A 66,222-nucleotide genomic window follows, 5' to 3' on the forward strand; every position below is an offset into this window, starting at 1 on the left:
TTTCCTCTTTCCCTGTCCCTGGGCCTAGGGAGGCCATAGGAGAACCCCACCACAAGTTAGCCCTAAACCAGTGCCCCATGATTTATTCCCTCGTTCCTCCCCACTACTCCAAGTGCTACCAGCCTAGTGCCAGCAATGTTCTTAGAGGGTTATCTCCAAGGGAACAGTTAGCTTTTCCATCTCCAGCACTGGGGAAAGGAAAGTGGATGAGCGTAGATGGCAACGTTCTTCATGGGGGAGGCCAGCTTTCCCACTGCCCTTCCCCTGCAACCTTGTATTATTCATCCATTTGACAAACATGTATGAAACATCTCCTATAATGTCTGACATTGTTCTTTCTACTTGAAGCAAAACCGACTATCACAGTAATGGTAATAGCCAATAACAATCCCCCCTCCCCCCGCACCACCTACAGCCAACAACAACAAAAATCCCATGTTCCTAAAAAAGCTCCTTGGCAATTACAGCTCAGAGTGGTTGGGATAAGACAGGAGTGAGAACAGGGTGTTGTGGGGGCACACAGTGGGGCCGACTACTCAGTAGGGTGAGGGGCAAGGAAGGTTCCATTTGAACTGAGAATGGGAAGGGAAGAGAGATTGGGAGAAGAGAAGGACTTAGTCTCTGGGGGGCGGTGATTGGAGACAGAAGAGTTGGGGGAGGGCTGAGGGGAGAAGACGGCCCACTGTTCTTCAACTCCATGGAGGACCAGAGTGGGAAGGATGTGATGAGCATGGAGCCCAGTGAGGAGCCAGGAGGGGAAAGCCCCAGGAAATTGAAGGATCTCCTTCCCTTGGGTCAGCATGATTTCAGATGTTCTCAATTTCCTCCCATGACATGTTCCTTTCCAGTCCTCAAAGACTGCAGCAAAAGTGTAGTAATAAACTCCAGACCCAGACCAACTGGGTTCAAAATCTGGCTGGGTGCAGTGGCTCACATGTAATCTCAGCATTTTGGGAGGCTGAGGTGTGTGGATCATTTGAGGGCAGGAGTTCAAGACCAGCCTGGCCAACGTGGTGAAATCCTGTCTCTAATAAAAATACAAAAATTAGCCAGGGCTGGTGGCACATGCCTGCAATCTCAGCTACTTGGGAACCTGAGGCAGGAAAATCACTTGAACCTGGGAGATGGAGGTTGCAGTGAGTGAGCTGAGATTGCACCACTGCACTCCAACCTGGACAACAGAGTGAGACTCAGTCTAAAAACAAAAACAAAAAACCCACACAAAATCTGACACTATCATCTCCATTTTAATGTTTGGAAACTGAGGCCCCAAGAGGTGGGTTAACTTGCTCAAGGTAAAATAGAAAGTGCAAAATATCTTCTGACCTAATCCAAAATTTTATATATTTTTTAGTGAAACCTTCTTTTCTTTATCAAGGTGTAAACCACATAGGGTGGGAGTGTCTGAGCCCTCTGCAAGGACGTAAGAACTCAGGAGTGTGCAGGGACCTTCTTTTTATTCATACAGAGGCTGAATTTAAGGAAAAACCCACTCAGCCCAGCCAGGTGCTTGGCCCTGAGCCATGACAGGTGTGTGGCAGTCCCTTTTATGGCCACATGAGGTCAGCATTGAGTCACCCACTGGCCCCTGTACCAGAGCTTGCACTCTTGACAGGTATCCTTTCTATCACTCCAGGAATGGGGAAAGAGACCATGGCAGTGTTCTCTGAAAGGGTGATCTGGGGACTTTGACTTAGGCCGCAGGTTAGGGACCTGACCTTGCCTCCTCAGCTCCAGTCTTCCCTGAGGCTGGGCCCTTCTAGTCTTTCTCTCTGTTGCTTTCTGATTCCTTTTGTGCCCCCACTCCCCACCTCCACCCATCCCAGCTAGGCTTATCTTCAGGAAACAGGCCTGGTTTCCATGGTGACCAGCTGGTCAGCTGGCTCCTTCCACCGCCCCCTCCCTTCACCCCCTTTTTTCCTGTAGCTTCCAGGGAAGGGTACTATGTATGAATGGAGAAGGCATGGGTAGCCTTTTGTCTCTTGGGAGCTCTAGGGTTGGCCAAAAATAGCTAAACTGTCCCTCATCCAAAGCCCTCTGAAGTGGAGACAGGAAGGTGGGTGTCAAGAGGAAGACTGTAGTGCCTAAATGGGGAGCATGAGGAATCCGTTGTGGATTTGGAAAGGCCAAGGTTAGGGATCTGCTCTCTGTGGGCAGTGAGGACTGAATTGGGTGGAAGGGGCTGAAACTGGAACAAGAGGGGCTGGAGTTAGCTGTGAGGCCAAATTCCCAAAAAGCATGGGTGGGAGATGCAGGAATGAGCCACCAAGTGAGATCCTGCCTCTGCCAAGGGAGTGAACAAGACCCTTCCTCTCCCTTCTTCTGGGCAGGGAGAATGGACCCACCAACCTGGAGAGGGCCATGCAGGTAGCTCTAAGCAATGGGTGGACAGAGAGCCACCTTCACTTCTCCTGGAAAGGGAAGAGTAGTAAAATGAAGGCAGGGCCAGGAGTGGGACTAGAGGGGTGGAAGCAGTGGCTCTCCTATCCCCAGTAAGGGCAAGGAACATCCTGGGCAGATCAGTGGCCTTGTACACTATCCTCCAAAAGCAGACATCAAGGCTTTGCCTCAAACTAACTTCCTACCCACAAATATTCCCCACTGACTTTTGAATGGGAAAGATCTGAATTCTAGGACTAGCTCTGTGAGTGCTAGCAGGTGACCTTGAGTAAGCCATTCACTCTCCCTCTGCCTTGGTTCCTTGTGGGTAAATGGGGAGAACAGTTACTGTAAGTCAAAGACCACAATGACACATAGTAGGATTCCACAGTGACTGTGCACGCACAAGATTGATCATGCATTGCTTTTATTACATTCTTCCTAATGGTTGGTTTTCATGTTCTTTTCTCCCCATTAGACTTTGTGCTCCTTGAGGGTAGGAAACTGTGTTTCATTTCTGTACTGGGCGCACAATAGGTACCCAACACCTATTTATTGAATGGAGACATGCAGGAATGAATGAATGAATGAATGTTAGGGTCCGTCCTGCTGTGCCAGGGGATGCAGGATAAAGCAGTGCAGGGTAGATGGCCGGAAGGGATCAGCTGCCTGCAGTGGCTCAGCCTGGCCTGTGGTCTGTGACTTTGCTTCCTACACCCATAGGTCAGAGCCTTAGAGATTGTCCAGTCAACTTCCTCATTGCACAGATGAAGAAATTGAGGCTAAGAGAGGAAGGAACTTGCCCAAGGTCACATAACTCCTTGATGGCAGAGACAGGATTGAGACTTAGAACACAGGTTTTCTGAGTTCTTCAGCCTAGGGCATTGCACACACTTCACTGCCTCTCGGAAGCTGTTCTTTTAGGGAAGGAAGATGGTTCAGTGAAGGCTGGTTCCAGTGTCCTATCCTCTGCCCTCTGTTAGTCCTTTCTCACATCTAGCTTCAATCTCTTTCCTTTCACCCTAGTCCATCCCTCTCCAAGCTAGCTTCTGCCTTAACCCTTTACCAGGAAACTGGGAGTAAGGATGTTCTCTCTGGTTCCAAGAATCAATTTGTTCTCCCCATTCCTGAGCCCCAGGAACTTGCAGGAACCAGGGATGTGTGTGTGTGTGTGTGTGGGGGGGTGCTGTTGGTTGAACCTCGGGTACCCCGTCCACGGAGGAGATAGATGGAGAGGGGTTGCGGCATAGATTCTCTCAGGATGGGAGCGCGGGAGGGAGGTGCGGTCAGCAGGGTTCGGAGCGGGGAAGGGGTGTGGGGAGCCCCTGTTGCTTTACCCCTTCGGGGAGGTGGTTATTAGGTAGGCTTGGGAAGGCGGAGTTTGGGGGGCTGGGGGCGGGGCTCGGCTGCGCTGAGAGGAAGGGGGGGCGCGCTGGCTCCAGCTCCGCTCAGACAAAAGGCGGCGGCGGGAGCGGGCGGGAGGCGGAGCGGCGCCGCGAGGGCCTCAAGGTGACACCCGCCCCCGGCCCCGGCCCCCCCGGCCCGGCCCCCCCAGCCTGCCTCCCACCCCCAGCCCTCAGCCCCTTACTCCCGGTGCCCTTCCCGGACCCCCTCCCCCCGGCGGGGGGTGGGGAGCAGCGAGGGCCCCGCCCCCTCCTGTCCTCTCCCCAGGGCCGGCGCAGGATGCTCCCGGCCCCTGGCAGCCCCTCGGGAGGTCCTGAGCTCGACGCGCCCCCTCTACGCCATGTCCCCCCCTGGCTCGGCCGCGGGAGAGAGCGCCGCCGGCGGCGGCGGCGGCGGTGGCGGCCTCGGGGTCCCGGAGGAGCTCACGGCGGCGGCGGCGGCGGCAGTGGCGGCGGCGGACGAGGGCCCCGCCCGAGAGGAGGTGAGAGTCGGGGGCACTCCTTCCCCGGGCGCGGCCGCAGCCTGGCCCCCATCCCCCCACGGCACGCGGCCCCCGCCGGTTCCGCCGCAGCGCGGCCGGCGCCCCGCACCCCGAGCCGGCCGCCGCAGCTGCAGTCCGTGCCGCCGCCCCCACCCGGCGGCGGGAGCTGTCCGCGGTGCCGGGGTAGGGGCTGCGCCGGGGGCGGGGCTCGGGGGGGGTCCCGGGCAGGGGGAGGGGCCAAGGGGAGGAGCCTCGTGGACCCTGGGCGGATGAGAGAGGGGGCTAGGCTCTACCGGGGTGGGGACGGTGGCAGGGTTCCTGTCTTATAGAGGGGGGATGCTACCTAGAAGGCCAGGAAGGACGGCTTGCAGGGGCTACACAACCAGGAGGGTACCATGGGGAAGTGATGGTGTTACCTGATCTGGGACCCTAAGAAGGTCAGATGTGTGCAGGGGGATCCCCCCGTGGTCATTGGGAGTGTGTGTGTGTTGGGGGGTGTGCACCTCTCTCATGAGGCTCCTGCTGCTTCCTCATATCCCTAGTTGGGGGTCCCTAGTCTTAAGTTCTCTGAACCTGAAGACAAAGGAGGAAAGTACCAGGAGCACCCCCACTCCAGCCTCCCATGCACACTTGTGCACACGCATGCACCCTGCACTAGGGCTGAAGCACATGAGCAGGGATGGGCCTGCAGGTAAAGCCCCTTTTAGAGGTACCCACACTGGGACTAGCACACAGCGAGGCAGGCACACAAAGGGGTCCATATGTTCCTACTTCCTAAGGACAAGGTTCCCCGAAAGGCACATGTGCCCTAACCTCCTTGTCCACTGTACTGTGTGCTATTTCCTAGCTCACCTAACTATCCGTATTTGTAGATCCAGGGCCTAATGCCTATTTCTGTACCCTTCTTTTCCACTCTTTTCCTTTCTTTCCTGTCTGGCCTCCAAATCAGGCCTGAGGAATTAAGGAAGTAAGTCAGGATCCCAGCAGAAGGTTGTGTGTGAGTGTCGGGGGGATGGGTTCCTAAAGCTAGACAGCAGAGAGGAGGGGTGGGAAAACAGAGGCCACTACAAGAAATCAAACTCAATACTCAATTATAGGATGTGGCTGCTGGGGACCAAGGCCATGGTAGGCATCTAGAATGCAAAGAGAATGAGGCATGGGGACCTCAGAAGTACTCAGTCTAGTGGGGAGCCAGAGATGTAAACAACTCTGGGGCCAACCCTGGGACAGAATGTGCCAAGTGCTTTAACAGACAGGCTCCAGGAGAGTACCAAATACCGTTTTCTCTTGACAAATGGCTGGGCTTCAAACATCGTCCTCGATACCCCGGTCCCACTTCCCCTATGCCCATCCTCTCCTCAGCCACATGCCTATGCCTTTCTGGATACCTCCTCCTTGACTGCCTGCTGCTCAGGGACCCCAGCCCCCTCCCTCCTATCCTCAGACAGAGGGAAGGATGTCAGGGCACAGGAGGGAGGCTCACAGGGGAACCAGGGTCTAGACTATGGGGAATGAGACAGGGTGTGGGGTTCTCTGGAGGCCCTTCTAGGCTAATTGTGAGGGTTAGGGAGGTGGATGGGTCAGAGGGGAGTAGCTCCTCTAGAACTTAGGACTGAAAAAGTATAGAAGTGAGGGCACCACTTGTTAAGTGGGGAGGTGATGTCAGTGGGTCCCTCCCCCTTTTCTGGAGCACCTGGAAGGGGTCTGGGCTGGGGATCTGCCTTTGCTGATGCCTGTCTGTCTGTCCTCCCCTGTCTTCCCCGTCCACACCTTCTCCTGTTTCATTGCCATCTTTGTGTCTTTCTTTGGACTCTCTCTGGGTGCCAACCTATCCATCTGTGTTTGTGGCCTGGGCCTCCATCTCTGGCTCTGATCCTTCTCTGCCTCTTGGGGTGTCTCTCTCTGCACTGTCCTGTACTGGCATTCTGATTCCCTTTCCTGTCCTCATGGCTTGCTCTGCGTCACTTCTATTTCTACCTCTGGCCCCTGGCTCCCACTTGGGACTCACCTTCTCTCCATATCCCTGTCTGTTTCTCTCTGCCTGTTACCTCTGGTGCTGGCTTCTGCCCCTCCATCCCTGCATCCATCTCTGTGCTGGGTCCTGCCTGCTCTACTTCCCACTCATCTTGGCCCCTCTCCCTGCTCACCTGAGCAGCAGCGTCCCATCCAGCCCTCTTTCACCAAGTCCCTCTGCCGTGAGTCCCACTGGAAGTGCCTCCTGCTCTCGCTGCTCATGTACGGCTGCCTGGGGGCAGTGGCCTGGTGCCACGTCACCACAGTGACGCGACTCACCTTCAGCAGCGCCTACCAGGGCAACAGCCTCATGTACCATGACAGCCCCTGCTCCAATGGCTATGTCTACATCCCCCTGGCCTTCCTGCTCATGTTGTACGCCGTCTACCTGGTGGAGTGTTGGCACTGCCAAGCTCGCCATGAGCTGCAGCACCGTGTTGATGTGAGCAGTGTGCGGGAGCGTGTGGACCGCATGCAGCAAGCCACGCCCTGCATCTGGTGGAAGGCCATCAGCTACCACTATGTCCGCCGCACCCGCCAGGTCACCAGATACCGCAATGGAGACGCCTATACCACCACCCAGGTGAGCTGGCAGGGAGTGCAGGATATTCAAGATGGGAGGTGGCACTTGGCCCAGCCGCACTCCCTCCCCACCTCCCTGGGGGGAAGGTGGGAGGAGCACGAGCAGCAGTGAGCTCCCACGGGCATTGCAACAACAGGTCAACAGCAACAACCATAGTCACAACAGCAAACACTGACCAGGAGCCAAGCTCTGCTCTAAGTACTTTACAAACCTCAAATCATTTATTTAACCCTCATAACAAACCTATGAGATAGGTAAGTATTCCCATTTTGCAGATGAGGAAACTGAGGCTTGGAGAGTTTAAGTAACATGTTTAAGGTCAAATAGGCAGTATGTGGTACAGATGAGATTTGAACTCAAGCAATCTGGCTCCAGGATCTATACTGTTTAGTGCTTAATGGGTCTATTTAGTGATTAATGGCAGAGCGTGGTCGCTCAGGCCTGTAACCTCAGCACTTTGGTGAGGCAGGAGGATCTCTTGAGCCCAGGAGTTTGAGACCAGCCTGGGCAACATAGTAAGACCCCATCTCTATAAATAAAAAAAAAGAAGTAGCTGTCCTGGTGGTGTACACCTGTAGTCCCAGCTACTCAGGAGACTGAGGTGAGAGAATAGCTTAAGCCTGGGCAGTTGAGGCTGCAGTGAGCTGTGATCGCCACCGTGCAAGACCTCATCTCAAAAAAAAAAAAAAAAAAAAAGTTGATGTTTAATGGTTGGAGATGGCTTAACATGTCCAGTCTTATAGCATGCTCTTACCTGTTCAGTGAGGTGATGCTACTGAGTTCTCTTTCACAGGTATGGACACCTAAACTCAGTGACTTGCCCAAAATCTGCTGCTCCTAAGTGGTAGTGCTAGACTCAGACCTAGCTTCCTGGATCCCAAGTCCAAGGCTCTCAGAGGAGGTGGGAAGTCTCATTGAGGGTGAGCAGGTCAATCAGCACTTTGCCGACTCATCAGGATGAGACATATTGGGGTCCTGGAGGAGATGTTCCCAGATGCAGGCCATCTGTCTCAGTATAAGGATCAATAGACAAGCCTGGGGCTGGTGAGAACCAGGAAGGAGGCTAAATGACAGCTCCAGCCTGAACAGGGAGACTAGAGACAGAGGGGTTCTTTAGGGAGTGCTTCTGAGGAACCCATTTGGAAACACAACTGCAAAATGAAAGAAAGATGAAGAAGCTGTTTGTGGTGATGTGGGAGCACTTGGAAAACAGAGGCAGTGGCAAAGGCATCAGGCAACCCAGAGGGGCAGTTCATGGCCAGAACCTGACTCCTAGAAGAAGCAAGGCTTAGCTAAAATTTAAATGCGCACGGGTAGGGCTGCTTCTAGTCCGGGCCTCATATCTGATTAAGCAGAGGGCATCAGTTGCTGTGTAAGTCAGACGGAAAGATCCTCTCCAACCCAACGGGCACCTAAACCAAGACAGGTTTAGGGTCCGACCAGGCAACCAGAGCAGCGATGGGGCGGACAAGGGTGAGTGGGCAGAAATGGGCACCGCGGACGGGCTCCCCACCACCTCATCGCCTGCCCCCACCTCCCCGCGCCACAGGTTTACCACGAACGCGTCAATACGCACGTGGCGGAGGCCGAGTTCGACTACGCGCGCTGCGGCGTCCGCGACGTGTCCAAGACGCTAGTGGGGCTGGAGGGCGCGCCGGCCACGCGGCTGCGCTTCACCAAGTGCTTCAGTTTCGCCAGCGTGGAGGCGGAGAACGCGTACCTGTGCCAGCGCGCGCGCTTCTTCGCCGAGAACGAGGGCCTGGACGACTACATGGAGGCACGCGAGGGCATGCACCTCAAGAACGTGGACTTCCGTGAGTTCATGGTGGCCTTCCCGGACCCGGCCCGGCCTCCCTGGTACGCCTGCTCATCGGCTTTCTGGGCTGCGGCGCTGCTCACGCTGTCGTGGCCGCTGCGCGTGCTGTCCGAATACCGCACGGCCTACGCGCACTACCACGTGGAGAAGCTCTTCGGCCTGGAGGGCCCGGGCTCGGCCAGCAGCGCGGGCGGTGGCCTCAGCCCCAGCGACGAGCTGCTGCCCCCGCTCACCCACCGCCTGCCGCGTGTCAACACGGTGGACAGCACGGAGCTCGAGTGGCACATCCGCTCCAACCAGCAGCTGGTGCCCAGCTACTCCGAGGCGGTGCTCATGGACCTGGCGGGGCTGGGGGCGCGCTGTGGCGGGGCGGGAGGCGGCTACGCGCCCTCTTGCCGCTACGGCGGGGTGGGCGGCCCGGGCGCAGCGGGCGTGGCTCCCTACCGGCGCAGCTGCGAGCACTGCCAGCGCGCCGTCAGCAGCTCGTCCATCTTCTCGCGCAGCGCCCTGAGCATCTGCGCCAGCCCGCGGGCCGGCCCGGGGCCTGGAGGGGGCGCGGGCTGCGGGGGCAGCCGCTTCTCGCTCGGCCGCCTCTACGGCTCCCGGCGCAGCTGCCTGTGGCGCAGCCGCAGCGGGAGCGTCAACGAGGCCAGCTGCCCCACGGAGCAGACGCGGCTGTCCAGCCAGGCCAGCATGGGGGACGACGAGGACGATGACGAGGAGGAGGCCGGGCCGCCGCCGCCCTACCACGACGCCCTCTACTTCCCGGTCCTCATCGTCCACCGGCAGGAGGGGTGTCTGGGCCACAGCCACCGGCCGCTGCACCGCCACGGCTCCTGCGTAGAGACCTCACTGTGACCTCTGGCCACGGAGCGGCCGGCGCCATCCTCCCGCCTGCCCCTCGCCGGACTGTGCTCCCTGAGCGGCGCAGGGCGAGTTCACCACGGCGATTGAGGCCGCGCGGCGATTGAGGCCGCGCGGCGGAGAGGGAAGGGGAGATGAGGGCCGCAAGACAGACCCGGTTGGGGCCGAGACCCCCTGCCTCCCTGTACATAAAGAGATCGATTGTCGGGAGCGGGTCGGCTGCTCCCCGAGATCCCCCCTGGCAGAGTCTCTCTTCCAGCCCCATCCCTGAGTTCCTAAGGGGACACCTCCCTCCGGTCCAGCCCTTCAGCAGATCTTCTGTTAGCTGGCAGCCGTGCTGTGGGCCCCTCGTTGGGCCTCGTCTGAAGGGAGAGGCCCTGGCATGCCGCTGGGAGATTTAGAGGCTGTGGAGAAGGAAACTTGGGGGTTTCCTTCCTCCGAGGCCTCACTCCCCTGAGGCCTCTCTCTATGGAGTGGGCGGTGGTTTGGTGTCCAGCAGGCTGGATTCCAGCTAGCTAATGCATTCAGTGGGTCTGAGGCTGGAGCCAGGTGTCAGCCCCAAACCTCCATCCAACACCGTGGAAATGTTTCTGCCCTCTTCTTGGCGCTGACCCCAAACATTGGGGTTTCCTTTCTCTTGCTTCCTCCTCTGCTGTTTGTCTAACTGGGCCCCCACTCCGGGTGCAGAGAGACTGTGCTCACCGCACAGACGTCACTCACCTCCAGCCTCCTGGCCCTGCAGTGCTTTTGCCAGGGTGCAGCCGGGCTGGGAGTGAAAAGTGGAGGGCTGTGTACCTCAGTCCTTTCTGGAAACTCCGCAGCCTCCCGCGGCAGCCTCCTCACCTGGGTTCTGGGTGTGTGCTCCCTTTAGAGAGTGTGAGACGCCACCTGGGCAGCACTGTTTAAAGCTGGCCAGGGTGCGTGACTAAGGGAAGAGAGCATGACACAGACCCGGGTGACAAAGGGGACCTCTGGAAGCAGGTGGGAGTGAGAGAGGAGAGGGAAGTGGAGGGTAGAGGAAAAGGACCTCCGAAGGTGGGGGGTTGTCTTTGGAGGCGGCCCTCGCCTCCCTAAACCTGTGGGGAGGAGCGGAGTGTGCTTGTTCCTCAAACATCTGGAGGGGGCGGGGGTTGAGGACATTGTCACAAGCTCCAGCTGGAGAAATAACTCAATTCCAGTGGCAGGGTCAGAGGCAAGAATTCTCTACATCTTGTCCGACCCTTCCATCCTCCCCTATCCTATGAGCTGAAGCCCTGCTGTGTGTCCCAGGGTCTTCAAAGGGCCATCCTGCAACCACCCCAGGGCGCTGGCCCCACATCCTGTTCCCACAAAGCTCTGACACCGCCTTCTCTCCCTGTGCCCCCCCTGCCACCTCCACCCTGATGTGCTTCAGTGTGCATGTCTGTGAACAGCCCTCCTGTCCTCCCGACTCCCTTGGCTAAAGTTTCCCCAGCAGATTTAGTGCCCAGGGATTGAGCTCACGTTTCAGGGTAGAGAGGATAACCCTTGGGCCACCCGCATCTCTCACCCCTGATGCTTCTTTCTTCACCTGAGCCATCAGAACTCCTCCTTCCCTCCTTCAGCCCATCTCATCTTCCTCCAGCCCAGCCAGGCCTGCACAACCAACCGTGTGGCCTCCACCTATGCAACATCGCCTCTGTCTCCCCTTCCCTTCTTCCTAGGGGAGAATGCAAGGGGCTCAAATTGTGGGGATACCATGGCCCGTGGCTTCTAAAGGGTTTAGCTTTACTTTCAGGTAGAGATGGCTGAGTGAAGAGGGAGAAGAGAGGCTAGACAGAGGGAGGCTTGGGTGGGGCAAACAGCTGCCCACCAGATTTTCCTGGACAGCACTGCCCACCTGCCTACCAGCACAGAACCTGCCTGGACCCCGAGTCTGTGCTCCTTGGGGTTCTGGTGTTTGGAGCATCCCTCTTTCCTGTGAATGGACATCTGTGAGGTACAGGTGGTGAGCTGCAGCCTCAGGCTCCACTTCTTAAGCCAGCTGGCACCTGGATGTCATGCTCTGTGTGGGGACAGCCTGGCCACCTCAGGGCTCCAAGGAGGGAGGAACTTGGCTCCTCCTCCCTCAGGCCTGTTCATGAGATGGAGCCAGGTCTCAGAAGAGGGGAAGGGGGACCTCTATTATTATTTTTGCCTGTATTGACCATTTCTGCCTAGGTCGTCTCACACAGACAACCTCACCTCCCACACACACACAGACTTAGAGAGAAACCAATTCTTTGGTCTATTTTCTTGGTGGCTTTATTGATTGCCAGGGAAATTGAAAACCAGAAAATTAATTAATCTCTAAAATTAAACTTTACACTGAATGTTCTTGTTTCTCTAATTAGAACCTCTGCTAGCAGCTGTGGCTACACACACACACACACACACACACCCTCACACCTACATGTTTGCACTCCAGAACTGTCAGAGGGTGTCAGGCACAGACAGACTCTAGGTTGCCCGGACAGGCACACACATGCAGTCACTTCCAAGCCCCATTTGGTGCTCTGCTCAGCGCCTGCTTAGGAGTCCCTGGAGAGCAGGCACTCCTGTACTGGGGTTGTAGCCCGTGACCTGCCCTTTAGGGACATGGGTCTGGAGGCTCTGGGCCAATCAGTCAGCCCAAGGAGGATGGAGAATGGCGCTCAGCCTGAATCAGTTAGTCAGCTAGGTGTCTTGTGGCCCTGGGGGCTGATGTGATTCCTGTAGGTGTGGCCCCAGGGTGGGCAGCTACAGAGTGATGGGGACTCATGGAGGGCACCTGGAAGGCTCCATGTGTCCTGGGGACAAGGGCTTGTGGGGTGGGCTGGGCCTGGCTGGGGGGAAGACAGGTCTCTGTCAATTGGGTGCATCACACTGTGGCCTTTTTGTCGTGGATTTAAGCGCAAAGATTGTACAAATCAAACTGGTGGATAATAAAGTTGTGGATGACTCACTGACTTCCTGTCCCAGTGTGGCACTTCTTTTGCTACCTCCTCCCTCCTGGGGAAGCACTCTGGGGTAGATGGCAGGGATCGTGTCATCCTTCCCTAGCAGTCGTCATCTACAGCTGCCTCCCCAGAAGAGGCCACTGGATCTCAGCCCCTGGGGTCAGCTTGTTGTCCCCTTCCCAGGTTGGGGGTTGAGGAACTAGGGAATGGCATGGCCTGTAGAACTGGATCACTTAAAGCAGAGTCAAGCAACAGGGATATGCATCTGCAGGGGTAAGGGTGGCAGAGAGAGCCAGGCATAGCTTTGCTGTAGCCAGAGTGTGTGTGTGTGTGTGTGTGTTTGAAGACTATGGATCTGTTTGGTAGAGAAGAAAATGGTGAAGAGGGGAGTCAGGGAGGCAGGCAGCCCCCGTGGGAGAATCTGGCAGGCATAGTCCCTCAAACACCTCTCTGACTTCCCTATACTGGAAGAAGATCATGTGTGGGGGTCCAGTAATATCCTCTCCCGGACACAGGGGCTGGGTCCCTACTGCATACCCTTTTGACTCCCATCCCAGGCTCCCTTCCCTGCCTCACGTCTGCATACAACCATCGATCACTACAAGGATATTCAGGTCCCCCTCTCCACTCCCTCTGAAGGAGTGCCTCTCTAGCAGGCACGGTAGGGGTATGAAATGAGGGATGGGGCTGGGGCCATGACCCAAGTCAGGTCATTTTATCCCAGAGTTCTCAGGGCCACTGGCAGTGATGGTTGACATGAAGTGGCTGGGATTCAAGGCCCGCTGGCGGGCTGCTTCTCGATTGGCATAGAGGGCCTGGCCAATGAGGTACTCGCTCTCCTGGGCCACATCTGACAGGCGCAAGTCAAACTCCAGAAGGGTCTTGTTGTCTGACATGCCTTCCAGGAGCTGCTTCCCACCGTCCTGGGAAAAGAGTGCCAAAGAAGGGGCGTTTAAGTCACTACCCAGGATCTCACGCTACGCATTCTCATGTAGATGTGACTAAAACAAAGTTTTCACAAAACAATACTCAACCTATTCGTGACACATGTTGACATATTCTATTCTTTTTCATTTGACAAATGGTAGCCAAGACCCACTAAATTGATTTCTCAACCCTACTAGTTTGAAAAACATGAATCTTCAGCAATGATGATAATTCCATTCCTTTGGTTCAGCCATGGGCATGTGGGGCAAATCTAATGAGATGTGAGGGGGAAACTGAAAGGGGGTGGCTTCCGTGAAGGTTCTCCTCACTCCAGAAAGAGAACAAAAGAGAGCAGGTATTCACCCTTTTTCTGCCTCTGGGCATGTTTCCTATGTGATATGTCAGAGGCAGCCATCTTGAGAATGAGAGAAGCACTAGAGAAGGCCTTGGGCACAAGGCTGGGGTGGGCAGAGCAGAGGATGACACTGAACCCAGGGGTTTACCAACCCTAGAACCCCTTAATTCTGATTGTGGGAGACACTGAATGTTCCTCTTGTCTAATCCATTTCTAGTTAAGCTTTTTATTACTTGTAGTCAACAGCACCCCCTCTAGAAACTGTGTGTGTGCGCGCGCGTGTGCGCGTGTGTGTGGATGTATGTGCCTCTGTAGGTGAGCAAGGCTGTCCTCATGGGGAGGTTTAGTAGAGCATTCGGTGACCTAATGGAGGGGCCCCACTCAATGGTCATCACAGCTCCAGCCCCTGCTGGGTTGGGTGGGCCAGCCCCATTGTGAAAGAATTTCATGTTGGAAGGCAGAGTGCTACCTTTCCAAGATTGTGACTCAGCAGTGTGTTGCAAAGTCAATTCAATGGGTCATAGAAGCATTTTAAAAAATAAAATAGAGTAGAATGTAAAGGAAAATATTAGTATATATCACAACGAGTAAATTTCAATATTTATGTCTGTGTCCCTGTAAATTGCATTTCTTTCTTTCTTTCTTTTTTCTTTTCTTTTGAGACAGTCTTGCACTGTCGCCCAGGCTGGAGTGCAGTGGTGTGATCTTGGCTCACTGCAACCTCCGCCTCCTGGGTTCAAGTGATTCTCTTGCCTCAGCCTCTTGAATAGCTGGGGTTACAGGCTCATGCCACCACACCCAGCTGATTTTTGTATTTTTAATAGAGAAGGGGATTCGCCATGTTGGCCAGGCTGGTCTCAAACTCCTGGCCTCAGGTGATCTACCCACCTTGGCCTCCCAAAGGGCTGGGATTACAGGCATGAGCCACTGCGCCCAGATCAATTGCATTTCTTACTTTCAGACTTGGTTAAGAAAATTTGAGAGACATAGTCTATTAGGAAGGACTCAGGCTATCAATCAATCTTGGGTTTGAATCACAGCCTTGCCACTTTCTACTGACTTGATGCCCTTGGGCAATTCACTATCCTCTCTGAGGCTCAATTTTCCATCTAGAAAGTAGGGTTAAATGTACTTAGTTGTATACTTAAACTTAATTAGGGTTAAATATGCTTCGGGTTATATACAGTTACTTAGGTAACCATAAAGATTAAGGGGGAAAATAATAAACATTGAGATACATGGTATGTGTGCATACTTGATGCAGTCTGTAGTATGTAAAGTCTGTGATCTTCACAATTATCCCACACATACCCCTGGCAGCTGGATTCCACACCTACCCTCACAGGCCCAGAATAGGTGACTCACCAGCCCGATGTGGTTGCAGGACAGGTTGATGCTGGTGAGTGTGGTGTTGATGGCGAGCACCTGGGACAGGAGGGTGGCAGTGGGCTCAGACAGCTCATTGCCACCGAGGTGCAGCGTGGTGAGGCACTTGTTGGTCTGCAAGGCATGGGCAAGAGCCTGGCCACCCTCATCCTTGATGCAGTTGAGGCGTAGGTTGAGGGAAACGAGGTTGGTGTTGTGTGCCAGAGCATGAGCCAGGGACTGGGCACCTGGCCCATGCACCTGGTTGTTGGCCAGGTTGAGCACACGCAGGCGGCTGTGGTTCAGCAGCTTGGCAGCACCTCGTGCACCACGGTCCCCGATGAGGTTGTGTGACAGGTCCAGCTCCTCGAGGACTGGGTGGTCCAGAAGGCTTCGAATTATGATGCGTGCCTTCTCATCGTTCACTTTGCTTTGGGTCAGCTTGAAGATCTGTGGGCAGGCAGAGGGTCTACAGCACCTGCCAGTCAAGGGTAATCAGCCCTCCCACCCAGATCTTTGGCAAGCTCTGCTCACCTAGTGTTAGTCACCTGGCTGAGTGTTGAAGGGGGCCAGCCCTATCTGCATGGCAGAGTAGTGTAGAATTGGTGGCAGGTCGCAGGGAGGAAAGATCACTGTTTATTGAGCAGCTACTACATGCTGGGTATACTGCTTGGAGCTTTCATAACCATTATCTCTAACCTTCAGCATCTCAATGAAGAGAAAATGCTCTCCATTTTACAGATAGAAAATTGAGGCTTACATTATTTCCCCAGATAATACAGTGATTGAAGCGGTGGAGATGGGTTTGGAATCCAGGTCTGCCTGAGGCCTCAGCCCCTCACTGCATCCTCCCTTGCCAGCCAAGACCCACCAGGGCAAGGAGAGGACCTCTTTGAAGGAGGTTGCCAAAGTAAGAACCAGGGAAAAAGTAGGGAGGGGGAAAAGCAGGGAAAGCGTGGGATAAAGGAATGCGGGAAAGGGGATGGGGCTGGTCATTTGAATATTGTCCATAGGAGTCTCTCTCCCTCACCTTCCCACTGACTTGAAACGGCTTCTCTCTCTCTCATGAGACCTCTGAGTCTGGCCCCTTCTCCCTACTCTTCAGTTCACTCCTTTTTTATACCCCTCTTAGTCAGCCCAGTCTTTTGTGTCTCTTCTCTTTTATGGCATCTATCTGGCAAAGCCCAAACCCTGGATCAGCCCCACTCTCTATTTTCTGCATGCCTGTGTGCAAGCAACTGGCAAAATAGAAAACATCAGCTGATGGGACTGGTGGCTATCACTGAAACCACTGATAGGCCTGTAATGCTGCACGCCAATATAACTATATTTCTCTGGCCGAAATACTCCCTTATAATCTACAACAACTATTTTAGCTTTTTGCAGCCTCTTCAGAATTCAGGCGCCTCCCTGCTGAGCCCCCTCTTTCAGCAGGTGAACTCTCCTCTTGCCTTCTCAGCCATTGAATGGGAACCTGTAATTTTCCTGATACCAAAGCACTGACCTACTGGTCTATGAACCTGTGCCTCTCTTCTGCATTCATCCCCTTTCTTGCAACTGGATGGAGCCTTACATTGGTTTTAAACATATGTGAGTTATTCTGAAGGAACCCAAAGTTCTCATCTGTTAATGGCTGTACCTTTCCCCCTTCACAGCCAAGTTCTTGAAAAAGCTGATCACAACCACCCATTCCTCACTTCCCACTCTCCCCAGAAACGACTGCTATCTGGCCTCTGCTCCCGCCATTCCACTAAAATAGCTCCTCCTCAGTGACCTCCATGTTCACCAAATCCAGTCCTCAGCGCCATTCCACCCCATTGCTCACTCCCTCTACTTGAAACGTACCCCTCCCTTGTTCTGTGACACAATGCCATGTCCCCCATTTCCTCCTCCCTCTGGCTTCCTGGCAAGCTCTTTTTTTCTCACTAAGACCACATGTCAGGCCTCTTCTTGTCTCACTCTTGGCTCTCCCCTATGAGACTCCATCCAAATTCAGGGCTGCAACTGCCACCTTCATGAAGCCAGCACACATTTCCACATTCAATTCAGACCTCTTGTCTGAGCTTCAGACCCTCTACCCAACTAATGAAGTGACCCGTTCTTTGAGATGACTCAAACTGAAACACACACTCTTCCCCCTCAAAACTGATCCTCTTCCCACATTCCCGGTTTCTGCAAATGGCCCCTCCAGTCAGCCAGTCTCATGAGCCAGATGTCTTGCACCTCACCTCCTTCTCCTTCCTTTTCCTTCAGATCCTGCCCATGCCAGCATGGTCAGGTGCATAGCAGACATATGTCTGCCTAAATATGTCTTGACTCTCTCCACTCCTCTGAGTCTCCACAGACACTGCCATCGCTGAAATGACCCTCACTCTCACCTGGATTTGGCAATCTGGCAATGATCTCCTAGGTGATCTGCATGTCCACTGATGCCCTGCCCAGGCTATTCTCCCTCATAGATGGAGTGACCTTTTCATATGTGAAATCCAGTAATGGTGCCTACTTTTTTTTGCCTAAAACCCTGGGGTGGTGTCCCAGAGCTGGTAAGGATAAAGACAGCCTCTTGAACAAGGCCTCCTTTGCCCAGCAAGGCTGATCACTGACTGCCTCTCTGTTTTCGTCCCACCCTCCTCACTCACACTCTGCTCCAGCCACACGTCTTCTCTTTCAGTCCCTAGAGCTGGCCATGTTCACTCTGCCCATAGAGCCTTAGGCACTGCTCCCTCTGCCTGGAGTGATCCTCCCTCTTAGACTATAACTCTTATTCCTCCTTCTAATCTCTATGTAAGACATTTGTTCAGGGACCTCTTCCCTTGCAAGGTCAAACGCTCCTTTATAGTCTCTCATAAGACTATCACTTCTGGCCAGGTGCGGTGGCTCACACCTGTAATCTCAGCACTTTTGGGAGGCTGAGGCAGGCGAATCACAAGGTCAGGAGTTTGAGACCAGCCTGGCCAACACAGTGTAACCCTGTCTCTACTAAAAATACAAAAGTTATCTGGGTGTGGTGGCGGGCGCCTGTAATCCTAGCAACTTGGGAGGCTGAGGCATGAGAATAGTTTGAATGAGGCGGAGCTTGCAGTAAGCTAAGATAGTGCCATTGCACTCCAGTCTGGGCAACAGTGCGAGACTATGTCTCAAAAGAAAAAAAACAAAAAAGTATCTCTTCTTTATAGCATTTATACCAATTCAGGGGTACCAGAAAAAAAATACATGATTCCCAGTTAAATATAAATTTTAGATAAATAACAATGCCCCATGGAATATTCAGAACATACTTATACTAAAAATTATTTTTTGTTTATCTGAAATTAAAAAACTTTTTGGAGACAGGGTCTCATTTTGTAACCCAGGCTTGAGTGCCATGGTGTGATTGAAGCTCACTGCAGGCTTGAACTCCTAGGCTCAAGGGGTTCTCCCACCTCAGCCTCCTCAGTTGCTGGGAGACTACAGAGTGAGCCACTATGCCTGGACCTGAAATTCACATTTAACTGGATGTCCTGTATTTCTCTTTGCTAAATATGGCAACCCTATTCTAGTTTCAATTTTATGTTTATATGACTGTTGATTAGTGCCTTTATCCCATCAGACTGTTAGCTACAGAGGGAACAAACGATCTTGCTCATCGTTTTATTTTCAGCACCTAGGACAGGGCCTGGAGAGCAGATGTTTGCTAAATGAAACAAACTGGTGAACTGGGAGGGCAGCGCCTTGTTCATTTTTGCACACCCAGAACCGTGTAGCTTGGCGCAGGGACCATTAAAAACCACTTGGCCAATGAAAGAGAAGGAAATGGGAAAATGGTAATAACGGAGGAGGAAGATGAGGGGAGAAGGAGTCTGAGAGATGGGGAGAGGAAATCTGAGAGATGCTGAAAGGGATGGGGTGAAGGCTGGGGGCAGACAGTACCTTGAGGGTGTGGCATGCCTTGATGGTGGCTGCTAAGGAGTGACAGTCGTGGTAGGTGAAGAGGAAGAGATTCCACTCGAAGTTCATGCCGCAGTCCTTGACACCGTACACCAGGTCCAGCTCCTCCAGGTGGCTCAGGCCAGCTACCAGATCGCCCAGTTGGTAGTGGTCCAGGGCGGGCTCTTCCATTTCTCCCTCGCTGCCGGAGTCCGACTGGTCCCCGGTCTGGGGCTGGGCCAGGAGCCGCACCGGCGGAAGGAACTGATCGACGTGGACCCTGCGCACATAATTCCTGCAGAGTGGCAGCAGGTCGAGGATCACTGCGGGGTCCGTGGTGCCTGGGATAAAGTGCTTTAGCAGGTTCTCCAGGTGCCGCTCAAAGAACATGCGTTTCCAGCTGCCGCCATGCTCGGCCACGTGGCACACGGGCCAGCGCTGCATGCAGCAGCGGAGCCAGTAGTTCTCATCGTCTATCAGGTTGGCGGTCACAGCTAGTGGTAGGTCAGGGGACAGGTGGTTCAGGACTTTCTGCTGGTGCTCCGGGAGCAGCTGCTTCAGGATAGGGTTTCCTATGGGAACAGAGGAAGGAAAGCAGGAGGTCACAGTGTTGGGGGACACCTCACCATGATGCTTCAGGCTAGGCCTGGCTCAGGGCACTGGGCAAAGGGAAGACCCTTTCCTCTGCTCTCAGGGAGGCTCTATTGGACGGGGAGACCTAGCCTTTAGCTTTGGGATGTTCCCTACATGAAGGTGGACATCTCATCATCTGTTCTCAGGTAGCTCCGGGACTGAGGCAGACTCTCAGGTTCAACTCTCAATTATCACCTGGTCTGATGGGGGATACAATCTCTGAGGTCAGAGGCTTCCAATCTGATTTGATTCATCGATTTCAAAACAAGAAATTTTTTGAGCACCTACTATGTGCTAGACACTGAAGGTACCACTATGAGAGACTACTATGTCCCACATGCTGGAGATATAAAAGCAAGCAAAGGCCGGGTGCGGTGGCTCAAGCCTGTAATCCCAGCACTTTGGGAGGCCGAGGCGGGTGGATCACGAGGTCAAGAGATCAAGACCATCCTGGTCAACATGGTGAAACCCCATCTCTACTGAAAATGCAAAAAATTAGCTGGGCACGGTGGCGCGTGCCTGTAATCCCAGCTACTCAGGAGGCTGAGGCAGGAGAATTGCCTGAACCCAGGAGGCAGAGGTTGCGGTGAGCCAAGATCGCCCCATTGCACTCCAGCCTGGGTAACAAGAGCGAAACTCCGTCTCAAAAAAAAAAAAAAAAAAAAAAGCAAGCAAAACAGAGCTCATCCCTTTTGGAGTTTAAATTCTAGTGAGGGGAGGCTGACAACAAACAAGTAAAATGAATGAGACTGGGTGACAATAGTTACTGTAGATGAAATGATCGTCCTGTCCTCAGAGAGCTCCTCATCTGGTAGGAGAGGCTGGCAACCCATCTTTGGAAAGGATCTATATTACAGAGCACAAAATATAGAACAAACCAAGAGCCTTTACATGGCATGGAAGACTCCATCAGAGTGGGGGGCGGTTCACTTGGGAGGGCTTTCTGGAGAAGGAAGTAGATGTGGCTCAGACTGGGTTTTGCTGGAGAGAGTGGAAAAGGCAAGGAGAGAACAGAGGCATGGCGGGTCCAGTGTGGGTGGGAGGCTGGTGGGACCTGCCAGTGGGAACAGCAGGAGAAGCTGTCTTGGCCCTGGGGTGGAAGGGAAGTGTTGAGGGGGTATGAGGATGTCATGTGGGAGAGCAGGGGCTGCCCTGGGACCCAGCTTCTGCAGTCTTGGCTCCAGACAGTCCCTACCCACCTTGCCCCACTCCTGGCCTTCTTCTTCCCACCCAAAACAGGGACAGACTCACTCTGGAAGTTCTTGATGATGTGCTGAATGCAGAGCTCTGTGAGGAGGGGCACGATGGTCAGAGACCACTCAGGATCCTCAGCAATGATCCGGCGCATCCGATGGAAATTGGCCCCAGAATTTGGGTTCCTGGACTTTGCAGGCACTGGTGTGATTGAAGAAAGCTTTGAGGGCTGTGGGCCTGTGCTTGAAGTGTGGCCTCCAGTGGAGGACTTGTCCTGGGTGGAGACTGAGGAGTGGCTGGGGTCCAACAATGCTGATGTTACATTATCCTGCATGCTGGGGGCTGGCAACGTAGGGGCAGGTGGCCCCTGGATGCCCTTATGACAAGAAGCTTCTCAGACTGGCAGACCCTTGATACAGGCAGGGATCTGGAGAAAAAGGAAGAGGGTGGAGGTGTTACTTTGGAGGGTCTTGGTGGGCATTTACTAAGAGAGGTGGTGTAGAATAGTGCTTAAGGATCAGTCCCTGGGGTGAAGCAGATCCAGGTACACATCCATTGGTTATCTGTGTGGCCTTGGGAAAGTTACTGAATCTCTCTGAATTTCAGATGCTGCCTCTGAGAAATGAAGGTCAGTTCCAGTAGGATTATTTGGAGGAGTGGATAACATAGTGCATCCAAAGGGCATAATATATTATCTGACACATGGAATTGTACCAAGGAGCAGCCCAAAATTTCAGATAATAGCTCTACAGCAATTACAGTAATTGCTCTATGCCAGACAATCTTTTTAGTTCTTTATGCCTATTAATTCCTGTGTCCTCACAAAAGCCTTTCTCAGATAGCTGCTTGTATTATTCCCATTTTTCTGCTGGGAAACTGAAGCACGGAGAGGTTAATTGACTTGCCCAATGTCACACAGCTTAGAATTATCAAAGGTGGGTTTAAATTCAGTCTATCAAATTCATGCTCTGAACCCTACATTGGACTACCCCTCTGAGGGTGAGGGGTGTATATTGCCAAAAGGCAGAGGTATAATAAAGAGCCATTCAGCTCAAAACAGGCCCCTGCACTAAGTATTTTCTAGAACAGCAACTGCCTGATCCATAGGATGGGGCTGAGAACAGCTCTGGCCAACAGAAATATAATGCAAGCCAAAATGCAGCCACATATGCTATTTTAATTTCTTTAGTGCTCACATTTTAAAAAGTAAAGAGAAACAACGGTGGGCATGGTGGCTCATGCCTGTAATCTCAGCACTTTGGGAGGCCAAGGTAGGTGGATCACTTGAGTTCAGGAGTTTGAGACCAGCCTGGTCAACATGATGAAATTCCATCTCCACTAAAAATGCACAAATTAGCAGGGCATGGTGGCAGGTGCCTATAGTCCCAGCTACTCTCTCTCTCTCTCACACACACACACACACACACAGAGAGAGAGAGAGAGAGAGAGAGAGAGAGAGAGAGAAACAGGTGAAATTAATTTTATATTTAGCCCAGTATGTACAAAGTGTTATCATTTAGACACATAATCTATATAAATTATTAATAAGACATTTTATATACTGTATGTTTTCATATGAGGTCTTCAAAATCTGATGGCTCAATAGGCAAATTGAGCCTATGGCTACCGTTTTGGAGAGTGCAGGTTGAGAGAGAAAGGAGAGGGGGACAAGACCCATGCCCTGCCCAGGATGCCAGCACCCTCCTTTCTTCCTTCCCACTGAGAGCTCAAGCTCCAGGTCCCCTCCCATCCATCTCCCCATCCAGTCTTCCTCTAGTTCTTCCAGCCTCCCAGCATTCCAGACAGCAGCGGGCAGGCGTGGGAGGCAAGAAGGCAGCTAAATCTGGGGTTGAAGACAGAAAACGGAGGATGTGGCTTGGTCCAGGGACCTTCCCTGCATTTGCCCATTCCTGCACCCTTGCACTCCTGCCCTGAGATCTGCAGGAGGAAATGGGGCTGCTGGCTCTTGGCTCCTCCAGGCAGTTCCCCTCAGATGTGCACCCTGACTCAGTGCACTAGGTAGTGGCCGGTGAGAGGGAACGCTCTGAACCAGCAAAGGCGTCCTTGGCAGAGGAAGGGACCAGATGGTGCTCCCCAGCCTGCCAGGCATCTCAAGGAGGAAAAGCCTGGTTGAGAGGCGGGTGGCAGGGAGAGGGATAGTGCAGGAAAGATATCTAGGTATTGTGACATCCTTATGCAAATCAAATGCAAATTCACACACAGATTGTGTCCAGAATTGTGAAATAACCAGATCGTGCTTTTTGACTAATGGCTCTCAGAGAGTGGGGTTGGAGGGGGTTGCTGCTTAGTGGTGCTGGCTGACTTTGCATTTCTGGCTTAGCCGGTTATGTGCTTTGTGACCTTGGCCAAGTTACTTAACCTATCTGAGCTTCAGTTTCTTTATTTGTGAAACTGGATAATAATATCTTCCTACGTGGGCTATAGTGGAGATCCCCCTGAGATAATGGTCAATTAATATTGGTGATTATAAAGAATACAGGCGAGGAGGGTGTGTGGAGAGTGAAGGGCAGGGGTCTGAGGCTGGACAGGTCACATCCTGGAGACCTGCTTCTTGGGCACTGACCTGAAATGGTATCTTTGGATGAGTGCAAAGTGTCTGAGGCCCTTCCCTATTTCCAGGAGTGATGTGAGGGGCAAGGTGACAGTAGTGGAGGCTGCAAGGACATCAGGACAGAGGCAATGGAGGAAGGTCAGAGGCAACAGTCCAGCCCAACTCCTTCCTGGTTTTGCCCTAAAACATTTTATAATTTCCGTTGGTCCTAGATATATCCCTGGACACCCATGGGCCACACCCAGGACACAGACCAGGCTTGGCAGGAGGAGCCCCAGGTTGCTGGTGTGCATTGCCTGGAGTTGGCTTTTTAGTCATTCCTCATGGCACCTTCCAGCCTCACCATCCTGGCAGTCAGTCCCTTCTCCTTCTTCTCCTGGGGAGTCACATCTAGGAAACCCCACATAGGGCCAGGCGCGATGCCTATGCAATGAGGTGACTCTAGTCCCACTGCCTCGTGCCTCACTCTCAGGACCTGGCAGTTCTTTCTCAGGATCTGGTCCTAATTGCTCTTGCTGCTGTTTCGTGCCTGCAGTCCGCCTCTGGGCATGACACAGCAGGACCCACTGGGGCTTGCTCCAGGGCCCTGAAGCAACTCCTCAGAAGGAATGGGTAGGGCCTTGCTCCATATCACGTGGCTGCTGTGCGCATGGCTGGGATAAAAATGAGCCCCTATCACCTTCAGGGTTTGCAGGAACATCCATACCATGAGGCCTGATGTCATTTTAAGGCAAACGTTGAAAAAATTAACTGCATAAGATCAGAGTTGATAATTTTTAGTTAATTATCTCTTGATTTTTTAAAATGAATATTACAAAAATATTTTGGCAGGCAAATTATTATCAGACACAGAAGATTCTTCTAAGAATCCTAAGGAGGATTTTAGTTCTAAACGTTTTTAAAAATCTATTTTTAAAATGAACAAAATAGAAAACAAAGTATATTTAAAAGGATAACGAACAAAACTCACTCCTTGTTGCCCCGCTATAACTGTTCTGAGGAGGATACGGAGCGTGGCTCCTCCCTCGGCAGGCCATGTTCTGACCCCTGCCCTTGGGGGTCACCCTTTGGCATGCCACTCTCTTGGCTCTCCTCCTACTTTCTGACCATTCTTTTTCCAAGAGTCTTCACTACAGACTTCTCTCCCTTTGCCCACCCCTCACGTGCAGAGACCGCTCAGGATTCCGCCATTGTCACCCACTCGTTCCTGCTGATGTGGTCTAGCTTTCACCTCTTCCAGGTGGACTTTCCCAGCTGTGGCGTCCCAGGAGAAGCAGAGGGTACTGCCTACCAGGACGGTGAGGCTGGGTGGTGGTGTGAGTAATGCCAGACTCCCCTGCATCTGCATTCCAGACAAGTCCAGTGGGATCTGCCTCAGTCCCTCAAACAATCCATCCAGATGCCGGCACCAGTAGGCAGGGAGTCACCTCTCTCTCCTTCAGCCCTCCTGCCTCACCCTGCCATCTAGTTACTGATTTAGTTCTGCCTCCCACCCAGGCAGCCTCTCCTTTCCTGCTGCTGTCTTAGCTCAGGGTCTCAGTGTCTGTTCGGACCACAGCTTCAGCTGTGGAGCACATAGTTTCTGGGATCCAGTCTTGTCATCTCACATCTAGCCTTCACACAGATGCCGTGGGAGGCTCCATGTAAGCCCTCTAGTGGCTCACCACTGCTCAGCGGATAAAACCAGCTTCCTCAGCTTGACATGTAAATCTCCGTGGCTGGACACTTTGTTGAAAATAAGCTCCTCTTTGAATCTGGGACACTGCAGCCCAGCTCATGCTGCCCGGCCCTTGCTCAAGTTGTTCTCTCTGCCTGGAATGCCTTTCCCACTGTCTCAGCCAGGGAAAGGGACAATCACTGGTCTTCTGTGTCTGAGCTCAAGCACCACTTCCCCTCTGAAGGCCAGGTGCTTCTTTCTCCCTTATCCCCCAAAACAACCCCTCCCGTTGTCAGACCCCATCTCTCCAGTACCTGCATCACTCCAATGACCTGGCTGCCACCCTTTCACACACCCACACTAGACCATGAGCTGCTCGAGGGTAGGGGCTGTGTCCTCCTCATTATTGTCTCCAATTCCTAGCCCAGTGCCAGGTCTGCTTTAGGCGAGATAGCTGGTGTTTGGGGCTGCTCCACTGGCTTCTGATAATAGACTCTGACCAAAAGGAGTATCCTATTGGTCAGGGCAACTGGTTTGGGGGTGGCTATCTGATAGAAGCCAATCGGAGTCCTTCTTGAGATTTGTCCAAGTGGAGGGAGACAGAAGGACACATGTCCTTGAAGGATCTGGATCTCCTGCTGCAAGTCATTTCTCTCCGCATGTCCAAGGTCTGCTTGCGGCAGGAGGGAATGAAGCCTGGGGGAGACCAGCAGAAACAAAAGATAGACAGAGACAGCATCCGGGTATCTTCGGTCCCCATACCTAGCTCTGAGAGCTGCCTGGCTCCTTGGCAGTGCCTTCAGCTCTGAGAGCTAAGTTCGCAGTCCCTTTGCCAATGCTAAGAGTTGGGTTTCTATCCCTTTTGACCAAAAGGTCCTGCCCCATTTTGACCAAAAGGCTTACAGTTTGGTGAGTGGAATTATGGGGAAAATCCTAAACCAGTAGATGAAAGAGTTCAACGGGATAGCTGAGAACGGCCAAAGGCCCCCAGGTTATTATTCACAGGACCTGATATCACTCCTGTGGCCTCTTCCTTTCCTGGCCACGCTGAGCCTCTAGTCTCACATCCCATCTCTCCAGGGCTGGGACAGGATCAGCACGTTACAACTGTCCAGCATTTAGCAGTTACAAGGTCCTTTCATTGTCCTTTCAGAACTATCCTCTCAAAAAAAAGGGGGGGCTGGGTGTGGTGGCTCACACCTGTAATCCTAATACTTTGGGAGGCCAAGATGGGAAGCTTGAGGTCAAGAGTTCAAGACCAACCTGACCAACATAGTGAGATGCTGTCTCTAAAAGAAAAAGTCTTCTCATGTGACTCTTCAAGCACTGTATAAAGGAACTAGGATGGGTTTCCTTATCCCCATTTACAGTTGAAGAAACAAGGAAACAGGAAATGACTGGCCCTAAAAACCTGTGAGAGCTGGGGCCAGCATCTGAGGGCAGGTCTCCTACCTCTAGACACAATACACTACCTTTCCACAGTCACTCACTATGTCTCCCTCCTCTCGCTTTTCCTGCCCTCCATTAGGAAAGAAGAAAGCATATTCTTGCTCGTTAGGAAGTGGGGAGGGCCTCCCTGGGCTGAGAGAGCTCCCAGGCCTTTGGCACTCCACTGTGGGAATTTCAGGACCCTGTTGTACAGTTTTCATCCCTGTTATGTAAATGCATGTTCCCCCTAAATGAAACAAAATTTGACATCAATACTTGTGTGCCTATATCCACACTAACCTCGAACAGCTTTTTAAAAATACATCTCATCATTTTAGGTCAAACAAAAGCATAGTAAATTATAAAATGCATATTGACACTAATGTAGCAAACTTTTTTTTTATGACATGTCCTAGCATTGGCAAGTAGCACACAAGTGACCAAGATAGCCACAACCATGCCTAAGGATTCTTTTTCATCACGCTAAACTTTTTTTTTTTTTTTTTTAAATACAGAGTTTCACTCCTGTTGCCCAGGCTGGAGTACAATGGTGCGATCTTGGCTCACCACAACCTCTGCCTCCCGGGTTCAAGCGATTCTTCTGCCTCAGTCTCCGGAGTAGCTGGGATTACAAGCATGTGCCACCACACCCGGCTAATTTTGTATTTTTAGTAGAGATGAGGTTTCTCCATGTTGGTCAGGCTGGTCTTGAACTCCTGACCTCAGGTGATCTGCCTGCCTCAGCCTTTCAAAGTGCTGGGATTATAGGCATGAGCCACTGTGCCTGGCCTAATGTAGCAAACTTTTTAAAAAGTCGAAGTTGTAGGCTGGGTGTAGTGGCTCATGCCTATAATCCCAGCATTTTGGGAGGCCGGGATGGGCGGATCACCTGAGGTCAGGAGTTTGAGACCAGCCTGACCAACATGGTGAAACCCTGTCTCTACTAAAAATGCAAAAATCAGCTGGGCATTGTGATGGACACCTATAATCCCAGCTACTTGGGAGGCTGAGGTAGGAGAATTACTTGAACCTTGAAGGTGGAGGTTACAGCGAGCTGAGATTGGGCCACCGCACTCCAGCCTGGGTGACAGAGTGAGACTCCACCTCAAAAAAAAAAGTATAAGTTGTAATATATTGTTTCTGACAGTTTAAGTGTGCATAAATTACATATATAATACACATGACTATATATTAGATATTAATATTAATTATATACTAATAAAATATATAATTCTCATATTATATCTAATATATAGTCATGTGTATTATATATGTAATTCACACTAAGGACTAGAATATATATCTATATTATTCTAGAAGAATATATTGTTCTATTAGAATATATATATCATTCTAAAATATAGATCGATATTCTACACTAAGGTGTAGAATTATTATTCTAGAATGATATATATATTCTAGAATAATATAGATATATATTCTACACCTTAGTGTGAATAAGTTTCAGATACAAAAAGCAAAGTTAGAAAGGGCGCAAGGGAGGCCAGGCGTGGTGGCTCATGCCTGTAATTACAGCACTTTGGGAGGCTGAGGTGGGTAGATCATCTGAGGTCAGGAGTTCAAGACCAGCCTGACCAACATGGTAAAATGCTCATCTCTACTAAACATATGAAAATTAGCCAGGTGTGGTGGTGTGCCTGTAATCCCAGCTACTCGGGAGGCTGAGGCAGGAAAATTGCTTGAACCTGGGAGGCAGAGGTTGCAGTGAGCTGAGATTGTGCCACTGCACTCCAACCTGGGCAAGAAAAGCAAAACTCCATCTCGAAAGGAAATAAAGAAAAGAAAGGAAGGAAAGAAGGGAGGGAGGGAGGGGAAAGAAAGGAGGCAAGGGGAACAACCATGGAGAGGAGAGAAGGTGGGGAGTGGGCACAGTAGAAGATAGGAGGCTGAGAGAGTTCTGCCTGCTTCACAGGTTAGCCTTAGTCTGGTCTGGCAGTCACCAGCCTGCAGCTGAGGGTGATAGTAGGTGGCACTATTTTCCCTGGGAGCCTGGAGGGATGGGTGGATACGCAATAGCTGAGGGCTTGGGGCACATAGTCCCCAGGCACCCACAGAGGGCAGTCCTGGAGGTGGATGAAGAGTCACCTTCCTCTCTGGAGCTTTCTTTCCCTGGAAAGCCTGTTGGGTAAGTCAGAGAATCCCAGAGTTTTAAGACTAGGAGCATGTTCAAGACTCCAGTTCTTCTCCAGGGCAGGAATCCTGACAATCCAGAGAGGTCAGGGCTACCAGGAGTAGGTATATATTGTGCCACCATCTGGTGTCCCATCCAAGGGTGTGCTGTGCTCTCAGAGTGGGAAAGTGGGAGAGTGGGACACATGCAGTGGACTTTCACTTCTCTGGGGCCTGCCTCATGAGCCTGTTTGGCTTCACATGGCTGTATCTCTAACCCGGGACCACAGTCCCTAGGGAAAGGCCGGTCCTCATGCTCTGGGCCCCTACTCTGTATCCTCAGGACCAGGGTCCAGGGTCCTGAAATCACATACAGGGAACGACGTCCACATCAGGCCATAACTCAAAGGGTGTGAGGGACTGCTCTCTCCATGCCCAAGCACAGGTAATAGAAAGTGACAAGATGCTCCAGTTCGGCCAGGGTTGTCCTCATTTCTGATGGCTTGAATCTGGTGGACAGGTGTTCTGGGAACCATACCCTTGGCTATATATAGCTATGATTTATTGAGAGCTCTAGGACTTCAATAGCATGTGCATAGCAGGAGGCAGGACAGCAGCTGACTAAGTACTCAGGACTTGTGCTGTCTCAAATCAAATCTCTACTGTGCCCCCACACTATCTGCGCATCCTCAGGCAGGTCCCTGCTTGCCTCAGTTTCTTCATCTATAACATGGGGACAGTACTTAATAGTACCGATTTCATAGGCTTACATAGAGGATTAAGGAGCTAATGTGTGTGAGCCATTTCATATAGTGCTGGGCCCAGAGCCAGCAGTCAAGATGGGTGTTAGAAGTTATAATGAAGGTGCTACATGCCTAACATAATTTTATCAAATTCTTAAATGTATTATTCAGGATTATTATTTAACACTATTGTCCCCATTTCACAAATGAGGAAACTGAAACTTAGAAAGCTTAAGTAACTTACTAAATGTCACTAGCTAGTAAATGGAGAAGCTGAGGTTTTAGTTTGTGTCTGTCTAATGCTCTCTTACTTCCACTAGACAGATGCTGGGGTTGCTTATAAATTGCTCCCAACTCAGTCACTCACAGCACTTTCCAGTGGGTCTCTCATTTTCTCCAGCTCATGAGATCTCTTGTTCACCAGCATGGAGCCCAGGGTTACCCCCTTGGTGCTGACCTGAATAGTCCAGGCTCCCTCGCCCAGTTCACTGCTGGGCACAGGAGTCTTCCGCAAGGCTGGACCATTGCCTGCAAGCTTTGGAGGGCCCAAGGAGCCCAACAGAGTGCTGCAGAGTGGTGCTCTCCCACCCTGGCCCATTCCCTCCACAGGAAGTCTTGGGCCTTCTCCATCCTTCCCCCATCCCCAGATAAATCTAACCACTCTGGGCAGGAGTTCCTTATTCTGCCCTAATGGGAACACGAGGAAGATGCTGTAGGAGAGCGTTCTCACCTTCTTGTGCATCACAGTCCTGGTCCTCAACTGTCCCCTCCTCCCTTCCTCTTATCCAAAAAGTGGAGACACCCAGCCCTCTTTGCGATGACAGCGCCTCTGTGCCTGGGATACCTTCCCAGGAGCTGGCTCTGCACCCACTGCTCTGCCTGCCTTCTCTGCCTTCTCAGTTGCTCCCACCCCAGATCCCCGCAGGAGAGCCCCCTCTGTCCTCAGGGCTTTGGGCTTTTGTCTACACCCGCCTCCATCTCTTTCATGCCCACCATGTCTTACTTTGGGGCAAGTCACTCCCAAGTTGGGAATTCTATTTGTGGAAGGGCAAAAAAGTTTCTCCAACAGAGCTCGGCGAGTGATTGGACTTGGGCTGGGTGAAACCGCCAGCTCACTGGCCACGATCCCTGGGCTGGCCTCCTCCCGGCTGCTGTTCACTGAGGTCTGCTGTCTCAAAAGGGACTCCAGCCTCTCTGTTCCCCACTTCTCCTCCCTACCTTCAGCTCAGACACCCCAGCAGGGAAGCTCAGCTCCAAAGGCCACGGGGTCCCTCCCGCATCCTACCTGGGGTGTAGAGGTGCTGGCTTCTCCTTGGTAACCCAGGGAAACCGGCAGTGCCGTGGGAGGGAGGGAGATGCGGAAGCTTCTGGACCCGCGGGAGGGACTGCAGCCCTCGGGTGCTGGGGACAGGGACCGCCTTTCGGAGAAGTCTGGGGCCCCAGGGCTTAGGGCCGCTCTCCACCACGCCCTACCGATGCCCCACTTTCCACCCCCACTTCCTTCCCACGATCCTTCCCCTGCCTCACTCGGATCCCAAGCCCCGGCGCACACGGTTTGCAGTGACTGTGGTGAGGAGAGGCACGGGGCATCCTCGCGTGGAGAGCGTGGGGTCTCCCGTGGGTATGGACTGGCTGGCTCTTCCCCCAACGGGTAACGGAACCCAGGCAATGGCCGCCTGCAGGCTTCGGGCCGGTGTGACCGAGGACGCTGGAGGGGCTCCGAGGCCCTGCCGGACTGAGTGAACCCCGATAAGGGAGACCAGGGCTGGGTGTCCCCGCTCCCGGAGGTCGTCTCACCCGCTCCGGGAGCCCGGGCGCTGGCCTCACGCAAAGTCCCGCGAGCCAGTGCGGGTCACCGTCGTTGGGGACGCCCCGCGTCGCTAGGGGCGGGCCGGGCGGAGAGGGCGAATGCGCCGCGCCTCGGAGGAGGGGACGCTACTGCTTCCTCAGCTGTCGCTGCGCACCTGGCACGCGCCTCATTCGCGCTCACGGCGCCCAGGCCATGCCTCGGGAAGGTTCAGTGGAAGCGGCCGCTTTGGGGGTCGTGGGACTGTGGCCTTGCGCTATGCCCTGTGCTTCCGTGGGACGTGTCTAGGAACGGGTGGACTTTCTAGGGGGCTGGAGGTAGGAGACCCCGGGCAGGGCTGCTGGCCTGGAGTGCTTGTGCTCTCTTGGTAGCTTTTGTGTGGCAATGGATAGGGAGCTGGGGGTGGGGAGTTGGTCCAGGAAAAGCGTCTGTGGAAGATGAGGGTGGACGGACCTTTCTCCCGGGCAACTGTGGAAGTCAATGGAACTCCCCTGAGGTCTCCTGGTGACCTTAGGCCCTGCGGGAGGGCACCTTCTACCTTTCTCTCAGCTGATGTCTGGCACTAGATGCAGGAAGGCCAACAGGGTGCTCCTTCACACAGCCCATGTCCTGTGCCAAACCCCCTTCCGGCCCTGGTGCGACAGGATGTGGTGGGAGCCCCTGATCTCTTGGAGGGCAAGAGGGACAGACTTCAGAGGGATGGTTAGTAAAAAAAAGAAACTGGCTTTCAGGAAGGGAGAGGCAGCCAATGAGGTGGGGGTTTCAAAGGGTAGCTTTGATTTCAGTTCTGCTGAGGACTATTAGTTGGTTACCCTGGCCGAATACCTTGAAGCTCTGTTAACTCATCAATAAATCAGGGGTGCTACAACTCATCTTGGTGCCGGCAGAGCTTGGAGCTGGGCCTGTGGTGAACACTGCCGAACAGTGGCTACTACTCTAGTGGCCAGGATGCTTTAAAAGCAGTGAGGGGCCAGGCACTGGGATTGGGTCCCTTCAAGCCCTCACCGGTGCCTTACCAGCAAATCATTGGTGCCTTAATTAGAATGAGAAACTGTGCAGAAAATGATGCCAGGCGGGCCCACGCTGCTCAAATAATTTTTACTAGACAGAACTTGGTAGCCAGGGAGCCCTTGATTTGAAGATGGGTCCCCTGAGGCCTTTTCCTGCATCTAGCAACAGAGATCTAGGAACAGAGGCAGAGGTCCAACAGGCAGAGGTCTGGCTGTCTGAGGTGGACTCATTCTGATAGGGAAGGAGGGCTCCCCTCCATCTCTTGGCTTCCTCTTGCTTTGAGCTGCAAATTTTCAGCTTCAGCTCAGGCTTGAGGCAGGTGCTGTACAACTTGTTTTAATCAGCATATTGCTTGTCTGACCCCGATCTCCAACCTCATCACCGGCTCCTATCCCAGCTGACTGCTCAGTGGCACTGGCCACCTCACAGTCTCCAAATTGGCTGTTCCCTCAGCCTGGAATGCTTTTCCCTTAGATTTCCACATGGCGCACACTCTCACCTCCCAGTTCCCTGCTCACATGCTGCCTCTTGGTGAGGGAGGTACCACCATCCACACTCCTCATCTCCAATCTGTATTTTCCCCCCAGACCCGATCACCGTCTGACACAAGGTCTCATTCTGTTGCCCAGGCTGGAGTGCAGTGGTGCAATCATAGCTCAATGCGGCCTTGAACTCCTGGGCTAAAGTGATTTTCCCCCCTCAGCCTCCCCAGTAGCTAGGACTAAGGTGTGGGTAATCTCAGCTACTTGGGAGGCTGAGGCAGAAAGATCACAATTTTCTTTTTTTAGAGACAGGGTCTTGCTGTGTTTGTGCAGGCTGTTCTAGCTCTTCTGGCCTCAAGTGATCCTCCAACTTCAGCCTCACAAAATGCCAAGATTATAGTTGTGAGCCACAAAACCTGACCCTTATCTTTTGCTTTATTGCCTGTTTCCTCCATAAGAAGCAGACTCTATGAAGGAAGGAATCGTTAGTTTAGTGCTCGAAACATTCTCAGTTGCTCAGGTTATCAACAAATCAGCAGGGCCCAATTTAAATTAGAGGGTTTTTTTTTTTTTTTTTTTGAGACAGTCTTGCTCTGTCACCAGGCTGGAGTGCAGTGGCGTGATCTCAGCTCACTGCAACCTCTGCCTCCTGGGTTCAAGCAATTCTCCTGCCTCAGCCTCTTGAGTAGCTGGAACTATAGGCACATGGCCATAGTTCCATGCCTGGCTAATTTTTTGTATTTTAGTAGAGATGGGGTTTCACTGTGTTGCCCAGGCTGGTTTCAAACTCCTGAACTCAGGAAATCCACCTGCCCTGGCCTCCCAAAGTCCTGGGATTACAGGTGTGAGACACCGTGCCTGGCCGAGGTCACTGTTAATGAAAGAAGTGATAGTAAAGAGGGTCTGCACTGCTGAAATGATTTTCACAGGATGATTCTGTATCTTCCCAGTAGCCAGGGAGCCCTTTGTTGGTGCCCACCATTGCCAGGCATGCAGAGCCTGTCTGAGCACTCATGGCAATGAGGATGGCCCAATTTGGATCCCAGGTGGCCTTTCAGACAGTGTGAGCTCAGACTGGTGTTAGGGCACCTATACCATGTTGCTGGGAGGGGAAACACTGTTCTTTTTCAAAGTAATAGAACCTTCTGGAGCTTCCTATCCTCTGTGCAATAATTTCTAATGTGCAATCACAACCATATGTCTTCTCATTCACCAAGGGGTGTGTCTCTGGGCCCACTTCTGCCTTCCCTAGCCCGTATCTTCTTGTGTCATGCAGGGCCTGGTGCACGTGGTTCTCTTTGGCTCAGCTGCTGGCCTCCAGTCTCTAGTCCTTGTTTCAGCCTGTGGGGAGTTCTGCTGGCTCCTTCAGGGCTCCTGGCACTTGCCTTTAGTCCATGCGGGTCCCTGGGTGGGCCTGGGTCAGAGCTGGTTGAGGGCATAGGCTCGGGCTGTGCTGAGGGCAGCTTCCAGGTCAGCAGTGCTTCCGGTGCCTTGGGCCACCACTCTTGAGCCCCAGGCCTTGCCCCCCATGTGGCTGCACACTGCCAGTGCCCAGGCCTCGGCTGTGAAGGTGGGTGTGGCACCCTAGGAACAGAATCAGAAGGGGAAGTCATGCAGAGTGGCCCTCCCTGCCAGCATCTACTCAAGGTACCCTCAACAGCGGAGTTGAAGGTGATCAGCACCCCCTTCCCAGCTGAGAACATGGTGGGGGGGGTTGGCTGACAAGCAGGAGAAGTGATGGGCTGGAAATGTGTGTGGGGAGGTTTAAGAGCATGAACATCTGCTACTTGTTTACAAGGGATGTGAGGCCTGGGAGGGGTTGGTAATTAAGGAATCTCTGGTGCTTTCTGGGGTGGGGAGGGCTGTTTTTAGGAACAAGGAGATTCCCCTATCCCTGTCCTCATACATACCTCCACCCAGCCTTGGCCCCTTTGTCTGGGAGAATTAAAGGTGTAAAATCAGAGAGCCAGAACAGGATGGGTATTAAGGGGGTGGTGGGCTGCTCTCCTACTTCCCTCACCTGGGCCACCCGACAGGCACACAACACCTTCCCCACAGGCTGGGGGCTGAGTAGGAGCACAGATGTATTGGGGGCCTGCTCACACAGCTGTCGTACGACCTTCACCAGCACCTGGGCCATGAAAGGCAGATGGTGAGCCCATAGCTTCCCAGACCCCAGCTACCCCCTGGTCAGGACTGTGCCCTCCCCAGACCCTGTGGCAGCCCCGCTTTGCCAGCACTCACCGAGAGGGACTCAGCCGAGACTGTGTCCACAATCAGAGGCCCCGTTGAGTGCCGCTCCAGCAGCTCCTGGGTTTTCTTTGCAGCCTAAGGGGCAGGAAGGACCAGCAGAGGGGTCAGGCTGAGAGGCAGGTTCCCAATTATTCCCCACTCCTGAACTGAGCCCCAGTTAAGCAATTCCCTGCTTCCTCCACCCACCCCAAAGGTCATCAGCTCTAAGCAGAGATGGCAGGGACTCTGCCTAGGGTGGCCTCCTTTTTGGGTCCCACATGTGTCCTTCCTCACCTCCCTTGCCACTTCCCTTTCATCATAGCTCCAGGCCCCTACAAATAGGTCGCTGAAGGTGAAAGGAGGAAGGTCAGAGTACAGATGGACCAGGAGTGGGCGGGAGGAAGGGGGATCCACAGTGAAGGTGCAATCAGGGCTGAATGGCACTAATCAAGTCAGCAGGCTTCCCGGGGTGGGGAGAGAGGTCTGAGCCAGACTTGGGAGTTGGGGGAGAAACACAGTTTGACAGAGAGAGAAGTAGGGGAATGGCCTGGGTGATGGTTCCCAGCTGGCAGGAGAAGGAAGAAGCTGCCACCACCCCGTCCCCATGTCCTTGCATAGCCTCTGACTCACCCCCATGCCCCAGCCCTTGAGACTTCTCAGTATATGTGCTGGAGCATCTCTGGGCACAAGGATACAGCGAAACCTCCTCTCACCTGCCCCATCTCCAGCTTACGGATGGCAGTGTTGGCACGCCGCTGCAGCATCTTCAGTGTGGCCAGCAGCTCCCGCCGCTGCCACTGGGGCATCACAGAAGTATCCACAGCCTATGGCCAGAAGTAGTGCATCACTCCTGCCCTTCCTGAGCCATAGTCTCTGAGGTAGGGACCCGCAGGGCCAGGGAAGCCACCCACCCTGCAGACAAACATCTGGGCCAGCTGGAGCCCAACCCGACTGGAGAGCTGGGGAGAGTCTGGAGGAGTCCAGGGAGGAATGGGGGCAGGGAGGAATAGGGCCAGGAGAGGTTGGGGAACAGCTCCACAGTAGGCGTGGCCCTCACTTCAATGAGTCGTCCTATGTCCTTGGATAGCCGATGTGCCTCCACCCCATCCCGGCTCCCTTGACTCAGCCGCTCAGTGGCTGCTTTCACTTCCTGGGCCAGGCTCTGGCCTAGCTCTCGGGCCTGCCGGGAGGGAACAGGAGGGTCAGGGCCGCCAGGCTGACATTCATCTCCCCAGGACAAGGCCTCTCAACTCATTAATGGTCAGGGACAAATAACAATCAGGACCAATCAAGGCACCAGCACCAAACAGTCAAAACAGATGCCAGCTGCCAACTGCTGGTATGGCCACATTGGTATGCACGTATGAACACTGGCTCTGCTGCTGGGTACCCCTGAGCCTGAGCATGTCACCTGCATGTGTCCCTTGCACCCACTCAACCCAGAAGTCCCAAGCCTACTGGCATGCTGACCTGCTGGGCCTGCTCCCCTGTGACAGCCAACAGGCGGGTGGTGCCTTTGGAAAGCTGGCGCTCCCCAATGATAACCAGGTCCCCTACAGCCCCTGTACGTAACAGGTGCCTATGGGAGGAAGGAGGGAGCAGAAAGTCAGGGGGGATGACAGGAGAGAAGGGAGAAGCCAGAAAGTATCGCCCATCAAGGGCTGATGGCTCCAAAGACCAAAGTAGGGCGAGGACCCAGGGCCCCTGGGCCAGGCAGCACAAAGCAGTGACTCACGTCCCACAGCATAGCTCCACAGAGGTCTGCAGTGCAGCTTGAGAGGCCGGGTCCAATGCATGGGCCACGGGCACCCCCACTGACACCACTCGCACAGGGTCTGGGTAAACCTGAGGTCAAGAGGGGATAGGCCCTTTAGCTGCCAAAGGAGAAGGATAAAGCCTCCTAGTGTGCCTGAAGGAGGCCCCTGATCTCCACCAAAAGGGCTTCCCCAACTCACCTCATCCAGAGAGCACAGGCCAGGGACCTGAGCAGTGAGCGCCAAGGCCACCTCCTCCATGTACACGGCCTTATCCTGCCCCACAGCCTCCTGCACGGTGTTCTCCACTGCCCGGAGCTGCTCTGGGGTCAGTGGGGTCTGGAGGGGTGGGGAGGAAATGGAAAGACCAACAGGCAGTCAGCCCCTTACCTGTAACTGATGCATTAAAACATGGTCAGGGTCCACTGAGCTATCCCCAGGTGCTAGAATAGCGGCTAGCACATAACAGGTTGAGCAGACAATTCTTTCCTTAGAAAGCTATCTGGGAGTTGGGCCTACTGGAAGCTCCAGGCATTTCACTAGGCACTAGAAGTTGATGAAGAAACAGAAAAAGGAGGCTGTATCCACAAGGAGCTTACAAGGGACAGCTCAGTGGAAGAGGGAACTGTAGGATTGGGGGATGCAGGGACAGGGAATAAGCAGGTGGGATGGGGATTAGCCAGCAAGTGCTCCCTGGAGAAAGGATTTGAGCCAGATGTGCAAGTTGGGCAGGGAGACAGGGTGGCAGCAGAGAGGGCAGCCCAGTTTGAGCAAGAATGGCTTGGGTGACAGCAGAAACAAGGAAGGGGCGTGGCTGGAGGTAAAGGGAGGGCCCCTGCTGGAGGCCCTTTAGAATCCCACATCAGGCCGGGTAAGGCCCCAGACACCCTGTAGTCTGACTCTTCACTGTTGCTTAAAGAGCCCACAGGGAAGGGACTTGCCCAGGGATCCATAGTGACAGGGTGGCCATGCTGGGTCTAGAGCCTAGGTCCTTAGATTGGTCAACCTGCTTACAGCAGGCTGGCTGTCTTTAAGCCTGTCACTTCACCTCACGTGAAGCCTGTTTTTCTGTGCCAGGCTCACCTGGGTGGCCACATCGAAGCGCAGTCGCTCAGGATTGAGATGGGAGCCCTGCTGCTTTGTGCCAGGGCCCAGGGTCTGCCGCAGTGCCCAGTTCAGCAGGTGGGTGGCCGTGTGCTTCTCCATGCAGCCCAGACGCCAGGCCTGAAACACTTTTGTCACCCAGGGTCCTGGGTGAGGGCAGGGGGTGGGGAGAGTAAAGGGGCTGCAGGGTATTGGGAAGTCAGGGAGGATCCTTACCTTATCCACATGAAGCTGCACCTGGTCCCCTATCTGCAGGCACTCAGGGGCTACTGCCTCATGCAGAATGAAACCCCCACAGACCTGGGCCCGGGCTACTGGGAACAGCACATCCTGGGGGAGGGGAGGGGTCAAGGTGCCTGTAGCCTCTCCCTCCCCTCAGCTCCCACCCAGGCTTGGGTCTGCCTCCCACAGAAACTAGCCTGGGTTGTAGACGGGACTCACCTCTTGCCCTGCCCGCACCAGGTAGCCACGGTCTGAAGCCTGGCCCCCCTGTTCTGCGTAGAAGTTGGTCTTATCCAAGAGGAGGCCACAGCGCTGGCCTTTCCCCACGGAGGCCACTGCTGTCAGGTCCTCTGTATACAGCTGCAACACCTGGGCCTCACAGGTACCAAACTCTGCCAGGGCACCGAATGGTTATTAGTGCTGGACAGGGGCTGGGGACTTGGAGGTGGGTCTGTGTGTTGGGGACAACAGGCACCCCACTGGCAGGGGTGCTTCCAGCCGGGGGCCACAGAGACCCCTGGTGGTCATCCCGGGGAATGCATGGGGGCTAGCAGCAACCATCTTGGACATTCTTCCCAGTCATGGTCAGGCAAGCTTGTGGCCACACGCCTCAGTCCAGGCTCTCACCATAACCTCCGCTCGGTCGCAAGTAGTAGTCATATTTGGGGCTGTCGTCAGTTGGGGGCACTCCTCGGCGCTGCAGCTCCCCCAGCGCATGGACATCAAGCCACAATCCCTGCTTCTGAACTGGCTCAGCCTGCTGTGCCCGGTGCTGCAGGATGGACATGTCACGGAAGAGGTACATGGAGAATGCATGTTACAGGGCTGCATGGGACTTCAGCCTTACACAGCCCTGTCCCTGCCGCACAGCTGAGGATGCTGCAGCTCTTCTGGGATAAGTACTCAGGGCTTAGCTGGCTGGTCCAGCCCCTGGGCTGGTCGGTGAACCATCCATCATGTGGGCTCCTCAGATCAGGCCTCTCTGCTCACCGCTGCTCCTGGAGGGCCCCTCTCCAGGAAGCTGTGCTAGCTTTTGCTCCTGTGTTTAGCACATTGGCTAGTGTTGCTCTCTGCAGGTTGTGGCCTGAGGTTTTAGAAACCTCTGAGGTGAGAGGACAGGTCCTGTCTCAGCCTCTTGATTCCTCACAATAGCTGCAGCTCTTCCCCCAGGAGCTCAGGGCTGGGGAAGGGATGTCCCAACAGAACCCAGCATGGGGGTGGCATAGCTTGTACCTTAGCTTCCTCCTGGGCCAACCGTTCCAGCCCAGCAGAGTCCAGCTGTACCCCTTTCTCCTCCAGCATCAGCTCTACCAGGTCCAAGGGAAGCCCCAGGTCTCCAGCCAGTGACAAGGACCAGGCCACTTCAGCTTTGAGAAAGGAAGACAAAAAATGTTGAGGAGGGGAGGGATAAGACAAAGAAGGGGAGAAAAAAGGCCAGGGCCTTTCCGACCATGCAGAAGCCACCAGATGCCAAACACAAATAAATACCCCCTCCACACTGCATAGCCTCAGGAGAGGGGGCACATTCAGGCTTCATGCATCAAGGCCAGAGCTGGGGCTAGTCTAGGATACTCCCTAGGCACACATCATTTCAAAGGAGGAGGGAAGCTGTCTGTGCATGAAGCCAACCTAGGAAAGCAGGAGGCAGGGCTAGCGGGGCAGTGTGGACGGGGAGAGGCAGAGCGGCGTTCCTGCTGCAGGTCTGGGTATGGAATGAGAGTCCAGGAAGAGAGGAACACTGGGCTGAGATAGGGGGTGGACATGAGGCATGGGGCTGACCCAGAGCCCCCTCCTCTGCCCACCCTGGCGAGTCTCAGTGAGCCCCTTGGGCAGGGGCTAGGTACCCCACTCACCAGGGAACATATCTGAAGGCCCCAGGCTCCTCAGAGTCCGATCAATGATCCGCCGACCCCGCTGCAGGGAGGCCAGGAAGGCTGCCTCATCCTCTGACACCAGGTCGGCTATCTGAACCAGGCAGAGCAGAAGTGGAGCTGGGTCTCCTTGGAGGGAGGGTCTCTCTCCATATCTCTCCCATCGGCCCCTTGCCCTCCCATCCGAATCCAGTACCTGGGCTGAGCTCCTCTGTAGTTCCGGATAAGCATCTCCCTGGAGGAGGTGGAGAAGGTGTGAAAGGCAACCAACCCACCCCCACCTCTCCACCCTGGGCCTCCCTAAGGACACCTGCCCTGGCATCAGACACATTGAGGGCTGGGAGAGGGTCTCAGATGGGGAATGCTTTCCCTGTAGGGTGGCAGAAAGGGGTCCTAAGGTCAAAGGCTCAGCAGTTTGAGCAAGGAGCCTGCTCAAGTCTCCCGGCTTCTTGTAAGCAAGGACAGCTTTCTTAGCTTGCTGATAGGATGCTGGGCTAGGCATTTAGGGTGGGGACCCTGGGCATCCAGGCTAGGCTCAGTGATAGGCTCCCCAAGTGCCCAGGAAGGCCCAGAGTGAAGAAGCAGCTCTCCCCTTACCAATGTCTCCACCACTACAGGCACCAGGCTGCCTAGGAAGCCAGGTGGTGACTTTAAGATCTCTGTGGAGAAACGCACAGCTCGACGGAGGATCCGACGAAGAACCAACCTAAAGGGGTTCAGAGCCCAGACATGAACTCCCAGCAGCTCATGGTCAGCAATATGGGGAGTGGGAAGAATACGATCCACAATGTGTGTTCCCACCCCAAAGCTCTCCCTCTCCCCATTCCTCCTACTGGCCCAACCAGACCCACCTCTCCTCTTCCTTCCCTCCTCCTCCTGTGACCCCCAGCAGCCCCTGTCCTCTCTGTAGCCCTTCCAGACTCACGGGGCACCTGACATCCCAGGGAAGACGCCATCAGCGATGCAGATGCTGAGTGTGCGGATGTGGTCAGCTACCACGCGGTACGCTGTGTCTGTGCGCCCCTCATCTGCCACCCCTACCCGGCCCAAGTAAGGGGGTGCCCTGCAGCCCTGGGAAGCAGGAGAGAAAGAGTTGGCCAGTGGTCCTGCCTGACCTGGCCCAGGTGGGTGCTCTTTATCACCGCCAGAGCACCTGCCGTTAGCCCTAAAGCCAGCCACATCCAGAATGGCCTTGCCAGTCCAGTCATGGGCTCAGAAGCCTTATGGATGAACAGGAGCCAGGCCCTATCCCTGTGGAGCTCATGTTTGGTGCTACAAGTGATCACATCTGTGATCACTTACTGAATTTCTACTATCAGAACTGGGTTAGTGCTTGAACAACATGACCTCTAATCCCCAAAACAGCCTGTTCCGGAAAGTATCAGTATCCTTGCTTTAAAGAAGAGGAAGCTGAGGCTCAGAGGAACTCGGTGATAGAGGCTACAACTCACAAGGAGCAGATCTGAGATCTCAGCCAGGCCTGTTGGACTCCAGGTGCCTTCCACTACCCGTTCTCGCCTCTCCCATCTTTTGTGGGGGTACGCAGAAAGGGAGGGCGTAAGCTACATACACATGGAAGTGATCCAAGGCAGGGAACTTGTTTACCTAGCTCCAAACCTCTCTCTTCCCCAGGCTTCATTTCAGGAAACAGTCATGCCAGTCACTATGTTGCTCAAGTCAATAGCCTGGGAGCCATCTTTGATTTCTCTTTCTCCTCCCCATCCAATCCATCAGTGGGTCCTTTTGCTTCTACCTCCATGAGATCTCTCAAATCAATCTATTTGTCTCTACTTCCACTGCTGTTAGCTGAAGCCATGCCCTGTGATCTTTGCCTGGACTGGTAATAGCCTCCCAACTGATTCCTCAGCTTCTGCTCTTGTCTCCCTCCAGCTCATCCTCCACACAGCAACAGGAGTCGCCTTTCAAAAGTGTACACCAGGCTGGACACAGTGGCTCATGCCTGTAATCCCAACACTCTGGGAGGCTGAAGTGGGTGGATCACCCGAGGTCAAGAGTTCAAGATTACTCTGGCCAACATGGTGAGAGTCCATCTCTACTAAAAATACAAAAATTAGCCAGGGATGGTGGTAGGTGCCTGTAATCCCAGCTACTCAGGAGGCTGAGGCAGGAGAATAGCTTGAGTCCAGGAGGCAGAAGTAGCAGTGAGCCGAGATCATGCCACTGCACTCCAGCCTGGGCAACAGAGCAAGACTCTGCCTCAAAAAAAAAAAGTTATCAGCTGGGAGTGGCATGATCTGATGCATACTTTTATTTATTTATTTAGAGACTAAGTCTCACTCTGTTGCCCAGGTTGGAGTACAGTGGCACAATCTCGGCTCACTGCAACCTCCACCTCCCAGGTTCAAGCAATTTCCTCCTGTCTCAGCCTCCCAAGTGGCTGGGACTACAGGTGTGTGCCATCATGCCTGGCTAATTTTTCTATTTTTTAGTAGTGACAGGGTTTTGTCATGTTGGCCAGGCTGGTCCTGACCTCAAGTGATCTGCCTCCCTCAGCCTCCCCAAGTGCTGGGATTATAGGCGTGAGCCACCGCACCTGGCCCTGAGAACCCTTCTCGGCCACTCTGAGAATCAAAGCACCACTTTGGACTTTAAGGCCCACAAGACTGGACTCTGCCTTCTTCTCTGTAGTAGACTGTTTGCAAAAATGGCCCTTTCCTATGCATATGCCACTTTAAAATGGGACTTCGCAGCTGTTTCCCATCAAGAGACAGAATCCATTTTCCATCCCCTGAATCTTTGTGACTTGCTTTGGCCCATAGAATATGGTAGAAATAACATTGTCCTGAGCCTATGTGTCTGATCTCTGTCTTGGTATCTTGCTGAGCTGTGATGTGGACAAGCCCAGACTAACCAGCTAGGTGATGACAGACACATGGCCCAGTCACCCCAACTGCCCCCAAACTGACAGTCAGTCAAACCCCAGAAGAGGAGCTGCCTCTCAGCTGACCACAGATGGATGAGTGAGCTCACACAAGACCCAAAGAAAGCCCAGCCTGAACTGCTACCCTGCAGACTCAGGGGGCAAATAAATGGTTGTCGGTTAAGCCACAGAGCATTAGGATGGTTTGCTATGCCGCAAAAGCTAACTGACACATGTCCCAACTATATCCCATGGGATTCTCCTTTTTGTTCTTGGCACATGTCAAGCCCTTTCTTGCAGGGAAAGGAGGGAGGGTATAAGCTACACACACATGAAAATGCTTCAAAGCAGGGAGCTCGATGCACCTAGCTCCAAACCCCTCTCTTCCCCAAGCTTCATCTCAATAAACAGTCATGCCATTCACTTTGTTACTCAAGTCAATAGCCTGGGAGCCATCTTTGATTTCTCTTTCCCCTCCCTATCCAATCCATCAGTACTAAGGCCCTTGGTACCTGCTGTCCCCTCTGCCTGGAAAGAGCTTCCTGTGGCTGATTCCTCTTCCACTGGGGCTCAACTCAAAGGTCACCTTCTTGGTGAGCCTTCCCCAAACACCTTATCTAAGACTCCTCTGCACCCTCCTTCCTCCTAGTTACTCTCACCTATGGTTACTGCCTGTTCACAGTCTCCAAGCTATTACCTTGCTCTTTAACACACTTATTGTCTATCTCTCATGCTAGCATGTAATCTTCATGATCTCTTTTCTGTTTACTGATGTGTCTTCTGTAGCAAGCACAAAAGACTTAACACAAAGGAGCCACTCAACACGTATTTTCTGAATAAATGAAAGAAGGAGTCAGGAGCAACATCAGGTAATAAGTAATGAATCCTAGTGTGACATCTTGCGTGACATCTTGGAATTCTTGGTTGGTTACTGTCCTCATGCTGAGAACATTCTGAGTTCTCAACAAAGATGGAGAGCAATGGGGCTGAGTGCTGTGAAGAGCAGGTTGGAGGGCTTCTGGAAGGGAAGAGGCACTCACCTGGTGTATGGCGCTGAGCAGCGGGGAAAAGAGGTCAGTGTCGTAGGTGGAGTGTTTGCCTTGCAGCACAGCCACCAGCCTTTCCAGGCCCATTCCTGTGTCCACATGCCGCTGGGGCAGGGGCTGCAGGCTTCCATCTGCCTCTCTGGCCGGGGAAGGTGTGCAAGGTGAGGCCCCACCCAGGATTACAAGTGTGAGACAGATGCCCAAGTGGAGTAGAGAAGGAGGGGGCCCAAGAGGGCTGACAGTGGGAGGAACCAGACAAGCAGTATCTTCCCCTGCCACCCTGTAATAGCAGATGATATGGCCTTGGGTCCTGTCCTTTCTCATACAGGGCTATCTCCACTCTCACCCCTGCTTGAGCCCTTGTCTGGGCACCCGACATCCCATCTTAGGACAGAATTCTTTGCCCTTAGAAAGACATGTCAAGGCTAGAAGAAAATCTAAGATCATTAAGTTCAACTACATCATACAATAAGAGGCCAGACACTAGCAGTGGCTTGTATAAACTGCCACAGGCAAGGACTAGGATTAAATCAGTTCTTATCTATAAAGTGTTGAGAATTGTGCCTGGCATATGGTAAGCACCATTTACGTGTTTGTTTTATATGAAACAGATTAAAGTCTCCTAATTGCCACCTTTTCCGCTTCTAGCCAGGGATTCTCGTCCTGCTTCAGCACCCCATTACCTGTTGTGTTGCATGAAGACCAGATTCCAAAGCTCTACCAGCTGGGGGGCTCCCACCCCATCAGCAAGGTCATAGTGGATCTCAGTACAGGGCCCACAAGGGCCAGTATCCCCCATCTCCCAGAAGTTCTCTTGGGGTCCAAAGGAAAGCACATGGCTAGCAGGCACCCTGGGGAGAAAGGCAGGTGAGTGGTAGGAGACAGACAGACCCAGAAGCTGGGACCCTCTCTGCCACAAGAGCCCCTCCCTCAAGTCGAAGCTCAGCAAGAGAAGGAACAGGGCTGACCCCACAGTATCCTGGAATGATATGCTGAGACTCTGAGGATTGGTACCGGTAGTCTACATTTTCCAGTCCTCCTGCCCTCCAGGAATGAACATAAGGAGGGGGTTGACTTACCCTAAGCTCAGCCAGATGTCCCTGGTCTCCAGGTCTGGGTCCAGCCCTGCCTTGGGGTCACCATCAAAGTAGGAGACCCAGAGTCTTTCCTCAGGGATCCCATAGACCTGAGTCAGCAGTTCCCAGGCCATGCTACAAGCCTCCTCCTGCAGCAGAAACCAGCATGGGGTGGGGAAAGGAAGAAGGGTGAGAGGGAGACCACACTGAAGTCATCAAGCCACTTGAGTTTAGCCCTCGGCTTAAGACAAGAGCATTTCTGCTGCCATCTTGTTCCCAGAATAAGCCATGAACCATTACTGCCTGAGTGTTTTCCTGCTCAGAAAGCTTCCCCCTTCTTCTACATCCTATCTTCTTTCAAGTCCCATTTTCACATGAAATTCTCTGCCTACTGTAGTCTGGGGTGATCTCTAACTCCAGTAAACACCTTAGCATTGCTGTTTGATCATTTATTCAAACAACAATTTTTGAGTAGCCATTAGGCAGGAAGCACAGTCTTTGCCCTCCAGGGCTTACAATCCAATCAGGGAAGTGAGGTAATTCCTGTTACACCTGCTCAACTAGCACTTTGCCTCTAGATCTGGTATGAGGCCCTGCCTAAGCAGACCAATGGAAACAGGATGAACTTTGACTCCCTTCTTGGCTGACCACTGCTCCCCAGGCACTCACCTTAAAATATTCACCTCCAAAGGCCCAATTGCCAAGCATTTCAAAGAAGGTGTGATGGGAAAGGTCTCGTCCCACATCTTCCAGGTCGTTATGGTGTCCTCCAGCTCTCACACATTTCTGGCTGTTGGCCACACGTCGGAAGCCTGCCATTTTGCTTCGTGGATCCACGGTGCCCAGAAAAATGGGCTTGAACTGGAAGCACATGAAGTGGGGAGGGGGAGAGGGATTTCCCAATTTCTCAGTAGAAGAGAAAGGTGGGGAATGGGGATTGGGATGCCTGTTCAGACCGAAGGCTGACTGTGCCCCTGAAAGTGCAGTGTAATCCTGGTCTAGGAGGACAACCTGGGACCCTGCAGACAGCCATCTCTGGTGTGTGGGGAGCAGGGAAGAGGTAAATAAATCATGAACCAGAGACCCTCTGCTAGTAAAATAGGCAAGGTAAAAGAAGGAGGGATGTGTTGGGAGCTGGAAACAGGGCACTGAACGGTGGCATCCTCCATCCCAGCTTCTTCAACCACACCCAATAACTTCAGGGTACAAAACTGAGACTCATTTAGTAGGGATCCCAGACAGCCTCTAAGGTTGTCGCTCCTATTTTACAGATGAGGACAATGAAGTCTAGAAAGGGTGAGTGATTGATAAAAATCAAAAGTTTAGAGAATACTACTCAGCACACAATAGGTGCTCAATAAACATTTAATGAAAGCATTATCTTTATTTAACGAACGAATAAATAAAACCAGACTTCCCCCACCAATCTGCCCCAACGGGATTCCACACCAGCCATTTCTGGACCTAATACTCAATCCCAATCGATAAATTCTCCGCTCAATCCCTCCCCTAACCCTTCCTATACTCTGAGTGCCATCTCTTAACCACTTTACCCAACCAAGCACCGACCTCGTTCCCCGAAAAATATGAACTCCGCCTCTTGCTTCTTTTACCCAATCCTGCAGCGTCTTTCTAACTGGAAAACTCACAAACTCCGCCCCCTATCGGTATGGTTCGGCCCTCACCTGGTTCATGCCAGCATTGACGAAAAGCAAACTGGGGTCGCCGCGGGGCCGCACAGAAGCGGAGGGTACCAGTCGGTGGCCATGGCGGTCCCGAAAGAAGTTCAGAAAGGCAGCCCTCACCGCCGAGGCCTGGGCTGCAGCGGGCTCCGATGAGAGCGGCCGATGGCTGGGGCTCTGCCATGTGGGCGACCTTCGAATGGCCCGCCGCAGCCTCCGGGTTGCAGCTGCCACCGATACCGCCATCTTAGCTCCGGGCAGTGACTTTACAGGGTCAAAGAGTGACAAGGGAAGGAAGCCAGGCGTTTCCTACAGCGGCCCCTGGCGGTAGGAGGACTCTGGGGGCAGCCTCTGCCGCCTGGGTGGAAGAGATTGGGTCGCTAGCAGAAGTCGGTCTAGCACAGCGCCTGGCACATAGTAGACTCTTAATTAATTTGGCATTAAACAAATATTCATTGAGAGCTTCCTGTGTGCTAGACATTGTTTTGGGCGTTTAGGGTACAAAATTGACAAAATGCCCTGCCCACTGAAACATGTATTCTAGCAGGAATTGCCGTTGTGCTTATTAGTTTTGCAGAGTTATAAATGGGGTTGCAATTAAAAGGTGTGGATCCAACTTCGTGTGTGTGTGTGTGTGTGTGTGTGTGTGTGTGTGTGTGTGTGTGTGTGTGTTTTGTGTGTGTGTTTCCAGGCTGAGGGAAGAAAGCAAAGAGTGACGGGGATATCAGCATTCATTCAAGAAGTATTCAACAAATATTTATTGAAGACCTAGTATGCGCTAGGCACTGTTCTAGACATTTGCCAGTGCCCTTGGACCTTGGCATCACACAAAGCCATTTTGTCCTTGAAGCAGGACTCTATAGGAGAACAGAGAAGCCAGACAGCATTTGCTATATTATTAATTGCCTAACATTTGGTCTTCTCATTTGCCTGGGGATCAGAGAGAATCCAGGTTGTCAAGGCAGGAGGAAGCTGTTGGCTGATAGCTGCAGAGAGTTCACTCTCTAAGCCTTCCAGTGCCCTAAGGTTTTGTGTGTTTTGCTTTAGGGTAAGAGATACACCTGTCTTACCTCTCCCTTCTGTCTTTCCATAGTAACAGCTGTGACCCTGAAGCCAACAGGCCCTTGTGGGTGCCGTCAGGGTGCTCACAGGGCTTCTCTTGAAACTTGGGAAACTAAACACATTGGGAAGAGAGAAGAGAATTTGCCAAAGCTAAAACTCAATAGAGGTTCCAGAGCTGAGGTCAGTGTAATAACTGAGAAGATCTTAGCCATCCAGGTGGTCTCTTTTAGCCACCATTCTGTGTGCGTTAAGTTATTTGGGGTCTTTGGATACATGGTTTCTCTGGGGAATCTACACTGGGCTTGAATTTCTGTAGTAACAGGACATTCTCAATTATGTATTCTGACAGCACCTATTCCATGATCCCCTTTTTCTTCCCCTTCCCCACATAGATTAAAGGTGTTGTTTTGAAAGTGTGTTTGGCCTGTTTTGATTTTTCCAGTGTTTCTGGAACAGGAAGCTAAAGCCAGATGGGGATTTCTGTGAGATTGATGATATTTTTTTAATTTTATTTTTTGAGACGTCGATGACACAATCTCAGCTCACTGCAACCTCCACCTCCTGGGTTCAAATTATTCTCCTGCCTCAGCCTCCCAAGTAGCTGGGATTACAGGCATGCACCACCACGCCCGGCTAATTTTGTGTTTTTATTAGAGATGGGGTTTCTCCATGTCGGGTCAGGGTGGTCTCGAACTCCCAACCTCAGGTGATCTGCACGCCTCGATCTCCTCCAGTGCTGGCATTACAGGCGTGAGCCACTGCACTCGGCCAAGATTGATGATCTTCAGACAAGACTGTGAAATTATTTCCCAAGCTGAGATGGAAGTGTTTTGCCATACAAACCTAGCAGGGCCTCTACTCAGTACTGAACGTCAAACTTTTTTTCAGATTTTGCCCAGAAAGTCATTGTGTTATATTAGAAACTCCAAATGTGGATTTAGGATTGAGCCATATAACTTTTAAAAACAGCTTTATTGAAATATAATTTACATACTATACAATTCATCCGTTTAAATAAAGTATATAGTTCAATGGCTTTTAGTATATTTACATGGAGTTGCCCATCCATCACCACAATCCCTTTTAGAACATTTTCATTACTTCCAAATGAAATCCTGAATCCTTTAGCCATTAACCCCCAATCACCTCATCCATCGTAGCCCTTGGCAACCACTAATCTACCTTCCATCTCTACAGCCTTGCATATTCTGGACATGTCGCATAAATGGAATCATATGTGGTTCTTTGCAACTGGCTTCTTTCACCTAAAATAATGTTTTCAAGGTTCCTTCGTGTTGTAGCATGTACCATGGATTTTTAGAAAAATGTTTTTACTTGTTTTCTGTTTGAAGTAAGTTTTTCTCTCGTCTTATTTTGTCTTTGCCACTAAAAATGATAATTTTTTTTCTCCTTTCTTAGCCATGCATGAGCAAGATAATTTTCTTTTCTTCAAATGTGGTGTTCTTTGGTGAATCATTAGGTTCTTTTTAGTGTTTCCCAGTGAAGCAAATGGTTCATCTAGGACTGGGATGTGTCTATTCTGGTTTGCAACTGTCATCTGATGAGGAAGTTAAATGTAAGGCCTGCAGCTTCCCAAGATAGATGGAGGTGGAGAAAACTCATCAGACAGGGAAGTTACCAACCCTGGGAACTTCTCTCAAGGGTACTGTACTGATCCACTGTCAGTATTTGTGGGAATTTCATTTTGAGGTTTAACATGCAAATAGAGTCTGTTTCTTGGGAGTTACTCAGCTGGGTTTTGTGAGCACCGTTTTGGGCGCTCCTTTCATTGTTTAAGACAGTGGTGCTTTATCTTCCCTGGAACTGGGCTTTTCCCTTATGTTGCCATTTGACCTACTTATCTTGGTAGATTCAAGACACCCAGCCATTCTTTGTGCTCTCCCTTTCACCTTGTTTAAAAGATGTAACACTGTTATTCTAGGAGTAGAAATTGTCCTTTCTGATTTCCCCTCTGGCTTTCAGAGCAGAACCCCAAGGTCAGTGGGACATTCTGTCCTGGATTGATGGTCAGAGAAGATAGGAGGGAATTTTCACTCTTACTGAGCATGGGGAACTCAGCTGTGGGAATTTCCCCTTAAAAATCATAAAAGTAGTCTTTTAGCGCCTAGGTTAAAAATTCAGCCTTCAAGAGGTGTTTCTGGTTTGATGTATGTATTTATGGCATTGCCTTATCTGGTTTGTGAAAGCAACCAACACTTGTCAAACATTAATATATGCATATGGATCTCCTGCAATCTTGTTAAAAATGCAGACAATGATCCGGTAGGTCTGATGTGGGTGAAATTCTGCATTTCTAACAGGCTCCCGGTGATGCTGCTGCTGCTGCTGCTAGTTTACTAGACCCTTCCTTGAGTGACAAGGTTGTAGTAAAGGACTGGTGAGAACAGTCTGGAAACAGGCTTTAGGAAATATTGTTTTGCCTGGTCCTGGGCCTAAGACTTAGGTGCCCTTAGGTTCTCCCTTTCTCCTAGGAGGAGCACTTGCCCAGAGCAGGTGGGTGTAACTGGGAGCTCATGTGCGCAAGAGTGCTCGCACCCTTCCCTCCACCAGCTTCTTAGGGACTTGAGGGTGGCGATTACATTTGCCTGTGGCTTAGAGATGTGGAGGTTAATGTGGACCAGGGTGGGAGGGGAACAGTGCTCTTGGGAATCTGGTGAAGTCATCAGGGCATGCTGATGGCTGGTGAAGCCCCTGGATGGGGAATTCAAGTATTAGTGGACCTTTGAGGGTCGCAATTCTAGAGGTTTATCTTTATGCATTTAAAAAATACTGTAGTTGCATTTATTTTTATTTTATTTTTGAAAGAGTTAGGGTTTCGCTATGTTGCCCAGGCTAGTTTTGAACTCCTGGTCTCAAGTGCTCTTCTCGCTTCGGTCTCCAAGGAGAACGTTTAAAATGGTTATAGAAATACCTACATAACAACATCAATTTTACCTCTTGGCCTGGAAAACCTAAAATATTTCGTATGTGGCCCTTTTTAAAAAAAGTTTGCCAAACATTGCAATAGAGATTTTTTTTAAAAATCACACCATAAAACATGGATGTAGAAAATCAACCAAAATAAATGTTGATTTGTTTCAATGCTGTTGATTCAAAAGGAGACATCTTTGTATCCACCACCCAGATCTTGAAGTAGAACTTTGCAGCCACCCCAGGGCCTCTCCATGGATTCTGCCCTGCCTGCAACCATCTTCTTTCTCCCAAAGGTGACCAGTACCCTGACTTTAATAGTAATCACTGCATTGCATTTTTTTTTTTTTTTGAAACAGAGTTTCACTTTTGTTGCCCAGGCTAGAGTGCATTTGGTGCTATTTTTGTCTTACTGTAACCTCTGCCTCCCAGGTTCATGCGATTCTCCTGCCTCAGCCTCACGAATAGCTGGGATTACAGGCATCCACCACCATGCTTGGCTAATTTTTGTATTTTTAGTAGAGATGGGGTTTCACCATCTTAGTCAGGCTGGTCTCAAACTCCTGACCTCAAGTAATCCACCCACTTCAGCCTCTCAAAGTGCTGGGTTTACAGACAGCCACTGTGACTGGCCTCCCTGTTTAATTTCTATTAGATATTACCCACATAGAAGCTCTTTTGGGATTTTCAATACTTTTTAGGAGTGAAACCTAAAACTAAACATTTGAAAATTGCTGCTTTACAGCAACCACTAAAAAATCGTGCAATGAGCAGCACTATTCATTGTAGTGGAAGCAACTCAAATGTTCATCAGTGGATGCATGGGTAAATGAAACGTGGTATGTGCATACAACGGAGTATTAGTCAATCATAGAAAGAAAGAAAATCTTGATACATGCTACAATGGGGATGGACCTTGAAAACATTATGCTAAATGAAAGAAGCCAGACATAAAAGGGCACATATTGCAGGGCATGGTGGCTCATGCCTGTAATGCCAACACTTTGTGGTGGAGACGGGTGGATCACCTGAAGTCGAGAGTTTGAGACCAACCTGACCAACATGGAGAAACTTCATCTTGTAAAAATGCAAAAACTTCATTTTGTAAAAATACAAAAATTGGCCGGGCGTGGTGATGCATGCCTGTAATCCCAGCTACTCAGGAGGCTGAGGCGGGAGAATTGCTTGAACCCTGGAGGCCAAGGTTGCAGTGATCCAAGATCACACCATTGCACTCCAGCCTGGGCAGCAAGAGCAAGATTCTGTCTCAATTACAGGTGTGAGTCATCGCGTTCAACCTTAATTTAATTTAATTTTTATTTATTTATTTTTTGTTTTTAAAGCAAAATTTCGCTCGTTTCCCAGGTTGGAGTGCAATGGCGTGATCTCGGCTCACCGCAACCTCTGCCTTCCAGGTTCAAGCGATTCTCCTGCCTCCACCTTCCGAGTAGCTGGAATTACAGGCGTGCGCCACCACACCTGGCTAATTTTGTATTTTTAGTAGAGACAGAGTTTCTCCACGTTGGTCAGGCTGGTCTCCAATTCCTGACCTCAGATGATCTGCCTGCCTCAGCCTCCCAAAGTGCTGGGATTACAGGTGTGAGTCACCACATCCGACCTTAATTTAATTTAATTTTTGAAACAGTTTCACTCCCATCACCCAGGCTGAAGAGCAGAGGCGCAATCTAGGCTCACTGCAACCTCCATTTCTTGGGCTCAAGCCATCCTCCTGCCTCAGCCTCTCAAGTAGCCGGGACTACAGGTTCAAGCCACCATGCCCGGCTAATTTTTGTATTTTTTATAGAGACAGATTTTGCCATGTTGTCCAGGCTGGTCTTGAATTCCTGACATCAAGTGATCTGCCTGCCTCAGCCTTCCACAGCATTGGTATTATAGGCGTCAGCCGCCATGCCTGGCTAAGCAGCTTTTTTAAAGAGTAGTTGTGGCTGGGTGCGGTGCCTCACACCTGTAATCCCAGCACAAGATCAAGAGATCAAGACCATCCTGGCCAACATGGTGAAACCCCATCTCTACTAAAAATACAAAAATTAGATGGATGTGGTGGTGTGCACCTGTAGTCCCAGCTACTCTGGACACTGAGGCAGGAGAATTGCTTGAACCTGGGAGGCGGAGGTTGAGTGAGCTGAGATTGTGCCGCTGTACTTCAGCCCAGCAACAGAACTAGACTTCATCTAAGAAAAAAAAAAAAGTGTAGTTGTGAATCCTGGGTTTGTGTCATGGGCCTGAGATGCTTTGGTGCTATGAAGAGGAAGGAAGAGGGAAAGACGGGTCGAGATGCACAAAGAGCACATCTACAATCCCAGCCCTATTAGCTAAGCAGTGTGTTTGACTAGCCGCTAAAGCTCATGTGGCCAAGTGTCTGGGCAGCTTGCCTTGGGGCCTCACAATTAAGAATCAGTTTTTTCATCAGAATTAACTAAGGCTGGGGGTCTTGTGTATTGTTCTTTCCTTCCTTGAGAAAATCTGGAATAAAGAAGGTCTGTATGTAATGCTATGGAAAGATCTCCAAGCTTGAAAAGAAAAACATGCAGAATGGTGTGATTGTATGGTACTATTACATATAAAGGGATGAAAATAAGAAAACACAGGTACTCATATTGGCTTGTGTAACTCTGGAAGGGACACATAAGAAATAACGGTGGTTGCCGAGCATGGAGGGTCATGCCTGTAATTCCAGCACTTCGAGAATTACAAGGCAGGGGTATCACCTGAGGTCAGGAGTTCCAAACCAGCTCAGCCAACCTGGCAAAACCTGTCTCTACTAAAAATCCAAAAATTAGCTGGGTGTGGTGGTGCATGTCTGTAATATCAGCTACTTAGAAAACTGAGGCCGGAGAATTGCTTGAAACTGGTAGGTGGAGTTTGCCATGAGCTGAGGTTGCGCCACTACACTCCAGCTTGGGAGGCAAGAGCAAAACTCCATCTCAAAATAAAGAAAAAGAAAAAAGAAATAACAGCGGTTTCAACTGGGATGGGGGTGGAGGTGGGGCCTGCCCCGGGGTATGGGGTGGCAGAGAGGCTTTCCCTGGATGCCTTTTTATAGTTTTTGATTTTGCACGCTATATAAATAAATTTCCTGTTCAAAATTAAATTTAAAAAAATACAAAAGAGAGACATAGAATAACATGAAACAATGTTCTCCAGGTCCTTGGAAGAAATAAGAGAGGGAAATTTTAGACTGTGCCTTTCCCTGATTAAACACAATTTCGGTTACAAAGACGAGCTCCATGCTGTGAGACAGAGACTCTGCATCTTAATACATGTGCGTGAGGCTCTGCTGTCAAGGTACATTATTTTGATATTGTTTTTATTTCTCTTTTTTTCCCCCTATTTTGTTTGTTTGTTTATTCTACAGATAAGTTTATCATCAAATCCTTTCCTTTCATAAAGATATTTAGACAGACTCCTTGCTAAATGTGGGATTTTTGTTTCCAGAATAACATTATTTTTCAGAAGACATGCTGCAAAGTCAGGTGTTATATGAGGTCTGTGGCTCCTGGGAGTCAAGTTTGCTCACTTACCAGAGTATCTGACTTCCATCTTTCATTTGAGCTGTTAGGGAGGGAGATGGTTGTTCTGTCTTTGGTCTAGAAACCTGAGTTAGGAAGCCCTTCCATGAAGTGTTTAATAAATTAGAACACAGAATTCCATTATCCCTTCTTGAAAGGGGCCCTCTGTAAGGATTTCTGGAGAATGGAAATGTAAACACAGAATTAAGAATGCTAACATTAATGCAATTCTCATTTGCTGTCAATTTACTCCATTGTCTTTGAGATGCTATTAAAAATGCATGCGGGATGTGAGCGAGAGAAAACGTCAAATTCAAGCTGATTCCGGTTTACAATGGCACTCCATTTCTCTGGCCCACCAGCTTCCATTGGCTTTAAGCAATCTGGGACGCAGCCCAGAGCATGGGAGTGAGGAAAAGGGCCTCTGAGCAGCAAGAAGGGCTGCCGTAAAGTCTGAGAAGCTTAATTCAAAGGAGGGTCTTTACCACACTCACTCAGGGCCTGTGGAACCAGTAACTTCCTTTATAGTAACAGGAGTGGCTACCCCTTACTGGGCACTTACTATGTACCAGGTAACATGCTTTATATGTAATAACTTATTTAATCCTCACCACAATCCAGTGAGGTAAGTTATAATTCTTCATTTTACAGATGAAGAAACTGAGAGAAGTGAAGTGACTTACTGAACATCGTATACACAGTAAATAGTAGAGCAGGAATCTGAACCCAGGCAGCCTGGTGCCAGAGCTGATGCTATTAACTCATGCTCAATTTTCCCTTCTCTCTTTTAGTTATAGAACAGTGTTTGCACAGACCACACATGCTGAGTCTGTCTTGCTGCTGGAGGCCATGTGGATACATTTTGGCCCCTGGAGTAGAAGCAGAGGTGAGATGTGCCAGGTCATACAGCTCTGCCCTTCTGCCTTTCCTTCTTTTCAAGTTGGAATGTGGTCTTAGGGGTCAGAGTGCTAAGAAAGATAACACTCAGGGCTGGCAGAGCAATAGGTGGGAAAGAGCTTTGGTTCCGACCCTGTGAAGGTGCCACGGATTCCTTGGAGTATCTATTCCTGCATTATGACATGTGAGAGAAAGAAACTCTTCTGTTTAAGACGCTTTAAATCTTTATGATAGCAGCCAAACTCACAAGGCAATGAATTTATCCCAGGGCATGAAAGAAAGGGTACATTATATTAACAAGTCAAGGAATTATTCAAAGCATTTAGAAATTCAGTAACAACCAACCTTTGACTCCTAATAGGGGCAGCTTTAATTCTTTGGAAGTATCTCTGGAAAATTCCGTAATGATGGCAGTAAAAGGAGGTATACATTATTTGGTTGATGTAATAAAGGGGGCATGTAAATTCAATTCAGGTCCACTAATGTTACCCTTGTCCAAGCAGGGGACTGTGGTGATCAATTGAAAGCATTAGATGACACTTGCCAGACTGTGAAAGAAAGCCAGTAATTAATTATCTAGGAGCAGTCTGGCAGAAATATTGATGTCTGAAAGATACTTGACATTCTCTTTTCCTTAGAGAGTATTAACTCAGAAAGAGAGTCCAGATTCTGGTGGTTGGGGTAGAAGATGGATGTTTATGGAATGGCTACTATGTGCCAGGCAAGGCAGATAGAGTCCTTGCCCTCAGGGAGCTCTCATTCTTTGGGGTATGAGGGACAATGACAGATGAGCATGCAGACATCAACAGTGATCAGGGCTGGTGGAGCACAGAATCCAGCCCTGGCTTAGGGCATCAGGGAAAGCTCTTTGGAGAGATGGCCCTGTTCAGAGTTCTAAGGCTGAAGAGAATTTGAGTTTTCCTTAAAGAAAGGAGTACATGTGTTTTATGGAAGTTGGAATTGAAAAGCCCACCCAGATGACAGGAAGATAGAGGACAGACAAATTATTTAACTCTGGTTGTCAGCTCTGAGGATGATGGTGTCACCCTTGTCCAAGCAGGGGACTGTGGGGAGTGATCAATTGAGGGTGTCAGGTGACACGTGCCGGACTGTGAAAGAAAGCCAGTAATTAATTACCTAGGAGCAGTCTCGCAGAAATATTGATGTCTGAAAGATACTCTTTTCCTTAGAGAGTATTAACTCAGAAAGAGAGTCCAGATTCTGGTAGTCAAAGTAGAAGATGGTAGAATGTAGAGGAGAAGCAAGAAAAGGTAGAGCAGGGTCAGTCATGAGAATGTTCTTTCCCTGAAATGTGGTTTGAGGCTGGCATCCTTGGGTCTCACCCCAAAGTTTTTCCTTACTGCTCTAGTCTCCAGAGTTAAGACCTGGGTCTGATTCTGACTGAGCCATAAGTCAAAACCAAAATCCAGCAGTATATGGTCATGGCCTTTTAGGAAAATTGCTTAAAATTATATTTTAAGGAAAATTGCATTCTTTCACATACAGAGTGTGTGTGTATACACATGTATGTATATGTACATAATATATATGTCATATATACATAATACACATACACATATGTATGTATATTATGTATATATACACATCACATATGTATACATATGTATGTGTGTATTATGTATGTATACATATGTATGTGTGTATTATGTATGTATACATACATATGTATGTATATTATGTATGTATACATATATGTGATACGATTTGGCTACATCTCCACTTAAATCTCATCTTGAATTGTAACTCCCATAATTCTCACATGTTGTGGGAGGGACCTGGTGGGGGATAATTAAATCATGGAAGCAGTTTCTCCCATATTGTTCTCATGGTAGTAAATAAGTCTCATGAGACCTGATGGTTTTATAAGGGGAGGCCCCTTTTGCTTAGTTCTCATTTGCTCTTGTCTGCCACCATGTAAGACATGCCTTCCACCTTCTGCCATGATTGTGAAGTCTCCCAGCCACATGGAACTGCAAGTCCATTAAACCTCTTTTTCTTTATAAATTATCCAGTCTCAGGTAAGTCTTTATCAGCAGTGCGAAAACGGACTAATACTTATGTATACGCATGTATACTTATATACAGATGCTTTTCACTTGGCTTTCAACAAAGATGTGTTTGTCGCATTTGCTTTTCATGCAAAACGTTGTGACCAGGTGAAAAAAGATAATAAAATAAAACAAATAAAATACAGAAAGAAAAAGCCCTTGAATTTTGCTGAAATGAAAATTTAATGATAAGAGGCCTCTATTTGACATAAATTTAACCCTGAATGTATTAACATTGTCCTCTTTGACACAATAGATAAATATATTGAGCTATAACTATTACACACACCATACTAAGTGCTTGAATTTTAATCTAATCTCTCTCTACAAAAAGAAGAGTATAAAATTGCTTCCTGGTGTTCTTAGAAGAGAGAATTAAATTCATAACACAGCCTTCCAAGCACTGTGCCCTGAGTCCTGCCTCTCCTTCCTTCATTCTCCATACCCTTACGCTATTTCATTTTCTTCATAGCACTTCCTTCTTTCTTTTTTCTTTCATACTTTTTTTTTCAGACAGAGTCCTCACTCTATCACCCAGGCTGGAGTGCAGTGGTGTGATCTTGGCTCACTGCAGCTTCCACCCCCTGGGTTCAAGCAATTCTTGTGCCTCTGCCTCCCGAGGAGCTGGTATTACAGGTGCCAGCCACCACCCCAGCTAATTTTTGTATTTTTAGTAGAGACGGGTTTTCTCCATGTTGGCCAACCTGGTCTTGAAATCCTGGCCTCAAGTGATCTGCCTGCTTCGGCCTTCCAAAGTGTTGGGATTATAGGTGTGAGCCACTGTGCCTGGATTTATAGAACTTATTTCTATCTCTCATTTTTATATTTATTTCTCTACCATCTTAAAACTTGTCATTGAAGTATAACATAGGTGCAGAAAAGTGCATAGGTGAACTGCTAGATGCATTTTCTGGGGGTCACGGACTTTCAAAAATGTTATTTATTTATTTATTTAGTTCTAAAATATATGTAACACAATATTTGCCATTTTAACCATTTTTTGTTTTTGTTTTTGTTTTGGAGTCTCTCCCTGTCATTCAGGTTGGAGTGCAGTGGTGCAATCTCAGCGCACTGCAACCTCCGTCTTCTGGGTTCAAGCAATTCTCCGTGCCTCACCTCCTGAGTAGTTGGGATTACAGACACCCACCACCACACCCAGCTAATTTTTGTACTATTTGGTAGAGACTGGGTTTTGCCATGTTGGCCAGGATGGTCTTGAACTCCTCACCTCAGGTGATCCACCTGCCTCTGCCTCCCAAAGCGCTGGGATTACAGGCGTGAGCCACCGGCCGATATTTGCCATTTTAACCATTTTAAGTGTACAATTCAGTGGCATTGAGCACACTCCCGTTGTTGTGCAGCCATCACTGCTATCCATCTCCAGAACTTTTTCATCACCCTGACTGAAGCTCTGTACCCATTAAACATGAAGTCCCTATTCCCCTCCCCAGGGCTCCGGCACCCACCATTCTACCTTCTGACTCCATGAATCTGACTATTCCCGATATGTTATATGTGGTCATGAGTCACTGGCTGTAACCCTGAGCGCTCGACATCATGCGCCTCCTGTTTCTGTTTATTTGGCTTACGTGTATTAGTGTTAAGCCGTGTGATGACAGTCCCCAGCCAGCTACGGTGCCTTGAAGACTGTGCTCAGGGATTTTTCTCTCATTTCCTCTCATCACTGTGAGAAACTGCCACGCACCTAATGTTTCCTTGTCAGACTGCAGTCTCCAGTGTGAGCAGGAGTTGCTGCCAGCTTCACAGTTAACTCCTCTTGCCCGTCACAGTAATCAGTGGATTCCTTCCACTTAAGTGGATTCAGGTAAGAGCCGGTGGTGCCATGAACATCATCTCTCAGAACAAATTGAAACCATGTTTGAAGGATGCTGCTTCTACTAGTGATGATTTCTGAGTTTTCCTCTTCATCTCCTCTGAAAGATTTCTTCCTAAATAGGTAGGTTTTGTACCCAAAACAGCATCTATTTGGGGAAAAAATGTGTTAAGCATGCAGTTCTGCTTCTTCCCTGCCATTACCCCTTCTCCTGAATCGGAATCCTGTTTAGCTGAATAAGGAACATCTGGGACTTTTCAAGGACTTTTTTTATTTTCATGTGAGAGAAAGGCACATCTGTTTTAAAGTATTTCTGGAAAATGAAAAAGCAGAATGGAAATTGGACAAGATTGAAGTGTGCTGGGAGAACGTGTCCATTTCTTACTCCAGAGCATGAAATTCATGATGACATTTGGTTTGGAGGAAGTGGGCAGTCTGGCAGCCAGGGCCTTCCTCCCTTCAAAGCCCCATAATGAACCGGCTAGCAGTCCAGTCATCATACATGTGAACCACAAGTTCCTCTCAGCAGTTCCAGAAGACTGAAGAGGAAGGTGTTTTCCCTCCACTTGCAAAGTAACAGGAACCAATGGCCTCCTGACCCCATGGGTGTTTGGAGGAATGCTGAAGATGGATGAAATGCACAGGACTCAGTCATCACTCTCCACTCATCACAGCCTCCCTGTGTTAGAACTATACAGCCACTCTCTGTGCCACGTGACTTTATGTTATCTTCCACGTGTGCAGATGGAGTCTGTGTGTTCACCTCACTGATTTTCGGTTTTCCTATGTGACCTGCTTTGGCCAACAGAGTATGAGTGGAAGTGCAACAATTTCAGGCAGAGGCCTCCAGAGACATGATGTGTTTTCGTGCACCCCTCGTGTGCTATGCCATTCAACATGAGAAGAGCAGGCCCTTGGGAGCTGCTGCTGATCCCTGGGGAATGAGACAAATCCCGGGGAGCGAACCTGCATCTGAGCCGCAGTCTGAAGCCAGGCTCAGCTGAGCAGGTCTAGCCTGGAGGAGATTGATGTTAGCTGACCTCCAGACTCATGAATGAGCAAAACAGGTGTTTATTGTTGTAGGCCACTGAGTTCAAGGTAGTTTGTTACACAACATTATCTTGCCAATAGCTGAGTAATACAAAGGCCAAAATGCAGAAGCCAAGAGTAAAAGAGTAAGTGGAGTAGGTGGCTGAGGTGTGAGTCAATAAGGAAGCGATGGTGGGGTCTGAGCACACAGCATGTGGGGAAGTGGCTTCGGGAACAGGGTGGAGAGGAAGGGGAAAGGAATGCTGCACTGCAGCTCCACCAGAGGCTGGTAGGAGGGGTAGCCCCCGCCCCACACACCCCTCCTCTCTGTGCCTCTGCTGAGCACTGGGCCTTTCTGGTGTCTTTGTTCAGTGTTTCCAATATCCAGGAGGCTTCTAGAGAGTAGATGTTTGACTCCTAACAGGGTCAGGATTTCCAGTTATGGGGTCAATCTGGGCTCAAGGTCACGCTGTGTCAATGCAACAATAATGGAAAGGTGGGGCACCTGAGATCTAAGGAGAACGCTGCTGAGTGGGTATTGGCATCACTAGCTGGGAGCTCCCTAACTCTACACAGCCATTGGTACAGGGAGCCAGCCCTCCAAAGCAGAACTTCCAGGCTATGCTGGTGTGAGCAGGGCTCTGTAAGGTCCTGTGACCTTGAAGAAGCTGCTTAATCTCTCCAAACTGAGGCTAGGAGGTAATGGAGATAATAACAGTACCTAACCCCACAGGACTGTTACAAAGAGTCAAGGCAGAGAGCCTCTGACAATGCCTGGCAGAGTGAAGCCCACCATGAATTAATATCAATAGCCATGTTGCCATTTCCTTCCCTTCCTTCCTTCCTTCCTTCCTTCCTTCCTTCCTTCCTTCCTTCCTTCCTTCCTTCCTTCCCTCCCTCCCTCCCTCCCTCCTTCCTTCCTTCCTTCCTTCCCTCCTTCCTTCCCTCCTTCCTTCCCTCCTTCCTTCCCTCCTTCCTTCCTTCCTTCCCTCCCTCCCTCCCTCCTTCCTTCCTTCCCTCCTTCCCTCTCTCCTTCCCTCCCTCCCTCCTTCCTTTCCTCCCCTCCTCCCCTCCTCCCTTCCTCCCTTCTTTCCTTCCTCCCTTCCTCTCTCTCTCTCTCTCCCTCTCTCTTTCTTTTTTTGAGTTGAGGTCTTGCTATGTTGCCCAGGCTAGCCTTGAACTCCTGGGCTCAAGCAATCCTCCTGCCTCTGCCTCCTGAGTAGCTGGGCCTACAGGTATGTGCTACATGCACAACTTATGCTGCATTTTGTAATGAGACTGATATCTGGCGTTCAGTAAGAAATGGGTATGTCTTGTTTTTCTGAGCCTAGATATTTCTTAAAAGTAGAAGGCTGGGCGCGGTGGCTCACGCCTGTAATCCTAGCACTTTGGGAGGCCGAGGTGGGCAGATCACGAGGTCAGGAGATCAAGACCATCCTGGCCAACATGGCAAAACCCCGTTTCTACTAAAAATACAGAAAATTAGCTGGGTGTGGTGGCATATGCCTGTAATCCCAGCTACTTGGGAGGCTGAGGCATGAGAATTGCTTGAACCCAGGTGGTGGAGGTTGCAGTGAGCAGAGATGGCGCCACTGCACCCCAGCCTGGTGACAGAGCGAGACTCCATCTGAGAAAACTAACAAACAAATAGACAGAAGTCCCATCAAATAGACTGTCACACCAAGTTGGAACTCTCCTTAGCAATACCCTGAGCAGAAATCTGACTTCTACCATTTGTTCCTCAGCCCATATCAGCCAACCTGCTGGCTTTTGTTTTCTTTCCCCTTTCTCTGTTTCTCAGGAAATCTGTCTATTCTTATGTTTGTAGGGGGAAAAAAAGGTGGAGGTGGACCCGAAAGAGCAGATGGCAGAGCTCAGCAGGATGCTAGCTCTTGCCACCAGCTTGGGCTGTGGAAATGCTAGATTATATTGACACTTCCACCATGAGCTAGGTGACCCCTCTGCTGTACCTGTGGCTTGTGAAATGGATCATATGACCTCCATCACAACAACAGCTGGGGTTTTTTAAACCAGGAAGATCCCGTCACACTAGCTTGCATTTCTTTTCCTAACCTACCATAGAATCTCACCTCAGTTGTCTTGCACTCTGCTTTTTCAGGGGAGAATTTCCAAGGCCAATGAGCTCCCTATCCAGCCATTTTTGCGTTTTTCTTAGAGTTTGTGTGGAGACACCAGTCTGTCTCAGGACGCAGTCTTCCACATTGTTTTCCAAAAGCTGGCTTTTCTGGAGGCTTTTAGTCTGTCCCTGGTCCTGGTTCAAACCGGAGTGAAGATACCGGAGGATGTAGCAACCCTCCTCACAGAGTTCGTGATGAGCAGGGGAAGGAGATGATCTAACTCCTTCCCTAAGGGCCTCTAGCTCTTTAACAACTTGCAAGAGTGAAATTGCTTCTATTGGATTCTCTCCTCCACCCTTCCTCAAGAGAACAGGCCAAATGCTGCACAGTTCCTTTTGCATCTGATTCGAGTGTTTGTACTTCTTTATTACAGAAATCAGTCCTAGAAGGAATTGCTCTTAATAACAAAAGCACACAGTTATTGATGCCCTACCGTGTGCATGTCATTCTAAGTGACTGACATGTATTCATTCATGAATCCTCTCCACCTTATGAGGGAAGTACTATTATGATCTCTCTTTACAGAGGAGGAAACTGAGGCTTCCAGAGGCAGAGTAACTTACCTAGAGTGCACAGCTGGTTGGCAGGAGTGGCAAGATTTGCACTCGGGGAGTTTGGTTCTGAAGACTGCACTTGTACTCACAACTTCGTCATGCTTGTTTTCACAGTATTGGCTGGGTTGAAGACCACAATAACATTTATTTGCTTATTTTTCTGCAAAAGTAACAAAGATTCAGCAATGTTCAGAGATTTGGCAGCCTCTTAATAGGCTCCAGGAATAGTCTGGCCTTCCATGGGCGAATGTTCTCTTTAGAATGTGGATTATTTAATGCCTCTTTGTCTTCAACTTGGAGCCCCAGGTACCAATTCCAGGCACCAGGAAAAGTTCCTTCAACTTCCTGTTAGTGCTAACATCTCCCACTCTCAGCCTGGCTGAAACCAACTTAACCATTTCTTTTGCTACTGTTTCCTCTCAGGCTAACACATAGACTAATGTACAATTAGGTTTATTTTTCCGAGACTCGGGGTCCTCAAGCCATAAGTCTTGGGGTTGTCTTTGCCTCCTCTGGTTGGCTTCTCATATCCAGTAAGTTCCTTCTGGCTGGCCCTCTTCCTCAGACAGCAGCCTTCCTACCTCATCAGACTAATCTCCCTAAAGCTCTAGGGTTCCAGCAAGAAAGAAATGGCACCCTCCAGCTGGGCAACTTCAGGGTATAATAAAGGCAGCATTCACAGAGGTGCAGGTGGGGTTTAGGAAAAGCAGCAGGGAATGCAGCAATGCCTCAGGACTGTAACAGCTGGGAGTCACTGCTACTCCTAGGCCTGCAAGGTCCAGGGAAGGAAGCAGTCAGTAGTCCCCAAAGAGAGCTGTGTGGAGCCCACCCCTGTGTGGCCCTAAGGGGAGGGGCATAGATAACCGAGGCCAACAGGACAAGAGCTGGGGGTTGAGGGGTAAATACCCCTACTTCACTCCTCCCTGTGCCTCCCTCCAGTGCCTCCATGGGATCTGGGGGGTGCAGTCCACATAGGCCAACCTCCCAGGCACAGAACAGGGTGGGGACAATGGGAATGGACCTGGGAGGGACACAAGGATGGGCAGCATATACCACTTTTGCCTCCTCATCCCTCTGATGAGAGATCTGCAGTGACTATTCCATCTTGCGTTAAACCTGGTATTTAAGGAATTCCACTTCAGCCTCACCTAATTCAGCCTTTTCCTTTCCTTTTCTTTCCTGTTCCATAAAGAATTGGCATCCCACTCTGCATGTCTGTTTTATGTATTACATATGTTACACACATTTTAAAATCTTAGTAATTGATTTATGTTACTCACAAATCCAAGTCCCAAGGGACTTTTGTGTTTCTGGGGATGATTGTCCTCCCAGGCTTCTCCTGGGCAGTCTGGCAGCCTAGGAAATGGCCCTGACAGCCTGGCCAGTACTGAGATGACAAATGGACCTGCTCGTTGCTGAGGGCACTGGGACCACGGTGAGAGCCCAGGCTCTGAATCTAGAGACTGGATTTAAACTCCAGCTTTGCCAGTTTCTGGTGAGACAAGTTACTTCTGCCTTCTGAGTCTGTCTTTCCTCATTTGTAAACAGAGGATGATTCTACTAGCACTTTACTGTGGCCGGGATTAAGTGAGATAATGAATGTAAAGAGATGGGCATAGCTATCACAGATACTCAGCCGGGGAAGGGACTGTGTTTTACTCACCTGTAAATCCCTGTACCTAGCACAGTGCCTGGAACATAGCAGGCGTCTGGTCATTGTTTCCTGGACTGAACTGACTAGGAGGCCCTCTGACTATTTGGGAGCTGGCGATGTTAGTTGATTCTGAGGTAGCAAATGCTCTTTCTCCCCATCTTTGCCAGGCTTCCTCTACCTCCCATTGAAGGTTTCTGAAGATGACTGTGCATCAGTAATTCAGTCAATGACCATTTCCCCAGCGCTGTCTTTATACAAGGCTCTGTGATGCCTCTTACTTGAAGTAAACAGTAGAGAATCTGAGCACATTCTGTTTTCCATACCTGGGTTTATACTGCCCTCTGGTGCATACTTATGGGACAAGCACATTCAATGAGGGCTGCTGCTGGGTGACCTTTCCTCGACATTGAGGAAGAGGCTCCCCTATATAGATTTTCTGCAGTTCTCTTGCGAGACGTAGTGTTTAAGATGCCCTCCCCGCCCAGTTTAGCTTGCAGCTCTTGAGGATTACCTAACTCTGAGACGTTTTACCAAGGTCTCTGACCCCTTGGCCATTAAATAATACCATTCTAGGCTCAAGTTTCTTTCTCCAGCAGGCACTTTTTGTCCTGCCAAGACTCAAGAGGAATGGGATAGAGTTTATTTGAGTTTGTCCTTCTCCCTCCACAGTCTGGTTTCCTCTAATTTCTGGGCTCTTAATTCTTATGGCTGTCCCAGCTGCTCTCAAGGGTCTGGGGTCATGGGAGCCAGGGGAGAACCAGAATCAACCATCCCTATCCAGTGTCCAGTCCTTGCTTCCACCTCTGCCTCACTGTCAATCGTTCCTTCCCAGAGCCAAGCTCCCAGGTATTGAAAACGAAGTGGGGTCCTTCAGGGAGAAGGGGTACAGGGAAAGAGCAGGGGTTAAAGCTCAGCCCACCCTCCTCTGACCTCACCATGAAACCTGCTAGAAGCATTTGTCTTTCATGATTAAGTCAAATAACACAAATTTGCTGATATGCAACTATGTTTCATCCGCAAAACCAGAAATTTTATATAGTTCAGGGAAATACTTCACATGTAAACCCTGTGCATGTTTGTGGTGGCCTGGAGCCCCAGGTTTCCTGAGCTCATTCAGACCCAGGAAAGCCAGGCTTGTGGAACATCAGGATCACAAACAGTAGAGCTGGAAAGAGGGCCCTAAAGCTGGAGAAATGGTTGAGTTGACCTTAAGGACCTGGGACCAACGCCCCTCCCCGCATCAGGCCTCCATGCTCCTGTGCAGGTTCTACAGTAACCTCCAGGCTGGGCTTGGTTTGGGGTGCTTGGCCAGGGGCCAGCAAGGGAACACTGGGGAAGGCCTCCTTCTTGCCCAACTGTGCTTACCCTCCTGGCTATACAGGCTGGATTTTCTGGGACCTTCAGGAACCCCAGCCTTCTGGGCATACCCAGAATCCTCCCCTTGCCTCTGCTGCCGAACTCTGGTTGTGGGGCTGCTTCAGGTGCCAATTGGCACACTTCAGGTGCCAATCCTGGGAATGCACTGGCTGTGTGGTGGGGCCAAGCTGATCAGAGGCAGCTCTGAAGCCCTGAGAACCCCTTAGCTGGCTTCAGTGCCTCACCAAACCTTGGAGACAGCTGCCAGGGCAGGCCTGGTGCAACAGGCATCTAAAACTTGCCCAAGGAGTGGGGGCAATGTGGTGTGGGAGGTTTTAAGCTGCAGAGTAAGGGAAGGCTTATGAGTCACAGTTCACAGGACTCACCAAAGATGAGAAAGTTTCCCTTCTGTGATTCACTCGCCTGCCTTGCAATCACCTGACCAACAGATAGGTCTTGATCTCTTGGAACCTGGTGATTCAGGTTAGAAACCTGGTCTCTTTCGGGTTCTCTTGCAAGCAAGAGAGGGAGGGGCTCAGCTCAGAACATTGTAATCATCCACCCATTCACCCATCCACTCACTCATTTATTCATTCATTAAACAAATGGTTATT

General features: G+C 50.9%; 3 protein-coding genes and 1 non-coding gene across 14 annotated transcripts; 1 reads left to right on the top strand and 3 right to left on the bottom strand.

Moving 5' to 3' along the window:
• The first annotated feature begins 3,829 nt into the window (after positions 1 to 3,829).
• TMEM151B (transmembrane protein 151B) lies at positions 3,830 to 12,485 on the top strand. 2 transcript variants are annotated; one of them, XM_035295805.3, is made up of 3 exons: positions 3,830 to 4,264; positions 6,420 to 6,860; positions 8,410 to 12,485. In XM_035295805.3, the coding sequence occupies exons 1-3, from the start codon at positions 4,124 to 4,126 to the stop codon at positions 9,532 to 9,534; spliced, it is 1,707 nt and encodes a 568-aa protein (XP_035151696.2). In that variant the 5' UTR covers positions 3,830 to 4,123; the 3' UTR covers positions 9,535 to 12,485. The 2 variants fall into 2 exon arrangements, with proteins under 2 accessions (XP_035151696.2, XP_078225437.1); XM_078369311.1 differs by having other exon boundaries at positions 4,038 to 4,264; positions 6,566 to 6,860.
• On the bottom strand, positions 11,780 to 31,235 carry DRC5 (dynein regulatory complex subunit 5). Of its 7 annotated transcripts, none has more exons than XM_078369313.1 (6): positions 31,184 to 31,235; positions 22,053 to 22,233; positions 20,914 to 21,283; positions 19,033 to 19,601; positions 15,124 to 15,573; positions 11,780 to 13,399 (listed from the first exon to the last, which is right to left on the bottom strand). In XM_078369313.1, exons 3-6 carry the CDS (start codon positions 21,188 to 21,190, stop codon positions 13,187 to 13,189), a joined length of 1,509 nt encoding a protein of 502 aa, XP_078225439.1. In that variant the 5' UTR covers positions 21,191 to 21,283; positions 22,053 to 22,233; positions 31,184 to 31,235; the 3' UTR covers positions 11,780 to 13,186. The 7 variants fall into 7 exon arrangements, with proteins under 7 accessions (XP_078225439.1, XP_035151700.1, XP_035151703.1 ...); XM_035295809.3 differs by having other exon boundaries at positions 22,053 to 22,194; positions 30,672 to 31,235; XM_035295812.3 differs by lacking the exon at positions 22,053 to 22,233.
• LOC118153354 (small nucleolar RNA SNORD46) lies at positions 26,896 to 27,002 on the bottom strand. The gene has a single exon (XR_004742593.1). It is a non-coding gene; the product is annotated as a small nucleolar RNA SNORD46 (small nucleolar RNA).
• Positions 31,236 to 33,103: 1,868 nt separating the features above from the next.
• On the bottom strand, positions 33,104 to 46,816 carry AARS2 (alanyl-tRNA synthetase 2, mitochondrial). Of its 4 annotated transcripts, none has more exons than XM_035295801.3 (22): positions 46,558 to 46,816; positions 45,542 to 45,733; positions 44,876 to 45,021; positions 44,480 to 44,647; positions 43,791 to 43,935; positions 40,795 to 40,940; positions 40,467 to 40,575; positions 40,066 to 40,104; positions 39,852 to 39,963; positions 39,232 to 39,365; positions 38,626 to 38,770; positions 38,218 to 38,390; positions 37,993 to 38,106; positions 37,756 to 37,896; positions 36,874 to 37,011; positions 36,654 to 36,763; positions 36,389 to 36,497; positions 35,976 to 36,098; positions 35,632 to 35,742; positions 34,931 to 35,014; positions 34,707 to 34,817; positions 33,104 to 34,270 (listed from the first exon to the last, which is right to left on the bottom strand). In XM_035295801.3, the coding sequence occupies exons 1-22, from the start codon at positions 46,798 to 46,800 to the stop codon at positions 34,106 to 34,108; spliced, it is 2,958 nt and encodes a 985-aa protein (XP_035151692.2). In that variant the 5' UTR covers positions 46,801 to 46,816; the 3' UTR covers positions 33,104 to 34,105. The 4 variants fall into 4 exon arrangements, 2 of the variants coding, with proteins under 2 accessions (XP_035151692.2, XP_035151693.2); XR_013534233.1 differs by having other exon boundaries at positions 33,604 to 34,270; positions 35,549 to 35,742; XM_035295802.3 differs by lacking the exon at positions 34,707 to 34,817.
• Between the last annotated feature and the right edge of the window lie 19,406 nt (positions 46,817 to 66,222).

Source organism: Callithrix jacchus, chromosome 4 (genome assembly GCF_049354715.1).
Source record: "Callithrix jacchus isolate 240 chromosome 4, calJac240_pri, whole genome shotgun sequence".
Lineage (NCBI taxonomy): Eukaryota > Metazoa > Chordata > Mammalia > Primates > Cebidae > Callithrix > Callithrix jacchus.

Bases quoted from the DNA above. Each gene is read 5' to 3' on its own strand.
- TMEM151B (XM_035295805.3), top strand. From the start codon at position 4,124: ATGTCCCCCCCTGGCTCGGCCGCGGGAGAGAGCGCCGCCGGCGGCGGC. The intron at 4,265-6,419 runs GTGAGAGTCGGG...TCACCTGAGCAG, and splicing joins AGGGCCCCGCCCGAGAGGAG to CAGCGTCCCATCCAGCCCTC. The intron at 6,861-8,409 runs GTGAGCTGGCAG...CCCGCGCCACAG, and splicing joins ACGCCTATACCACCACCCAG to GTTTACCACGAACGCGTCAA.
- DRC5 (XM_035295812.3), bottom strand. From the start codon at position 21,190: ATGCAGGATAATGTAACATCAGCATTGTTGGACCCCAGCCACTCCTCA. The intron at 19,602-20,913 runs GTGAGTCTGTCC...CTGTTCCCATAG, and splicing joins CATCATCAAGAACTTCCAGA to GAAACCCTATCCTGAAGCAG. The intron at 15,574-19,032 runs GTACTGTCTGCC...GCCTGCCCACAG, and splicing joins AGGCATGCCACACCCTCAAG to ATCTTCAAGCTGACCCAAAG.
- AARS2 (XM_035295801.3), bottom strand. From the start codon at position 46,800: ATGGCGGTATCGGTGGCAGCTGCAACCCGGAGGCTGCGGCGGGCCATT. The intron at 36,764-36,873 runs GTGAGTTGGGGA...TCTTGACCTCAG, and splicing joins GCCTGTGCTCTCTGGATGAG to GTTTACCCAGACCCTGTGCG. The intron at 34,271-34,706 runs GTGAGGGAAGTA...TTCTGTTCCTAG, and splicing joins GTGCCTGTCGGGTGGCCCAG to GGTGCCACACCCACCTTCAC.